Here is a 64,522-nt window from a genome sequence, read left to right on the forward strand (position 1 = left end):
GTGTTTTATTGGCCTATTAAATAACATTAACTATTATTAAAATTTCACATCATGTAATCGAATTTTCACATCAAATATCAATTTCAAACAAAAAATATTAACCATTTATTTTTTAACCTGAGATAAAAAAATAATTTTGAGAAGTTACTTTATGTTAAAATGTATATTATGTTTAGTTGACTTATAAGTTTAAGCTTTATTTTTAGATATATATCGTGGGCTTTAAACCCATTTATACATTTGTACATATATATATATGTATTTTAACACCTAAAAATTATATTGTTTTTCACTTTTCAATATAGCATTCTAGGCTTGACTTTGGATTTGTGTAGAGTTCTTACGATTTAACATTGTTTATTCATCAATTTGAAAAATGTATTGTATTTTTGCTTCTCTATGTTGATGATATAGTGATAATTGAAAATGATAACCTTGGTATTCAAAATATAAAAGATTATTTTAACAAAACCTTTGAGATGAAATATCTTGATCCATTATGATATTTTCTAAGAATTGAAGTTGATTGTTCCTCTTATAGATATGTCTTGTCTCAAGTAAAATATGCTTTTAATTTTATTTTTAAAGCTAGCTTATCTGATAAAAAACTATTAAAACTCATCTTAAAACTAATGTCAAAATGAAAACTACTGATGGAGAACTTATCAATGTTGTTACTTTGTAAAGACAATTGGTTTGTAGTATTATATATTTGATAGTTACAAGACCTGATATTAGTTATGCAGTTCAAGTTGTAAACCAATTTATGATAGCACCTCGAACAATTCACTTTGCTGCAGTTCTTAAGATATTGGAATATTTACGTGGAACATTACATAAAGGTTTGTTGTTCTTATCAACTTCTAAACTTGAATTTCATATTTTTTCTGATTCTAATTGGGCTGGTGATATTAATAATAGACATTCTACAATTGGTTATTGTGTTTTTCTAGGTGATTCTTTGATATCTTAGAAAAGCAAAAAATAAACAATTGTGGCGCGTTCAAGTATTGAAACAGAGTATAGAGTTTTATCATACACTACAGTAGAAATTATGTGGTTGTGTCAGTTACTTTTGGATTTAGTTGTTGACATGCCTTTTTTTATTCCACTCTTTTATGATGTAAGAGTGTAATTCAAATTGTTCATAATGTTAATTTTCATGAACAGATGAAATATATTGAAATAGATTGTCATTTTATTAGACAAGAGATACGCTAAGGCACCATCATGCTACTGCATATTTCTTTTGAATCACAAGTGGTGAATCTTTTTACACAATCTCTTTCAAGTTCACGTTTTTGTTATTTAGTTTTCAAACTCCAGATGTTTCATTTTGAACCATCTTCAGTTTGAGAGGGTTGTTAAAATGTATATTATGTTTAGTTGACTTATAAGGTTGGGCTTTATTTTTAGATATATTTTGTGGGATTTAAACCCATTTATACATTTGTATATATATTTATTTTATAACCTAGAAATAATATTATTTTTCACTCTTCAAGTCATCACTATTTTTCATAAAAGAAAAAAATTGTTGGTTTAAGAACAAAAAAAATTACCCGATAAGCAAAAAAGGATTAGGTTTTGAAATTGAGTCTTTGTAATTGTTCCAAATTGTGGGATTAGAGTGTGATATCTAATGTTTGAATTTGGGGGTTTAGGGTAATCAATTCCGAAAGTGTGATTAGATTGGGGGTTTTCTATTTGAAATATGGGATTAGGCTAATCAATTTAGGGTTTAGATTAGTGATAGTATGTGTTCAAGGTTTGAAAGTGGGGCATTAGAATTGGTTCATAAAAGTAAAAATTAATTTAGAAATTAAGACATTTGGTTTTAGATTTTTTAAGAGGTAGATTTTAAGTTTGTCTATATAACCTAAAATGTATTTTTGGTTTAGTTTGATATTGATTTTTTATGATTTTTGATTGGTTAAATGTTGTATTTTAATACTGTTTGTATTAGGTTGGGTTTTGTGATGCGGTATTGTAGATTAAAAAATAGATTTTCAATGTTTAGGGCTTTGTTTTTTGTTGTTTTATGAAATTATGACAAAAGTGTTGTCTTACTTTTGTTTTATCTCTTTAGGTTTGGTGTTATTATTACTTTTATTTGCTTTTGAGATCTATTTGCATTATACTTGTCTACACTAATACAATAATAGTACTAATGAAGATAATAAAATATACTTATTTTATTAATTTCTTATTCGAACAAGACAATGGCTTGGGTACAATATGCATTATTTATGCATTTGGGTGAGAATTTTGTAAAAAATCCTAGTTTAGCTTATGTAGGTGGGGATGTACTTAAATGATCTATTGATCCTAATAATTTATCTGATGGAATGTTGATTGCATGATTTAAAAAGCTGCGTGGGCTATTATGAAATGCTTTTTTTTTCTTGAACTTAGACATGAGTTAGATACTGGTCTTAGGGTAGTTTATGATAATAAATCATTTATCAATATGATAAACCATATGACTAATGTAAGACAATTACATATTTATATAAAGAATAATGTATACTTGAAATTATGAAATTAATCTTTAATATGCAAAATGTGTCATATGTTTCCAAAATGGCATATGAAATGAGTGATAATAGTAATGTTAAAATAAATAAGGAAGTTGGTGCATCAAATATAGGTAGGCAACCTAGTAGTGTTGTAAATAATGCACTAACATGTTATGGTCCAACAACTAGTGCTAGAAATGATGACAATGTGTCTAGGGAAGATGAATTAGAATATGATAGGGTTAGGGAAGGTGACATAGAAAATGATAGAGTCAGAATGCGTATCTTAGAAAGTGATATGTCCAATGAAGATGAGTCAGATAATGGTAATGAAAGGAGTGCTTGGAAATGATGATGATAAAATCAGAGAAATAAAGCAAAAATATAATAAGTTTAGGCAAAAAAAAAAGAAAAAAAGTTTTAAGGTTGATAATGTCTTAGTTGAGATAGATTTTGAAGATATATTGAATGAAGTTAAGAAAAAGAAAAATATTGTAAGAGTAAAAAAAGCTAATAAGGTGATTTTAGTTGAAATGAGACTGATTATTTGAAATTGCCCAACATTGGTAGTTATGACAATGATGAGAAAGGCAATGTAGTATGCAACAAAAGCAAAAATGTTTCATTAGTCATTCAAATCTAGTGCCTAGATTTGAACTTGGTATAATATTTAGTGGTAGTAAACAATTTAAAAAGGCTTTGGACAAGTATGTAGTGGCAAAAAGATTTGATTTTAAGTTACTTAAAAATAATAAAGATAGGTCAGAGCTATGTATCAGGCAAAAGGTTGTCCATTTCTGATATATGTTGTAAAAGATAATAGTTATAATCTATTCAAGGTTAAAACATTAATAAGTGACCATGAATGTTTCATTACTTTTTCAAACTCAAGAGTTAATTATAGGTATGTAGAACAATATTTTTTTTCATAAATTGAGAATCATTTCAAAGTTAAAATTACTTAAGGTGTAAAAGCTTACTAAGGACGAGCTAAAAGTTAATATAAATATGACTGTTTGTGATAAAGCTAGAAATTAAGCTTTGAAAAAGATTAATAAAAGAGTAAAGTATGAGTTTAGTAGGTTGTATGATTATGCACTTGTTTTGAGGATGGTAAATTATAAGAGTCATGTAGATTTTATGGTGGAAATGCCTATTCTAACTAAAACCCTAAAATTTAAAAGATTTTATGTTTATTTTAGTGCAATTAAAAATAGGTTTAAAAAGTTTTGTAGGCCTATTGTCAACTTGGATGGTTATTTTTTGAAATGATCTTTCAAGCAAGCTTCTAACAGTAATTGATTGATATGCAAATGATCAAATATATCCTATTGCATGAGCTGTGGTTTGAGAACAAGGACACATGAAAATGGTTTCTTGAAAATTTTTAAGTTGATCTTGAGTTTCAGGATGGAGATGGATTCACTATCATAAGTGATATGCAAAAAGTATATAAAATAAATTTAATAAGTTTTGTTAAGTTAACTTTTATTGTTTTTGAATTTTCATTTTAATTTTTTATTTTATGTTTCTTTTCATGCAAGGTTTGAGAGATGTGATAAGTGTGTCGTTGCTAAAAATTAAGCACAAGTTTCATGTCAGACATTACTTTGCAAAATGTAAGAAGGAAAATCGAGGCAATGACTTGCATTTGTTGTTTTGGGCATGTTATAAGTCAACAACAAAGGCAAATTTCAAGAATAATACAACTAGATGTCATACTGATATGGTAGATAATAATTTTGCTGAAGCTTTGATGCTGTTATTGTAATGGCTCGGCATATGTCCATCATTTCTATGTTTGAAAAAATTAAACACTATGTTATGAACATAATAGTCAATAAAAAGAAAAAATGTGCATCATGAAATACTTTATTTTGCCCAAGGATTTGTGTAAAGATTCAAGAAAATAAAGAATTGAGTGTCTATTGCCATGTTAGATGGAATGGTGAAGGGTATGAGGTTTTATATAATGGGGATACATTTATTGTTGATATCAAAGGATAAAAATGCACATGTAGATCTTAGGATCTTACTGGTATTCCATGTTTACATGCAATATGTGTGATATTGTTTAGGAAGAAAAAAAATTAAGGACTATGTCATAGATGCTTATAAGAAAGAAAAGAATGAGAAGTTGTATAGTTGTGTATTGCACTAGTATCAAGTGATAAATTTTGAGTTAAAACAAAAATGGGCATTGTTCATCATTTACTTTTTTAAAAAATGCCCAGTAGACCAAAAAACAAAAAAATAACTAAGGAGAAAGGTGAGGCTAGTGGGTACAAGCTAAGTATTTATATTGATTGATAACATGATTACGAAATATGACTTAAAAATTTTAAAATTGCATAAAATGATAAACATTCTAAGTTTTAATTTTTTGTGATCCATAAAGGTACATTTAGATTAATATCTTACTTGGAGTGATCACATGTATAAATAAACATAAGAAAATGAATAAAACTATAATAATTATGAAATTTCTTATGTTGTTATGGAATTATCTTTAAGTTACTATATATGGTTATTTGGTCAAATGGGTTATTATATGTTTTTAATATAGAGATAATTGTTAACTATTTTTGTAACATGAAAAGATATATAGATCTAGGAAATTATCTGCTTAAAAAGGATAAATTTTTGAAAGTCTTTGTATTATTCATTATTTTGAAGTGTGATCACATAAATGGATAATATTTTCTTTAAAAGAATGTCCAAAATTAAATTTATGACATAATATATTAATTATTTTGATAAGACTAATAAAGATATTAACTTAATTAAAGTCTTATCTACTTAGATTATTGATTGGTCTTTGTACTCATTCCAATATGTTAGGATAAATGTCATCATAAGCTAATGTTTGCCATTAGTGATAAGTTTTTTGATGTTTTGTAAAATAAGTAAATATATAAATTGTTAGTCGATTTAATTTATCACATCTGGTGATATACGTTGACTGTATAGTGTCTTATGATAGCAAAAATGATTAGCTTCCACATAAAAAAGTTTTAAACTTGTTATGATATCTTAATTTGTTTTAAGTAAATTTAATAGTTTTGAAATATAATTTCATTTGGACAAAATTTTGTTTGTTTGTTTAACTTTCAATTAAGATATTGGTTTGATTATCTTAGCTAATATTATCAAACTTAATAGTTATTGATTTTAAAAAGTATATTGTTATCATTTGTTTACAATATGTCTCTAAATGAAGAACTTTAATATTTTCTTTTAAAGAACACACACATGAGGATGAGCATATTGTTTTATACTTATTACACATGTGAGAGTTTTGAAAATTGAAGTTTTGTGCAAACAAATAAACTATTTGTTTTGTTTTCATTAGTTTAATTCCTTCTTTAATAAATTTTCTTGAATTTTGTTGGTTTACTTTTGAAAGAGAACATGAATTTTATAATTTTCTCTCATTTCACTTCATTTATTTTGAATTATATATGAATTAATTTTGAGAGTTATTTTAAAGAATGATAATATAATGGTTTTGACTTTTTTGAATTATTATTTTACTAATGCAAAACTATTCTTTTAAATGAAGTGAAAATTCATGGGAGTTTTTTTGCATATGTTTTAAAGTAGTAAAAACTCCTAAATGCTCTAAAATTATTGATTTGAAGATATCATATATGATAAGGTCAATGGGAGTTTATAGGCTATTGATTTAAGCACATTTTAGATATAAAATATTGGTAATTCAATGAATTTTAAATTTGTTTAAAATGATCTCATGTTGAGTTGTATGAACATATGAATATGAAAATTTATCCTTTGTAAGTGGTTTATTAAAATTACATCATAGAAGTCCAAGAACAATAGTAGTTATCATATTGGGATTGGGACAGACGATATATAATTTTGTTATGACTCCATTTGTTGTTGTTCTCCTTATTTATCATTCAGAAGCTTATTGGAACATGCTTATGATTAACTGGATCAATAAGAGTCATCATAGTTTGTTTATATGTGTCATAACATTTAGGTTAGGAAAACCTACCCATTAGACACAAAAATCATGAAGTTGCCACCAATTTTTTTTACTAAGGTGTGATTGACCACATATATGAATCTTTACTCTTTAAAGTAGTCCTAAGTGTAAACTAAGGACCCTAAAAAGAATAGGTTATGGTCTACATCATCAAAACTAAGGTTCAAGAGTCAGTTACATACAATGAAGGTATTAACACCCTTTTATGCCCAAAATTAGTACCATATTAATTATGTGTTGCTTACCTAAGTATTATCAAATATGGTTTTATCAAGCAAATAACTCAATTCCAATCCTTTTATTTATTTACGAAACATGGTGATACAAAAATTTTATCAAAATATCAAGCAATCATGCAATAAATATTAAATCATACCATGTAAAAATTATCAAGCAAATAAATTATAAATCATACCAAATATCATGTAATAATATCATGTCTAGATCATGTTAAAATATTCATGTAAGAATGTCATGCATATATATTAATTATCATGCAATAATAACAATAATGTAAATAAGCAAATAAAATATAATCATACAAATATGTTAGTAATATAATCATGCAATTATGCACACAATAAATATAAAATCATTCAATAATAATTGTAGACACCCCATTTTGTTCGGGATTCTTTGTCAATTGAGACTAATCCAAGCTCAGTTGCAGGGATTTTTTTTTATCTTAGATTTTTTTATTTCATATTTATCATTTTTTTATTTTATGATTTATTTTCTTTTTCTTTCTTTTGATTATCTGATTATTTAAAAAAAAGAAAAAAAATTAAGATTAAGTTTGATGATGATCAGAAAGGATAATTAGGTGCTAATCTTTAGCATTTGATGGCTAATGGGAATCAAACTGAAACATAATCACTTGGTTTTATATGTCATTACAATTGATAGCAATAGGGGGACGGGAAAAAACATGAGGAAAAATAGAAGAAGAGTCCGAATAGGAGAGAAAAAAAAAAGGGGAAGCCCCCATCTCCACCAGCCCTCAAGGCATCTTTTTGGTGGGCGATCTCCCCTTCCATGACCCGAGAAGTGCTTAAGGACCAAGACATCGCATTTGCCAATCGTGACGTGCCTGTGACTGCCCTCTGAGCAAACGACAGATGTGACATAGCTTGAAACCTGGGGTTGAGCTGCTGAAATAGAGAAGCTAGCTAGACAGCCCGTGTATGACCATGTAAAGGTGAAATCATTGAAGCAGGATCTTAAGAAGGAAGAGGAATTTTGGAGATGTCGTCTCGATTTCAACGGCTTTAAGCTGGTGATAATAAGACAAGTTCTTTCTCATGCTTTGTGTGTTCAGAGGCGAAGGCATAATCAAATTCAGGGATTGGTTTTTATGACAGTGGTATGTGGAAAGAGGCTCATGAGGGTATTCAAGGTGTGTGACTCTTTTTCCATCATTTTCACTTCTTACAGTCCGTAAAATATTACAGAAGCAGTGAGTGGTATATCTCGGGTATTACACCCACAATGAATGAAGCTCTCGTGAGTGATGTCACAGAAGAGGAGATTCATACTGCATCACTCAAAATTCACCCCAACAAGGCGTTTGGGCCTGACGATTTCTGAAGAAATAGCCCAAGTCAACCAGATGGAGTTACGATCTTGCAAGAAATTACCTCCCGTTCAGAATTATGGTAAAAATCTTATGCAAGAGTTGTCTCAGTCTAAGAATAGATCATCCCTAAATCCTGAAAGTCCCGTCCATGATCATGGTCTATCGCAAAATCAAAATCCTGAGGGCATCCCGTTAGACCGAGGTGCTGGAGGCACCCTCTCAAGCCAAAACGAAGTTACCCAACGAAGGAGATCACGAATGCTTGCTGGTCAAACATTAGCGGCTAACCCATATGGTCCTGAGTGCAGGATGTTAAGAAAGCAAGGTTGTACAGCAAGGCTGGATCGCCTGTCAATGGCCAGCCTTGGCACCAAGTTCGGGTACGTCATCTCAAAAATAATAGAGACTTTGGGGTCTACCTAATATTTTTTATTTTTTCCCAGCCTTGGCACCAAGTTCAGGCACGTCATATCAGAAATAATAGAGACCTTGTGTCTGCCCAATATTTCTGATTTTTTTTCCAGCCATGGCACCGCAACGCCACGTCGATGAGGATGATGCTTCGATATCATGGAGGAAACGGAAGAAACACTTCTTTATTTTTGAGCAAACCAGTAAATTTCAGATGTAGTGATGAACGCAAACTAGCTGGTGTTTCAGCAACATTTCAAGCCATTATTTCTTTCGTGGAGAATGGGGAAACTAAACTGGGTCCTTCAAGAAAGGGTTAAAAGTCTATATGAAGTGAACCAACTGTGGAGAGACTTGGCACAAATAAATGAAGCCACGGCCAATTCCCTATGCACCAATTTAGAACAAGTCCTGGCTCATGTTGGCGAGGAATGCCATGCGAGCGGGGAAGGCGTCGCAGCCACGTTGGCAGATGATGTAGAGTCTAGCTGCGACAGCAGTGACGAAAGGTGGCGCAAGGTGGTGCCACCACTGCCACATGGGAGTGGTGCTGCTCAGGATAAAATGGTGGTAGTTGAGAATAATAACAGGAAGTGTAAAAAGTGTGGGGGAAGTAGAATGGCTCCTTACACACCTACAAACGAAGCAGATAATGGGAGTAGTGCACAGCCAGCTGCAAAGCTAGAGTCAATATCAGCGATGCCTGTTTACAAAGATAAAAGTCATGAGGAGCTGTAATGGGAGGATTATCAATTAGAGGATAAAGGTGGATCACAGGGAGCTGCTCAACTTTCTGGAGAGATTGGCTTTGCTGTGTCAACCGCGCCTACTAGTCCTTTTGACTCTTCTTCAATGTTCAGTCAAACGTCTACAAATCCATTTTTCAGCGGCACAAGTATCACTCCATTTAGCCTAAAATCGCCATCCTCTAATAGTACAGGTTGTACAACCTCGACTACTACATCAAATCCTTTTCAATCAACATCATCAAGCCTTTTTGGTCCAACTTCGTCAACAATTTCGGTATTTAGTTCATCTGTAACTCCTATATTTGGAACCGGTACATTTCTTTTTAGTTCATTTGTTACTCCTTCATTTTCAACTTTGCCATCCATTTTTGGTACTGGTGGAGCTTCGATAACAATTCCAGTATTTGTTACTGGTTTAAATTTCATTTTGATTTTTTGATTTTCATTTTTATTTCCTTTAAATAAAATAAAAAATATATATTTTTAAGGAAAAGTTGAAAGTATCAATTTTTTTTAAAAATAAATTTTCAAAAAAAAAAGTTTTTGAAGAAAAGTGAAAAGTATCAATTTTCCTTGAAAATAAATTTTTGAGAAAAAGTTGAAAGTATCAATTTTTCTTGCAAAAAAAAAAAACAATCATTCTTTTCTCACTTTTTATTTTTTTTTGTTAAATAATCCGATGATGGAGCCTCTGTAAGTGAAACAGTAATTTTTCTTGCATACTCTTGAGGTGAGGAAACTTTCTCAATTTTTTGCTAAAAGTATTAGAGTCAATTGAGAATAATTTCTAATAATTAATTACTTGGTAAAATTTTAAGGCTATTTGGATAACACAAAGTTATGCTGGTACCATCTTTTGATGGGCGTTGTGAGGGTGCTATAACCTTCCTCACACGTAACCGAACTCTCGAACCCTATTCTGGTTAGTAGACCTGAACCTATTCTTTTAGGGACCCTTAAACTTAGGTGTTCCCTGAAAGGACAGATTCTATAGGTGGCCAATCGCACCTAGATAAGAAAAGATTGGTGGCGACTCCCTGAAAGTGAATGTCTAGCGATAGATCCCCGGATCTAGACGTTATGACAATAATCATACAAATAAATATATTAATAATCATACAATCACACAAATACATAAATTAATAATCATGCAAATGGACATGCAATTAAATATATAATCATGCAATTAACAATGTAAAACATGTAATTAAATATCTAATCATACAATTAACAATGTAAAACATGCAAATAAATATATAACATGCAATTAACAATATAAATCATGCAAATAAATAATAATCATGCAATTAACAATATAAATCATGCAATTAACAATATAAAACATGCAATTAAATATATTATCATGCAATTAACAACATAAAACATGCAACTAAATATATAATCATGCAATTAACAATATAAAACATGCAACTAAATATATAATCATGCAATTAACAATATAAAATGTGCAACTAAATATATAATCAAGCAATTAACAATATATGAAATGCCATTAAATATATAATCATGCAATTACACAAATAAATAAATTGATAATCATGCAAATAAATTGATAATCATGCAAATAAATTAATAGTCATGCAAATATATTAATAAATCACACAATTATATTAATCATACAAATAAAAAATTAAGCAAATAAATTATCATACAAATATAATATTTGTTATGCAAATTCATGCAAAAATGAATACCATGTAATAAATATAAAAATAAGAGTAAGCAATTAAATATTATAAAAGTTATGTAAAAATTACAAAAAGAAAGAAAGAAAGAAAGAAAAAAAGCAAGCATTACCTTAATGAATTACAGGTTCTAACAATTTTTTACTTTTAAAAAACTGATGCTTTCTATTATAAATCTCAACCTTCCTTCCAAAAACTCCAACTAAATCTTCTTGTAAAATTTTTTTGCTTGATTATTTCTTCCTTGTTTATTCAAAACTTTGCCCAAATTTTCTTTCTTTTTAATGGCCTTTGTTTGATCTTAAAGCCAATTGCTGTCAGGCCTCATTTTGATCTTAGATTCAAGGTCCTTAAATAGAAATTGAATTATTTTCGATTTAGAAGAAATTAATTGAACTGAATCTAAGGTTTTACTCCAAGTTTTATTTTTGTGCTATTTTTCCTTTTTTAATAGCTTGAGCATCAAGTTTTTCCAAAACTATTCAACCATTAAAGTTGAAATCTGAGATAGAATCCAAGAGTGAATTGAATCCAAGATTTTTCATGCAAAATCTCACTTTTTTTTTTCTTTTTTACTCTTTTTTTAACCAATTGACTTTGACTCTTTTGACTAAAAAAGCAAAAATTAAACTGAAAAAAATATAAATAAATTTTAAGGCTTAATCTTTAGCTCCAAAATTCACTTTTTCGATTAAACCCAATTGCACAATCAAAATAAAAATCAAAGCCTAATGAATTTGAAAAAATCTTCGAAAAAAATAGGTTATCTACAATTATCATTTTTTGTGCATTTTCTATGAAATAAAAATTGTACAAAGACAAAAGATATCTATTTTGCCTGGGTTAAAAAATTAAAAAAAAAATTGCAAAGGCTCCTCCTTAGAGGTTTGAAACTTTTTTTTTTTTTAAATGCTCTCCCACAACTGATGCTTTGAAAGTTTTTGAAAAATAAAATGTTCCCCCATAACTGAGGCTTTGAAACTTTTAAAAATAAAATGCTCCCACAACTGAGGCTTTGAAACTTTGAAAAATAAAATGCTCCCCTACAACTAAGGCTTTGGAAGTTTTGAAAATAAAATACTCTTCCACAATTGAGGCTTTGAACTTTGAAAAATAAAATGCTCCCTCATAATTGAGGCTTTGAAACTTTTAAAAAATAAAATGCTACCCCATAACTGAGGCTTTGGAACATTAGAAAAATAAAATGCTCTCTCACAATTGAAGCTTTGGAACTTTTGAAAATAAAATACTCCCCACAATTGAGGCTTTGAAACTTTGAAAAATAAAATGCACCTTTACAGCTAAGGCTTTAGAACTTTTAAAAAATAAAATGCTCTCCCACAATTGAGGCTTTGAAACTTTGAAAAAATAAAATGTTCTCCCACAATTGAGGCATTGAGACTTTGAAAAAATAAAATGCTCCCCCACAACTGAGGCATTGAAACTTTTCAAAAATAAAATACTCCTCTATAACTGAAGCTTTGAAACTTTGAAAAAATAAAATGTTCCCCTACATCTAAGGTTTTAGAACTTTTAAAAAATAAAATGAGATCATTCTTACTTTAAAAAAAGCTCATCCTTGATAGAGGCATTGAAACTTTAAAAAATCGTACCATAAATTAAGTTTTTACATTTCATCTGTATCATCATTGATTGACTTCCAATATCTTTTTTCATCTAGTTTTTCTTTTTTGCTTTCCAAACATATGCAATAAATGCATGCAATTAATGAAAAGATTCTTTACAATTCTCAAATTCAAATTCAATTTCAAAATTCAAACTTTAATTTTTCTTCCTTTCAAATATGCATGATGCATGGGATAAATATGATGTCACAATGCATCCATACAATGAATGCATGAGCCAAAAGCTTTTTTAAAATTTCATCCTAATTTCATAACTTAAACTTTGATCTTTCTTTTCCAAACATGAAAGTCCATGAGTGCAATAAATATGATGATATATGCAACATGTAATTAATACAATGAATATAATACATGAATACAAATTTCTTACCCAATTTTGAGCTTTAAATTTTCTTTTTTTTTTTCAAATATACATGATGAATGCCATGAATGAGTGCAATATTCTCAATATGATGCATGTATGTAATGCATGTGGTGAATGCAATGTATGCTATACAATTCGTTTATCTTTTCAATTATGGTAAATTAGAAGGTTCTCAAAACTTTTGATTTATCTTCTTACTTTTTTTAACTATTCAACACTTGTGATTTTTAACAAGAGCGATAATGCATCATTAAGTAGTCTCATCCATTATATCATTTAAATCTAAAGTTTTCTTCTTTCAATAGGATTTCAAGACTCTTTTTTAAGTTTTCTTTTTAGCTTCTCATCATATTTTTCTTCAACTTTTTGGAACTGGCTGTAGACACCCAATTTGGTCAAGGCCCGGATCAATTGGGCTTGGTCCAAATGGGTAAGCCCAATTTGACTTTTATTTTGTATTTTATATTATTTTTATTTTATTTTTTCCCTTTGTATTTTATGTATTTATTATTTATTTATTTATTATTACTATTTATTAATATATTTATATCTTTATTTATTTTTTTTCTGTTAATATTTATATATATTTTATTTATCTAGTTATATATTTATTATTATATTATAATTTATTTATTATTTTTATTTTTTTATTTATCTTGTAATATTTTTTATTTATCTTATTTTTATTTTTAATTATCTGTTAATTTTTTTATTTTTTATTTGTTTATCTGATTTTTTTTCGTTTATCTTATTTCTTTTTTTTTCTTTTTTTTTTGGGGTTGAGATTGAAGGTTGAAGAATCCTACCGTGAATGGGGATTCAATTAGAATCTAGATTGGATTCAAAGATTGAATCCCCATCCAAAAAGGAATAGGGATTGATTAGAAACTCTTATTATCAATTCCTATAAATAGGTACAGAACACAGAACACAACACACAGAAAAGCAGTAAAAAAAAGCTACTGATTGAGAGAAAAAGGCGTATAAAATTTTTTTGAAGGCTAAGAAAATGTTTAGAAGTGTTAGAACAGTTGTAAGAATTGAAAAAAAAATTTTGAAGATTTTTGGCGAAATTTTTTTCTGAAAATTTTTGGAAAATTTCCAGATTCCGGTGATTTTTTCGGCGAAGGTTGAATTTGCCGACAACAATTCTAGCCAAGTTTGAAGTTTCCGGCTAGGTGCCTAGTTTTCGGTGAAGATTCTAAAAAATCGACCAACTTTTCGATGAACTTTCGACGAAAAACCCAGATTTCGACAAAAAATTTTAAAAATTCGGTGAATATTCAATCGGAGTTTTTCGGCCATTTTAGAGAGAAGCGAGAGAAAAAAGAAGGAAGAGAGAGAGAGAGGAGAGAAGGTTTCTGTCAAAAAATGAAGGAAATAACCTTATATACCCTCTCAAAACGACGTCGTTTTTGCGTTAAATAACCTAGAGGATCTGCACGTTTTGTCGAGATCCGACTCGACTCGAGTGTCGACCCACTTTCTGACCAATGCGTGTTTTACCTCTCCAAGCCGTTAGCCGAGCCGAGCTGACGTCTCGAGCCACTTCTCCGAGTCGTTTCTCTTCCTTAAGTCGAGCTGAGCCGAGCCGTATTTCTAGTCGCTGCAGGTTTTATTTATTTATTTATTTGTTTTTTATTTTATTTATTAAGTTAGGATTATTTAATGTTCTTTTATCTTCATTTTATTTTTATTTTTGTTTTACTCTTTTTTTTTTATTTTCACTTTTATTTTGTTTTATTATTTTATTTTCTTTAAATAAAATCCAAAAAAAATATTTTTGGGGAAAAGTTGAAAGTATCAATTTTCTTTAAAAATAAAATTTCAAAAAAAGATTTTTGAGGAAAAGTTGAAAGTATCAATTTTCCTTAAAAATCAAAGTTTCCAAAAAATATTTTTGGGGAAAAGTTGAAAGTATCAATTCTCCTTGAAAATCAAAGTTTCCAAAAAATATTTTTGAAGAAAAGTTGAAAGTATCAATTTTCCTTGAAAATCAAAGTTTCCAAAAAATATTTTTGAGAAAAAGTTGAAAGTATCAATTTTCCTTTAAAATAAAATTTCAAAAAAAAGTTTTTGAGGAAAAGTTGAAAGTATCAATTTTCTTTGAAAATCAAAGTTTTCAAAAAATATTTTTGAGAAAAAGTTGAAAGTATCCATTTTCCTTAAAAATAAATTTCAAAAAAAGTTTTGAGGAAAAGTTGAAAGTATCAATTTTCCTCGAAATTAAAGTTTCAAAAGAATATTTTTAGGGAAAAGTTGAAAGTATCAATTTTTCCTGTACAAGAACAATCATTCTTTTCTTCCTTTTTATTTTTATTTTTTTATTTTTATTTTTCTTTAAATAATCCGACGATGGAGCCTTTGTAAGTGAAACAATAGTTTTCTTGCATACTCTTGAGGTGAGGAGATTTTTTCAATTTTTTGCTAAAAGTATTAGAGTCAATTGAGAATGATTTCCAATAGTTAATTACTTGGTAAAATTTTAAGGCTCATTGGATAACACAAATTTAAGCTGGTACCATCTTTTGATGGGCGTTGTGAGGGTGCAATAACCTTCTTCACACGTAACCAAACTCCCGAACTCTGCTCTGGTTAGTAGACCTGAACCTATTCTTTTAGGGACCTTTAAACTTAGGTGTTCCCTGAAAAGATAGATCTTTAGGTGATTAATCGCACCTAGATAAAAAAGATTGGTGGCGACTCCCTTAAGTCAATGTCTAGCGATAGATCCCCAGATCTAGACGTTATGACAACAAAAGTATCAATTGATTTGTGACCCAAAACTCATTTTCATTAGCTTTATCATTTGATTTGAACATTTGAAAATTTTTTTTTCATTTGTAAGCCACAAGGATCAATATCATTTTAAACTTCTTTCGTCTTTCACATTTCATTTTTAATATGTCCCAATCACTTCTAACTTTTTTGAAATAATGCAATGATCTTTAATAACAGTCATTTATTCATTCATCATCATTTCAATTCAATGCCAAATGTAATCTATCACATTTCTTTAATTCATCATGGGAAGAAATAAATGGTGATGAACAAGAAAAATCAAAGAAAGGGTATTCATTATAAGAACAAGTCTAGTAAAGAATAAATAGGTAAAGAAATCATTTCTGGATAAATTAAGATAAATGCTATGAAGGGTACACAACATCAAAGATAATGAATATTCAGATAATTCTAGACAAATTAATTCTGAATTCTTTTTTAAAAGTTTATTCCATTAATATTCTTGATATTTCATCAATTCAAGCATTATCCTTATTTTTTTAGGGAACCTCATCAAGGCTATTTTTCTAAGTTTCATTTTTGTTACTTAAACTACCTGTTTGGGTTTTTAGTTTAAGTTTTCCTTCTTTCTCTTTTTTCTTTTATTTTTTTGCTTTTGGTTTTATTTTTTTTCACATCTCTTTCACATCATTTCCTTTTCATTTCCCCCTTTCCTTTAATTCATTAGTGACATCTTGATCAAAATTTCCAACATTCTCATTACAAGTTTATCTTAGTTCAATTCGTGATTCTCCATTTCAGCCATTTGCATTTGATCAAAATAAATTTTTAAGGGACGTAACATAGGCTAAAGTGAAGGGTTATGAAAAAAAATGGATAAAGTAGGCCCAAAATTAAAGGTTATAAACCAAATGATCATTTATTATCATATGGAATAGCTTGAATTTTTTTTGCCCCATTCTTTATCAATTCTCTTTTTCTCTTTTTTTTCTTCACATTTTTTTAATTTGCACTTTTCATCCTTTTTCATAAAAAATCTGAGCACTAAAGAGTTTTTTTTTTTTTTTACCCTTGAAATCATTAGGGACCTTTATTTTTTTTTTTTGTGATCAATCTTTTTTCAAACTTTGCCCCCGATGTAGAGGGTGATCTTTTGCTAGGATTTCTTCTAAAAAAAATTCAATAGGCTCAAATGTGATAGTAAATGGATAATTTTATTCCTTATATGAAGGGTAGAAGAAAGATGATCATTTTTTATTTCAAATATAAATACTTTTAATAAAGAACATTTATTTACTAAAAGCAAACTTGTGAGTGAATCATCACAAAAAAAAAAACCACACACTACATCACTTTTTTTTATGAATAAGCAAAATCTCATGTTAGTTTTCTGTCCTCTTTTACTTCAATGATCCCAAAAGATTAAGAGTTTTAACTTATTAATTTCATCAATATGAATAATGCTTTCAAAATAGAATCCTAAATTATTGTCATGATTGTTTGAATATTTATTATTTAGAATATGAGAGTGGGTGAAATATAAAAGGCATGTATATAAAAGTAATGGAACAAATGAGGAAATGTAATGAAAATGCACCTGTTACTTTATTGAAATAAGAAAAGACAAATAAAAAACTAACATAAAAGACTCAAATGGTCTAAACTTGCATTATTTCTTAAAGTTTCTAAGGTGACAAACATTTATAAGAACTCCTTTAAAATTATGCCCCAATGTAGTTAAGTAAAGGGTTCTTGATGACACATGTCCTTGCTTCTTGATCAAAATTCACCAATCCATTTTTTATCAAACTTTGCACTTTATACTTTAATGCTGTGTAATTTTCTATAGAATAGCCAGCAATCTTAAGATGATAGTCACAAGTAACATTAGCATCATACCACTTAAGGTAAAGAGGTTTCATAAGTTCTAAATAAACTTACAGTAGATTGTGAGAGGTTTGACCCAAGCCTTATAAGGTCTTTCTTCTCCTACTACATTTACATGTCTTCTTTAACTTTATCATAAAAGTTTACTTGAGAAGCATCCATCATTTTTTGTAGCTTTTGATGAAAAACATTACAATGCTGGATAGAATGCCCCAAAGTCCTTTTATGATATTTGCAAGATTGGTTTAAATCCATCTTGTCACAAAAGTTTTTGTATATTAGATAAATCATGTCTGCCTTAACTAGAGCTTCAAAAACTTGTTCTAATAGAGTTTTGACATCATCGACACTTCTCTTAATATGACAAGTTTTGCCATCATTTATAACATTAGTTGTTCTAGCATGAATTGGTAGGGGATTCTTACTGATGTTTGGTATTCTAGAGGTATCGAATTTTAACACACCCTGGTCAATGAGATGTTGCACCTTGTATTTCAAAGTAAGGTAATTTTCAATTGAATGACCTATATTTCCAGCATAATAGTCACATCTAGCAGTAGCATTATACTATTTAAGGTAAAAGAGCTTTAATGATGCCACATGGTGAGGTACTATAATGTAACCTTCTACTAACTAAGAGAATAGTTCAGTATAGGTCATAAAGATAGGATCAATCCGAGTCTTTTCTTGGGTAGCTCGAGGCACTTTTGCATAATTGGCTTATGCATTTATCTGGACGGTAGAAAAAAGGGTAGAGCCATGTATAAGGGTTATGGGTTGGATATTAAGTTTATAAGTAGGTGGTGCAAGGTGGTAGGGATAGATGTTTGGTGAAATATTATGGGTGGAATGGTCTTGGTAAATGGGGTATAGAGGATATTGAGGATACTCTTTGAATTGTGACCTTTCACGAAATATAGCCTGAGCATCAATCTTTTTTTTTTTAAGTGAAATTCTTTTCTTTGCACTAGACGTTTTACCCCTTTTTAGCTTTCCATTATTAATAGTATTTTCAATGATTTTCCCAAAGATTATCATATCAACAAAATTTTTGGTGGCATTGCCAATCATGCTTTCATAGTAAGGAGCCTTGAGAGTATTAACAAATAGAACTATGGTTTCTTTTTTGGTTAATGTGGGTTAAACTTGGGTAGTCATATCTCTTAATCTTTGAGCCTATTCTTTCAAACTCTCACTTGATTTTTTTTCATGCTTTAAAGAGACATACGATCTGGTGCCATGTCTATAATATACTTATATTATGCAATAAAAGTCTTTGTAAGTTTTTTTCATCCACGGACATGAGATATATCTAGTTGCACATACCACCTAACTACTGAATCAATAAGACTATCTAGAAAAACATGGATGATCTATTTTTTATTATGAGCTTATGCAACCATTTTACGACAATACATCTTGACATGTGTAATAAGGCATTTGGTCTTATCACACTTCTCAAACTCAAGCACATTTAGTGGAATCACCACATCAGGGACTAAATAAAGTCTAGTAGCATCCATTAACCATAAAAATCTATCCTCTCGATAGCTCTAAGCCTTTTTTTTAATAATGTCCATATTTTGAGTTTCAAAGTTTTTTTTTTTTTAGTTTTCAACAGAGCCAATCTTCATCTTTTCTTGCTCTTTAGGATCATCAAGATTTGAAACTTATATAGGATCAGGCATTTTGATGTCAAGAGCAATGGTAAAAAGAGTAGAAACAATAGTTATTGGCATGTCAATCTACACATAAAGATAGTTTATAGTAAATGGCATTTGGTGTTGGGCCTTTTTAAGGTACCTATGCTAAACATAGGCCAAAACCAATGGGATATAATGGATTAACCTCATTTTGTATCACCATATTTTTCATTTTCTCCCTTTTACTCATATTTTTCAATAATTCAGTAATAGTTTTCAATTGCTCTTTCAATTCTTTTTGTGACTTTTCTAGCTTCTGAAGACGTAGAGTGTTTTTTTCTTCCATGATCCTTGCCTGATATCTAATATTGTAATGCCTTAGATTGTTTAAAGATTGAGCTATCCTTAAATCTTAATTTATCATAATTTTTAAAAAAATTAGGATAACTTATTATCATGTACTTTGTAAAGATATTTATGTATGAATGCAATAAGGAGGATTTACCACATAACAAGTATTAACAAAGAAAATCTTTATTGAATTGAAAGTTATTTCTAACCAAATTCAATATTACATCTATAAAAAGTCTAAAATTTATTGTGAAAAGAAATCCTTAATTTATCGATATTGGCATTTCACTAAGGAAAGCTAGTAGCTCTTAGCCATGTGTTCCCACTGATGGTACCTTTGACTTTCATTCTTCAACTTTTTCTATCATGTCTTTGGCTTTATAGGTAGCCATAGTGATTTAAATAAGCAAGTACTCTAATTGGTTATATTTTCTCTCATATGCTTCCTTAGCTTATTCACATTCTTTATTCATAATACCCATTTGTGTTTCAATTTTAACCATTACCCTATTGAGCATTTGGATGTGCTTTTGTGTTTCAGTGAATACTTTATCTTTTTCTTGTATTTTTGCTTACAGTTGTCTATTTTCTTTCAAAAGTCAAGCTAACTCATTATTGGTGAATAACTGTGTTATGTTGAGATCAGAAAATATTTTATTCATTTCATCATTTTCTTGTCTAAATGCTTGAATCCTTTGGTCTATTTTTCTTTTTAACTTCCTTTTTAGCATTTTATTTTCAAGCTTTTATTCATTTTTTTCAACTTGGAGCTTTCATTTAGTTGTTTCCACTACCAATAGGGGATCAAGAGGTGATGATTTCATTGGGTCATTTAAAGTTATTTCTTCAAAGATTTTAATATCTTTACCTTGCCTAATGTGTCACACAAAGTACTTGAGGATAACCTCATTTGAGCGTGTCCTCATATCTTTCTTTTGACGTAAATTCCAAGCTTGTAGTGCTTTGGTTATCTTTTGTGAAGGCATTGATTTCAACATATAAAAACTCTATTTTACTAAGTTCAAAAGTGGCTGGGATAAACTGTTCATAGTCATATTGTCTTTGCACTATGATAGAGAATAACTCATTGCACCCCAAAGACCTAAGAAAGGAATCCAAAGTTTATCTTCACAACCATACAACACTGGTCCATAAGGTATCTAAAAAGCTCTTCATATCACATCTTGGCTAGTGAGCTTACATAGAAATAAGATCCATGCTTCTTTGGATTTTTGTGTAGGTTATTCATTCTCACAAAATTTTTTAATGGGAGTACTTGTAGTGAAATAGGGCTTGTGAAATTTAGCACCATTATTTTTTATATGACTTTTCATCCAAATGTTTAACAATTGAGCACATTTAGTAAAATGACCCTCTCTATTTCGATAATAATGATTTAAAGATCTAATGGTCTCAACTAAAATTATAGGAATATGATTGATTTGGTAACCAAGTTGATCAAAAAAATTCACCACTACAGCATCATTATAACCTATTACTTTTGAAAATATCATCATTCCATATAAAGCCAATGCCATCAAACTATTTCTCTTTCAGTGTCAAAATATTTGTATATAAAGTCACAAATAGTAGACCAGGTAATACCAACACTTTCACATTTTTCCTTTCACCTAATTATCAACAGTTTAGACATTTACGGCCATCATTTGAGCAAGCTTTTTGCTGTAATTAGTCTTTTTATTCTTCCAACATATGTTGTCAGGGTTAGGGAGATCCAAGTGAATAAGAGTTGAATATTCTTTAATAGTTGGCACTATGCCAACCTCATTGAACACAGAGCAGTGATATGAAAGGTCCCAAAATTGAACCATGGCCCTAATAAGCTGATTATCCATAGGGACTGAAAGAAGTAATGTAAGGTTCTTAAACTTCTTTTAAAAAATCTTTTTAGCAGTGACACTCCATTGGTTTCAAATACTAACGAAATTGCCAAGATCATTTCGTTTGAGATTGAGATGGATTTTGGAAAGCAGAGTAGTTATATAATTGACTAGCAAACAATCATTTTCTTTAAACTGAGATTCCTTGGACTTCATTGTCAAGCTCATAGAAACTTTGATAGGCTTTTCATGGATGTAATTAAGATTCTTTTTGTTAAGATTGTTTTGTGATAATCACTCATTATGTAAATCTAATAATGCATGCATCCAAAATAAAGTAGAGAAAAAGGTTAGTTAACATATACAAGGAATAACATAATATATATATAAGGAACAATATAAAAGGTTAGCATGAAAAAATATATACAAGGAATAGGACAAATTACAAGAATAATAAATGTCCCATTATGTGTCTTATTTAGGTTTTTTCTAATAAAAGAAAGGCATGGCTTTAACCTAGGTTCGGATTATTAGGGCTTATGTACATGCTAGGTTCAAAGGCTTGACATTCTAAAGGCTCTCAAATTGTTTCCTACATCATCGTCCATTGTAGACTAGTAGTAGTGCAACCTAATCCTTATCCACCATTATAGGCTCAAATATAAAAGGGTTCAATTTGAATAAGAGTTTTCACTAACTTACACGGAAGTTATCGCTTCAAGAAAGTGTAAGTATTTACTCCCTTCTAATAAAGGGTAAAGCTCGAGTATAGAACTTATATATGAATGCAAATGTGGTGTGTGTGTAAAGGGACATACCAAATAATCAAATAAATTAATGCACATAAAAAAGTTAAAATCTGCAAAATAAGAAAACAATAACAAATAAGTTAGTAATATGAAAATCACAAATAATTACATAATAAAACTAGCAAAGCAAAGCTTAAGATAGCATATGACTAACTAATGGCTTGACTCTATAATATCCCTAGTGGAGTCACCAAACTGTCATAATGTTTAAGTTAGGAAAACCTACCCATTAGACACAAAAATCATGGAGTTGCCACTAATATTTTTTATCTATGTGTGATTGGCCACCTATGTGAATCTATCATCTTAAAGGTTGTCCTAAGTGTAAACTACGGATTTTTAAAAAGAATAAGTTCTGGTCTACATCATCAAAACTAAAGTTCAAGAGTCGGTTACATGCAGGGAAAGTATTAACATCCCATTATACCCAAAATTGGTACCAACTTAATTATGTGTTACTTACCTAAGCCATATCAAAGATGGCTTTATCAAGCAAATAAATCAATTCCAATCCTTTTATTTATATACAAAACATGGTGATACAAAAATTCTATCAAAATATCAAGTAATCATGCAATAAATATTAAATCATACCATGCAAAAAATTATCATGCAATAAATATTAAATCATACCATGCAAAAAATTATCATGCAAATATATTATAAATCATACCAAATATCATGTAGTAATATCATGCCTAGATCATGCTAAAATATTCATGTAAGAATATCATGCAAATATATTAATTATCATGTAATAATAACAATCATGTAAATATGCAAATAAAATATAATCATACAAATATGTTAGTAATATAATCATGCAATTATGTACACCATAAATATAAAAATATGCAATTAGATATCATTCAAAATTAATATAATATTATATCATATAATAAATATAAAATCGTGCAATAATAATAATTATGCAAATAAATATATTAATAATCATACAATCAAAAAAATAAATTAATTAATAATCATGCAAATAGACACGTAATTAAATATCTAATCATACAATTAACAATGTAAAACATGCAAATAAATATATAATCATGCAAATAGACACGTAATTAAATATCTAATCATACAATTAACAATGTAAAACATGCAAATAAATATATAATCATGCAATTAACAATATAAAACATGCAAAAATATATTATCATGTAATTAACAATATAAAACATGCAATTAAACATGTAATCATGCAATTAACAATATAAAACATGCAACTAAACATATTATTATGCAATTAACAATAGAAAACCTGCAACTAAATATATAATCATGCAATTAACAATATAAAACGTGCAACTAAATATATAATCAAGCAATTAACAGTACAAAGCATACCACTAAATATATAATCATGCAATCACACAAATAAATAAATTGACAATCATGCAAATAAATTGTTAATCATGCAAATAAATTAATAGTCATGTAAATATATTAATAAATCACACAAATATATTAATCATATAAATAACATATTAAGCAAATAAATTACCATGTAATAAATATAAAAATAAGAGTAAGCAATTAAATATTATAAAAGTTATGTAAAAATTACAAAAAAGAAAGCAAGCATTATCTCAATAGATTACAGGTTCCAACAGTTTTTTACTTTTCAAAAATTGATGCTTCTTACTATAAATTTTAGCCTTCCTTAAAAAAACTCCAATTAGATCTTCTTGTAAATTTTTTTTGCTTGATTACTTCTTTGTTGTTGATTCAAGACTTTGCCCAAATTTTCTCTCTTCTTAATGGTCTCTGTTTGATCTTGAAATTGATTGCTGTCAGGCCTCTTTTTTGATCTTAGATTCAATGTCTTTATATAGAGATTGAATTTCTTTCGATGTGGAAGAAATTAATTCAACCGAATCTAAGATTTCTCTCAAAATTTTATTTTCTGTGCGATTTTTCCTTTTTTAATAGCTTGAATTCTAAGTCTTTCCAAAATTATTCAACCATTAAAGTTGAAATCTGAGATAGAATCTAACAGTTGAATTGAATCCAAGACTTTTTATGCAAAATCCCATATTTTTCTTTTTTACTTTATTATTTTACTTTTTTTAAAATTTTCTTTACCAATTGACTTTGACTCTTTTGATTAAAAAAAAACAAAAATTAAAATATAAATAAAATTTAAGGCTTAATCTTTGGGTCCAAAATTCACTTTTTCAATTAAACCCAATTGCATAATCAAAATAAAAAATTAAAACTCAATAAATTTCAAAAACTTTTCGAACAAAATAAGGTATCTACATATGATGACATATTTTCTCTATATGAGGAATATGGTATTACCAATTCATAAAATGTATATTTGTAGATTGGAAGATACAAACTATTAAGGTATTGGGTTGATTATGACAATAGATACATTGCAAATTTTGATTTTGAAATCATTATTGTTTTGGTTTCTTTACTTTCTTACATGTATCATATATAATTGCTAATTACTTATAAAATATAATTTAAAATGAATAAGTCTATGAGATACTATAAAGTTAAATGGATATAATGTTTATATATATATATTCATTATAATGACATTATTATTTATGTACCTATTTATTATTACATGTGTACATCTTATATTGACATATCGTGTTATAATATCTTAAGACTTGGTATTTATCTTAAATATGACTTTAATGTCATTTGAGTATGTCTCATAAATGATACTAATAAGTAACCTTGAGGATATGGAAGAGATAAACAGGCACATTTGGATGCTATGAAGATTTTTCAACAAGCTTAGAGAAATCAGTAAGAGGACTTACAATGAAAATAATATATTGAGATCACATTTAAGTGTTATTTTCTTATTATATAGCCACACGAAGATCCATTATTGATAGAGTTTTTGATACTTGTAACCGTGGATTAGTCTTGTGTCGATAAGAGGCATAAAGATTGCTATGATTTGGTATTAGATGAGTTTATTAAATAGGATGATTTAAAATGTTGTCTCAATGGTTAAATTATTTTTAAAACCATGGCCACATCAAAGTAAAGTTAATTGACCTGGATTTTTATTTTTTAAATTATGTTTTCCTAAAATCAAACAACCTAAGTAACGTTGCCTAAGTAGGAGAATGTTAGAATTTTTCAGCAAGTGGGCAATTATTAATTGGTGATTTTATAATTTAATAAAATTAATTGATAAATTTAATCCTAATATAAGATAAGCATGAGAGCTTTAAATAATTTAAAATGGTCATTTGTGTGGCTTTTGCATATCTTATTGAGTTAGTGTAATTTGAGAGTTATGTAAACTTTTGACTCGATAAACTTTTAATGGGAAAGTTTCTAGGATTTTGATAATATTTGGCTAAGATTTCCTCTTTACTTCTAATTAAGGTTTCCATTGAAAGTTGTCCGTAAGAGAAGATTGAAAAAAAAGATCTAATCTCTTTAGAATTGATATTACTTTCATTTATTAACCATGATTGCTTAAACAAGCATACAAATTAAATGATTAGTATTCTAATATTTACATATGGATCTTAGTGTTTTGAAGTATACTTATATTATTAACAAGAAAATATAGTAATAATAATAATAATAATAATCCGTATGGGATATTACAATCATCCAAATTCCAAAGTTGAAAACAAAGCCTTAAAATTTTTTTTTTTATGGAATACAAAACCTTGATTATTAAACAAAAGCTAAAATTTGATTGGAATCAGCTATGTTTTAGTATCAGCCTAATCCTCCAAAATATGAAACAGGCAATCAACTTGTCTTAGATTTTGATTTAATTTCAACTTATCCTTCCTCAACGATGCATCCATGAAAAACGAAGACAACAACTTCAAATCACGCGAATGGGGTTGGAGATTCTCGTTTCGTTTGGAGGATATTAGGTGCTCTCTGATTCCAGGCGGAGCTTTTTGTCGGTTTGGAAGGGCATTAGGTGCAAAATTCTTGGTTGCGTAAAAAAAATGTTAAGGAGTGTATGGATTGATTGGACATATTGTTTTGTATGCGTTTTTAAATAAGCTTGAGAAATCATGAACAGCTCCTGCGCCTATCAGCTTTGGCTTGTTGCATGCATATCTGTCTCGTGTCTTATCTTTTAGGAATCACCTTGCAATCGGTACTATCTTAGAGCTACCTAGTACTGTCAATTAATGTATATGTATAAAAATGGCAGTTCGCAGCTTGAACTTTCATATGATAGAGAAAAAATTTAGGAACTTAAACGAAGCAGAAAATCAAGAATGTTGGGAAAGATAAAAAAAAAAAATACATTTATAATATATTAAATATAAATTATATTATATTATACGGATTAATTGGAGATGTTTTGTATGCATTTTTAAACGAGCTTGAGCAATCATGAACAGCTCCTGCACCGATCAGCTTTGATTTGTGGGTTGCAGGGAAGGCTATAGGATTTATATTCAACGAAAACAAATTTATTATATTAACTATCAATAATATAATGTTATATTTATATTATAAATCATTATTTTATTCAATTATTTATTTATTTTTTAATATTAAAAAAGATTCATATGGATCCAAAAAAAATTTCGGAGGTGTCTATTACAATATTTATAAAAATTTATCAATGAATTTATTAATTTTATTGATGTGTTTAATAATTTAACAAACCTTTTTTTATATTTTAATAGGATAAAAATACAAAAATCATTAAAATTTTACATAACTTACTAATGGTGAAAATTAATATTCAGGTTTTCAGTGGGGGCAGTTGCCCCCATTACCCCCAACTAGGATCCGTCCCCGGTGGATTGTGTCTTCACTTGTCTATTTCTATAAGGAATCAACCTTGCATATGATACCATCTTAGAGCAAGAGAGTAAAGCCAATTACACACACACACACACACACATATATATATATATATATATATATATATATGTATGTACCTATAAAAATGACAGTTCGCAGCTTGAACTTTCATCATATTAGAGAAAAAGTTTGAAGCTTAAAGGTGCAAAAAATCAAGAGTAGGGCTGGGAAAGATGGAAAAAACAATGGCATCAGTTTGGGTGGGTTTGGTTTTAGGATGTTTGCCTCTGTTGGTGTGGCTGCTATGGTGGTGGAATGAGCTATGGTATGCAGTCCCTCTCAAGCTTAGGTGTTGGAGGCGGAGCGCCACCAGTAATAGTGCCAAGCTGCCACCTGGTCACATGGGCTTCCCACTCTTTGGAGAAATGCTTACCTTCCTTTGGTACTTCAAGATTCTTCGTCGCCCTGATGAATTCATCCACTCCAAGAGACGCAAGTACTAGTTTTCTTCCAGTTTCTTCTTGTTACAGTTTCAAAAATGATTTTACATTTCATAACTTGAATTTATATAACTATAATTAAAGGACTAAATGATATGGATATTTGCAATCCTCAAGGGTCCAATTATGTTTAGAGTATTTTTCATTAATTCTTTTGAGAACTTATTGATTATTGAATTTTGTGAAATTTTATTTACTTATTATTATTATTTAATATTTGAAATTATCAAAAATTAAATTTTAATCTTAAAAAAATGAAGCAATCTTTTTATTAATAAATCACACTAATTTAATACCGAAATATTGATGATGGTTCAAATTCTGATAATCTCAAATATGAAGTAAACAAATCACACTATTTTATTATTTTTATTAATTTCTTTTTTTTTCAGCACGTTAATTTCATGATAATCAGGTATGGCGACGGGGAAGGACTGTACAGAACCCATCTTTTTGGATCACCTTCCATTATAGCATGCTTCCCATCATTCAGCAAATTTGCACTCCAATCTGATGACAGCTTCATGCCGCATTGGCCCAATCTTGATACCATCGGGCGTCAATCACTGGCGAACAGCAATGGGAAAGCACATGCCAGGCTCAGGAGCTACGTCGTCAATGCCATCAATCGCCCCAATGCTCTGAGCTATATTGCTGCTGCGGTGCAGCCCCGATTGGCAGCTGCCCTCCAATCATGGGCCCGAAAGGGGAGAATCAACGCCAATGATGAAACAAGACGGGTATACATAAATTTAACTAACCTTAATAATAACCTAAGCCGGATCGAATTACTAATAGTTTTCATAAATTTATTTTGATTCATCCTATTCCTTGATATCAATATGAAGTCGTTTATAATTTTTTTTCTTATATTGGCATATAGACGTGGAAGCTTTACCAAATATTACTAATAATATTCTTTGTTTTCGTGCCTTTTGCATATAGTTGACTTTTGAGAATATTGGAAAAATGTTTGCAAGCATTGAACCAGGGCCTCTTCTAGATACTATGGATAAATTATTTGATGAGGTGATTAAAGGAATTAGAGCTTATCCATTAAACCTTCCGGGAACTGCCTTTTACAGTGCCCTTCAGGTTAGTTCACAATGCCAATTCCACAAGCGTTATATATAATATAAATATGCAATATTGCAATAGATTGACCTAAAAAAAACTGGAACAATTGATTTGAATGGAACAAGTTTCAAGATATATAACAGCTTCAGGCTTTTAGCAGTGTAGGAGGAGACTTGAGGCGATATTCCGGGTTGAGCTAGAGAAGAAGAAGAATGGGTTTAACATAAACAATGATCTGATGGATGGGTTGATGGAAATTATAGACGATGAAGGTAATAAATTAAGTGAGCAAGAGGTGATAGATAACATTGTCAGCCTTGTTATTGGTGGATATAAATCTACTGCCCTTGTTCAAATGTGGGCTATCTATTACCTCGCCAAGTTCCCTAAAGTACTGAAAGAGCTCCGGGTACCACCATCGACCCCTCCATTTTCATGACCAAAGTAATTATTATGCAACCGAAATTTTTTCCTTTCTGCCTCATCTTTTGCTTCTGGTGTCGAACTGCAGGAGGAGAACATGGCATTGAGAAAGAAAAAGCAAGGAGAATTCATTACACGTGAAGATATTTCTAAACTGAAATACACCAACAAGGTCTGCCAAGCTTTCAATTGGACACATTTTATTATTATTTTTAGTTCTTTCTTTGAGAAACCCTGGCCAATACCTGATGAAAATGGTCTTTTTGGACTGTACAGGTTGTGGAAGAAACAATAAGATTGGCCAACGTTTCAGGTTTTATTTTCCGCTTGGTTACCAAAGAAGTAGAGTATAAAGGTATTAGAGAATTGACAATGAACCATGCTAGTTGCATCCTAATATGAATGAGATAAATTCCCTGGTTTACATTTTCAGGTAGTGCTAATAATTTGTGTATCCATATAATATTTTTATCTTGTTAAATACGTGTAAAATACGAAAAATTATCATAATTAATTCATATCGGCACGTGAAATATAAAATATATTTTTTTATTTTTTAAAATCATATTAAATTTTTGTTAAAATTTTAAATCATATTGTTTTTACAATTTTTCATATCATATTTAAAATTGTCGGATCTATTTTCAAATCATATTATGCAAAAATGCAGGTTATAAGATACCAAAGAATTGGAAAGTAATATTGTGGCTCCGATACCTCCACACAGATCCAGAAAACTTCGAGGATCCAATGTGCTTCAATCCTGACAGGTGGAATGTAAGTGCACAATATTGATAACATGGCTGAGAAATTTCGTCACCTATATCCTATTACTTAACAATGACTTTGATTTTGGTTTCTTAACTATAGGAATTAGTTCCAAGGCCTATTGCGTATCAGGTTTTTGGGGGTGGACCCAGAATGTGCGCGGGAAACATGCTTGCTCGTATACAACTTGCGTTACTTCTTCACCATTTATCTGTTGGATACAAGTAATGTTCTCTCGATGCTTTTGTATAAGCATGCTTAATTGTAAGTTATGATTGATCCATCATTTAGTGTCCTGTTAAATGGAAATTTCAGGTGGGAACTGGTGAATCCAGATGCAGATCTGATTTATCTTCCGCATCCAGCACCAGTTGATGGGGTTGATGTTACATTCACTGCTATCTAGTAGCATCATTCCCTTCATCTTTGTCATCTTCATCGAGTGCTTTAATTTATGCATCACCAATAATGTACTTCATTAATTTCCATTAATGTAATTAACTCCTATCAACTTTGTATTAAAAAAAAAAAAAAAAAAACCATTCATGAAGTTTCAAATTTGAATGCTTTCTTCCTCCTTTTTTTTTCTCTTTTGCATTCAATTTTGAATGTTTAATCATTGTTTATCCATTCTTTCTGCCTTTTGTGTTTAACTTATAGAACTTTTCCCCTTTCTTTTGAGCTTAATTATTATTCATACAGATGCAATAATCAGTAGCGGTTAAATAATAAGATTGATCAAGATTGCTCTTAATAATTTACAAACATTTATTTATGTTATATTGCAAGAAATTATTCGTTCTACTTTTGTCCATATCCAGTTTAATATTCCTATATATTTGATCCATATCCAGGTCTTTTAATTTTGAATATAATTCAACATAAATTTATTAATTTGAAAAATAGATGGTTAATCTCAAACTTTTCAATTTCACAAGACAAGTAAGTCTTTCCCGTTAGTCATTTATTAGTTCTTCCATTAAAACTTCATTTAAAAGCCATTTTATCATTAACAAGCCAATATCCTCAAATACTTACATGAAGTAAAATTAATTTTATAATAGTAAATTGTTTTTATTTTTTAAAATATCAAATCTATTACTTAATGATTAAAAAAATTTAGATGCAACATATAAATACAAAACTTATAATTATAAGTATACAAAATGTAAATATAAATATATAAAACAAAATAAATATATTAAGTATGTAATATTATTTTGGTACCTACCAAATTTAAAAAAAAAAAAGATATAATAAAAAAAGATTTGATTAAAACAAAATCACAATTGAATAATTATCAATTTGATTTTAATTATTATAATAATCGTACATCTCAATTAGGTCTTAACTAATTAGGTCCTACCTTACAACAACTCAATCATTCACTTTAATATTAATATAAATGTATCAGGTTTCTCATAAGTTTTTTTTTTTTTTCTTATAATTTAGTAGAAAAATTTTTTGACCCGAGCATGAAATACATGCACTCATAATGAGTCGGCGTAATTAGTACTGTTAATAATTCAAAGGCGTGAAAATGTAATTCAAGTTCTTATAAATTAAAATTATCATTTGACTCAAATTTTTTTTCTTTTATTTTTCAAATTTCAAATTTTTGTGTAAATGTAAATATGCATTAAAATTCTTACTATATTCTATTAGATTAGTCTATTTTCACTCGATTGAATAGGGAAAACGATTTTGAAAAGCAATGTTACATTCAACAGATCAATACTTTGATCCTGACCAACATTTTTATTCCACTTGAGATGAACCTCCCATATCAAAGAATGCATCATTAGTTTTTAAGTAACCACTTTGTTTAAGAGTTTTTCATTTATGTTTTTAGTGACTTATGTACACGGGTATTATCATACATGTTTCCAACATCAAATTTTTTTTTGTTACATATAAGATCAAAACCTTAAAAAAATTGGGGAAGAAAAATTTGCAAATATTGTGAATTGAACTTCAATCTTACTGAAATTTAACTCCAAAATATGATGGATGAACCATTTAGATTAAGTCTCATAATCAACATTAAATATTAAATCTTATAAATGATATGCTTTTTCTTATTCAAGGGAAAAAAAGTAGGAAATTTTAAAATTCAATTCACTTAGTTTATATAATTATTTTTAAAACATGATATTTAAAATTTAAATCTCAAAATTTGTAATTTTTTATATTTAGATTATAATTTCTTTTTTTTTTTTTTTGTAAAAAACAGCATAACTACATAATTTTATGGTCACTTGAAATAAAGTTATAAAAAATGGAATGAGATTGAAGTAGAGATATTTATAAGAAGAAAAAATTAGATTCCAACTGTAATATTCTTTTGTGAAACAAACAAAATTTGATAGCTTGATCATTGTAGGATCGGAAATGAGAATGTTAAAGGGAATGACGGTAGGGCCAACCTTTCGCTTGTATTACAAACTTCCAAATGGATAAAGCTTGCCATGATTTCTGAGTTGGGGACTTTGCTTTGTGTCGTTAGGTTTAGGTGTCAAGCTTTTCAAACTATTACTTATGCCTCTTTTTTTTCCTAGTCTAAATTCAAATCATTTTCATCAACTTTTTAGTTAATGCCCATATTTATTATGATTTTTTTTTATGTTTTTCCTTTTTTTTACATAAAAAGTATAAAAAATAAAAATAAACTAAAAAAACAAATTACAAAAGAATCAACCAAAAGAATAAATGCGCCAATTTAGTATTATATTTATTTTATATAAAATATAGTTGAAATAATTAGTACAAAGAGCAAATACAGGCTTTAACCTAATTTTTTCCACTAGTTTTGCAACAAATCTCAAATCGGATCCTGTAAGGTCACCTAGATTTACAGGTCACCTAGATATACAGTGCAGCGTTATTTTACTACATACGTACATTATAATGAAACAAAGATCCGTACATTCTTGGAACGCTGTCAGCGAGTCAGTCAGACAGGTTTCAATGCAGTCTCAGGCTTTTTCAAGCCAAAGTTACCATCAAAAGCCCCACTTTTTCATTTCACTCTACTCTCCACCCATCGTTTGACACATGCACAAGTTTCAGCCTTTTTGCCGCTAATAGGAAAAAGAACCCTCAAAAAATTTCCAACTTGCTACACTTTGTAGCGAGTTGAAATCGTTGTTGAGTACTCGGGAGTGTCGTAGTTTTGTGAATCTGTTTGAATTTTTATGTGTTGGGACAACGGCTACACCTGTCTGCACAACTTTCCATGAAATTTTCAAAATGGGTGTCTTTAGTTTGTGTTTGATAAAATGTTGGTATTGGTGGAAAAAAGAACAGCTCCCTTCCTCTTTACTACTCTCTCGTGCTTGATATAATAATTAGTTTAATCATAGTAGTTCTTGACTATTATTCATTAGTGTCACTTTGCACACTCAACTCTACCTCACTTTTGTTTATCAAAATTTCGTAGCTTCTTCTCTCTCTCTCTCTCTCTCTGATAACACTTCCACAAGCTTAAGCTGGAAGGAAGGAGAATTGGAAAATGAGAGTCCTGGTTTGGCTATTCTCTGTGATTTTTGCAGCCACCATTTGGAGCTCCGGCTCTTTTGCTCTCACACAAGATGGTATTGACTAAAAATCCAACACTGTTTTGTTTTTTTTTTTTTTTTCGAAAAGGAAACATTAAAGCTTGTCTTTTTCTCTTTCTGTTGGCTGCTGGTGATGTGAAAGTTAGGCAAAAGAGGGAAAGTTCTAAATTTTCAGCTTGAGTTTTGAATTTTTTTTTTAATCGCTTAGAAATGAAGTGGAGTTGAACTTTTGGTTTCTTTGATCTGATTTGATATTGATTTTTTAAGGTCTAACATTGTTGGAGATCAAAAGCACATTGAATGACAGTAAAAACTTTCTCGGAAACTGGTTAGCTACTGACCAGTCACCCTGCAGTTGGACTGGCATTTCTTGTTATCCTAATGATCAAAGAGTTCATTCAATGTAAACCACATCCCTTCTTTCTTTGATCATTCACTGCTTTTACTTTGTCCATTTTCTCTTAGCTCTTTTCAGCTTTAATACCGTCATTTTTTCTTATGGGTTGGTTCAACAGAAACCTACCGTACATGCAATTAGGAGGGACAATATCTCCCAGCATTGGCAAACTCAATGGATTGCAAAGACTGTGAGTTCAATTCCCATTTTTCAACATATAGAAAGTAATGTAAGAAGTAGTGGGCTGATTCTGATTCTGGTTTTTTTTTTCCTCATTTTGGTGGGTATACAGGGCACTGCACCAGAACAGTTTACATGGACTAATTCCTAATGAACTTACCAATTGTACTCAGTTGAGAGCCCTGTAAGCAAAACCCTCTTTTTAGAGTTGTCTTATTTCTTCTCTCATTTTCACATTTTTTCCTCTCTGGAGCATTGCATTAGATGCACTTACATGTTCAATTCACTGTCTGCACAGTTACTTGAGAGCTAATTATCTACAAGGAGGTATACCATCAAATATTGGAAACCTTTCTTTTCTCACTATATTGTAAGATCCCTGAATATGCTACTGTTTCTTTAGTCAGAATGCATAAATATCAATTATTTAGCAATTTAGTGTAGTTTTTATAGGCTAATACTCATGATTGCTTGCTGGAAAATTTTGCGTAGGGATTTATCAAGCAATTCTCTAAAGGGTGCTATACCTTCATCTATAGGCCGTCTTACAAGACTGCGTTCTCTGTAAGTTAATTTGAATTGTTTCTTGCTGATATTAATTTGAATTGTTTTAGAATTTATTTAGTAATGCAATTCAAAACAAAGTAAATTAGGTCTCTTAACCTTCTGATGGTTGCTATTGTGGCAGCAATTTGTCCACTAACTTTTTCTCTGGTGAAATCCCTGATATTGGAGTTCTGAGCACTTTTGGGAACAAGTCGTAAGTATCCTTCTCATCACCACGACCAACTTTTATGTCGATGCTTGCTATAATATGTGGATCGACATACTAGTGTTAGCTGCAATGCTCAAATTTTATAATTCTTTGAATCTTATTTACTGAAAGGGTTTTACCTGCCTTTATCTTACCATAAGGCAACCAAATTTTTTAAAGGATATTGACATATAGTTCTTGCCTCAAAATGAATAAGATAAAATTGTGATGCATTCCAATTGGAAATAGCGTTGAGTGTACTTGCATGTATGCTATCTGTTGTGGTCTTATGTCATCTTTTCACAGTTTTATTTGTACAAAACCTGTAGCCTTCTGCTAAAATTACCGTGTCAAGGATTTTTGCTCTCTTGAAGCATAAAAGCTATTTGGGCTTCTTTGTGTTAGATAAATTTGAAATGGTCATTTCATTCAATAAGAAATTACTCATCGGATAAGTCAATAGGATATGTTGACTCCAGGTTTGCATTGGTGGCTACACATGGAAGCCAAGAGATCCTGGAAATCCTCCAGATTTCAAAATCTTTTCACTTTAATGTAATTGTAGGCAGTAACTAATCTGCTACCTCATCAATATGCTTGTTCTGAATGTTATCTCGATGATATACAGGTTTATTGGCAATTTGGATCTATGTGGCCGACAGGTTTACAAGCCTTGTCGGACCTCGCTGGGATTCCCAGCAGTCCTACCTCATGCTGAAAGTGATGAAGTATCAGGCAAGTTTTGTTATTATGTGTGTCTATAGTTGCTATAATTCTTAAAAGCTTTATGTAGTAATATGGGATTATCCTTTTTGACTTCTGCAGTCCCAACGAAGCAATCGTCTCATTACATAAAAGGTGTGCTGATTGGTGCAATGTCCACAATGGCCCTTGTGCTTGTTGTGCTCCTTGCATTCCTCTGGATATGCCTGCTATCAAAGAAGGAAAGGGCTGCTAAGAGATACACAGAAGTTAAAAAGCAAGTCCACCAAGATACCAGTAAGTTGGTCTATTTATCAAAATTTATCATTTGTATGAAATCCCCTGCCCTTCCCAACCTCTGCCCCTTACCTGACCAACCAATCCTTCTCTGTGTCAAATACTTTTCTCCTAACTGTTTTATTTTTGTAGGCACCAAACTTATCACTTTTCATGGGGATTTGCCATATCCATCATGTGAGATTATAGAAAAGTTGGAGTCCCTTGATGAAGAGGATGTCGTGGGGTCAGGGGGATTTGGAACTGTATATCGAATGGTCATGAATGACTGTGCAACATTTGCTGTTAAAAGAATAGACAGGAGTCGTGAAGGATCTGATCAAGTCTTTGAGAGAGAGCTAGAGATCTTGGGCAGCATCAAGCACATTAATTTAGTAAACCTGCGAGGTTACTGCAGGCTCCCAGCATCAAAGCTTCTTATCTATGATTTTCTTGCTATGGGCAGCTTGGATGAATTTCTGCATGGTATGCTTTAGCGAAGTTTAATATATCAGTTCTTTCTACAGGGTGTATCATGGAGAATTGCGAGGGCATGAAAAGTTTGAGGTGGCATTCATATGGTTTTTTCATGATCTGTACAATTATTTAATTGCTGCCTAAACAGCAACTTGCCAAGCACCATGTTCAACAGTTATAAAACCATTACACAATTTTTCTAAATTTGCATTACTTGGGGACTTCTCTCTAAACTTCACTAAATTTCCTGATTATTAATGCAGGAGAGGGGGTGCCAGTATTAATAATATATCCATTTTATGAATTGGATTTTTATATTCAACCTGCCAACCATTCATTTATAATACACCCATCCCATGTCATCAAACTATGGTGAATCAAACTTCGGGAATGCACCTGAATAGATCATATGCATTCATTAACATTATAATGAAATTCTTAGTTTTAATTATGTGCTGTTCTGTCATTTACATTTTTAGAACACAAGGAAGAAAGGCCATTGAACTGGAGTTCTCGTTTAAAAATAGCCCTTGGTTCTGCCTGTGGACTAGCATACTTGCACCATGACTGTTCTCCAAAGATAGTTCATCGAGACATAAAATCCAGCAATATTCTTCTTGATGAAAATTTGAAGCCCCATGTATCTGACTTTGGTCTTGCCAAACTTTTGGTGGATGAGGATGCCCATGTCACTACTGTGGTTGCTGGCACATTTGGCTATTTGGCTCCAGGTATATTTTGCTCTCTTATGATCATCCTCTAGAATTTTTGAGTTGCCCTCATTTTTTGTTGTTTTACATGGTTGTCTACTTACTTTCTTCTAGATAAATTTCACTACAGGATCTATAATTCAATGCATTTGTTTTTCTTAGTTCTGAAAAGTCGAGTAGTTAGGCTACACTAAGGATCAGGAAACATTGCAATCATAAATGTTTCATGTTTCTGCATGATGCCATTATCTGAACTACAACTTCTTCAATGATTATTATTGTATCAGCTGCCTGATTTCGTTTATCTGATGTGGGAAAAGAGTTTTGGGTGATTAGCAGATCAATGCATCGGACTATAGATGCTCAGTATATTTTTAGTGTTTCCTTGAACAACATTATATTATCGATATGACAGTGAGAACCTCTACCTGTCTTGTCAATTAAACTCCCTCTTGCACATAACTGGTGCCTCTAGGAATGTGAAAATCTTGTGATATATGAAAATCTTGTGATATATCTGTAAGCCTCACAAATTTCACCAATTTGTGTTTAGTTGTACAATTGTTGTTTGGGATTGGTAACTCCAAACAATATGCCAGTTAGGCTTAAACTTATTGATCATCATCAACATTGTCATTCCCAGCAAATGGTAATTATTGACTTATTGTTTGTACTATGGAACAGAATATCTGCAAAGTGGGAGAGCCACAGAAAAGTCGGATGTCTATAGCTTTGGAGTTCTCTTGCTGGAGCTCGTAACTGGAAAAAGGCCAACTGATCCAACTTTTGTAAAGAAGGGCTTGAATGTTGTTGGCTGGGTAAGTTCCTTAAACTTCTTCTATCATGATATTTCTTAAGTTAACGAATGGTTTGAATTTCGTTGAAAACTAGTAAGTTGCCTTTGACTGAGAATATTCTAGATATAAAGTTTTTCTGTTTTGCTTGAATGTTTGCAGATGAATTCACTATTGAGAGAGAAGCGATCGGAAGATGCAGTTGATAAAAGTTGTACTGATGCTGACATGGAAAATGTAGAAGCAATTCTTGAAATAGCAGCAAAGTGTACTGATGCAAATCCAGATGAACGACCAACAATGAGCCAGGTACTTCAGTTGCTGGAACACGAGGTGATGTCACCTTGCCCGAGTGATTTCTACGAGTCTCATTCAGATTATTGTTAAACGGACATAAGACAATATTGATTAACATCGCTATTGCGCATAAGATCTGGTGCATGCCTGGTTACCCGTCAAATTTTCCCTGGTGTTTTTTTTGCAATTTTGTCCCACTCTATGGAGCCTGTATATTATTGTCTAGCAATTGATGGACGTGCATTTTGTCTTGCACCTTTTCAACTTGAATGGTTTTCCTGTATCTCTTTTATAGTATAACGTAATTCACTGGCTTATGAACCCCGTCACTTGTGCTGTGAAATTGACTTGAAATGCATTGCTGAAAACAAGATTGCTTGAGACATGGGTGCAAAAGAAGCTTTATGAGGATTTGCAGCCATGGTAGCATATTTTCTTTTAATCTACAAATCCATCTTTGGTGGGAAGTGAACTTTTTTTTTTTCTCTCAAACCTCAGTCATATTTACAACCAGTTGCTTTAATCAAAGTAATACAACTTCCAGAACAGAAGCTATGGCTATATCAGCATTTGCAATCTTCTGTATTTCCTGTTAGCAAATTTAAAATACAGATCGATGAGCTGGCTGTGCCAAGGTTCCATCATCCAAGGCTATCTCTCGTTATTTTGTATTAATTTTTCTCATAAATTTTAGTACCATAAATTTAAAAAATGAAAATAATAAGAAAATTATATTTTAATAGTGTCAATATATAGATATTACAAAATTAATTTTAAATATATTTTTAAGATTTAATTGTATTTGCTTTTTAAAATTTTAAAATTATAAAAAAAATTTTATAAGATACTATTGTATGGTTCATGAAGCACTCTGCATATATAACTCTTTCGGTATAAATGTTGGGCTATAAGCCCACGTTTTTATGGGCTTTTACGTTGTCCTTGTAACCTTCTTCATGTAGAATGGTAAATAGTCTTATGGAATATTTTTCTTATTTTTTTTATATTGGGCGATTGGATATTCAAATTCAGTTTTTTTAAGTAAAACATGAATCAGCCAACACATTAATGATCAATCATTGGATTTTTCATTTTAATATAATAATGACTAGATAATGAGTTTAACAGTCGTTATATAAAATTCTTCAAAAAAAAAAAAAACAAATTGGTCGTTATATAATAATTTTAACAATATATTCGGTATCTTTGCATGCAAAAAACTAAGATGACTTTTAGACATATAAATGAGCCCAAGTTATTTATGAGTTATTTAGATCCCATGCAGAACTTGAGTTTCACTCATTTTGAATTGAATTTGAATTCGAATTATTTGAATAATAAGTCGAATTCAAATAATTTAATACTTATTAGAGAAACTTATAAAATTTAATTGAGTTTTATTTATTTTTTTAATAATATTTAATATATAAATAAGGGACAAAAATATAATATTTGTTATTAATATTTATAATTTTATCAAGTCTAATAAAATTTATCAAATTAATTTTGAGCGACTTAATTGAGTTACGAGTTAAATTTGAGCATAAAAAATAAAATTTGATTAAATTCAAGTTGAACTTCTAGCTTTGAACTTTTAAATTTAGTTTAGCTTTAAATTTTTAATTTTCAAATAAAATTGAGCTCAAATTTAATTTGATCTATCTTGATTACACATGTAAACTATAAGATGTACCCTAAGTTTAAAATAGAAAAGAAAGAATTAGCAGCACCGTATCTCTTGCAAGCTTTCCGGGGTTTTAATTTGGGATCAGTACAATACCCAGTTTGGTTAGAATAATTTCTAAATTAAAAATTTAAAGAAACATATTGCTATCAAAGAAAAAAAGTTTCAGGTGCTTCTTCCACTCTTTTAATTCAGTTCTGCGCTTTTTTTTTTTTTTCCTTTGTTATAAGCGTTGATATGGCAGAAAGCTCATTTTCAATGAGGTGTACGAAGGGTCGATATGGCAAAAGTCTTCAAAGCAAATTAGAGAGCAGAGGACAAGGCTTTATAATAAATAGATGCCCTATGAATCATGTGCCAAGTTGTAGGCTTGTAGAACAAATTGAGTGAAAGAACCCATCTATTAGGACTAGAAAAGAGGGTGACAATACATGCAGTGGCACCTAATTAAGATTAAGATACTTAAGATTGTGAGTAATTAGATACAATTGTGTTCAATTTAGCTGTTGGACAAAGTCAGGATTTTTAAAGAAAAATTTTCATTATGGTTCTATTCTTGTATTCCAACTCTTGTATTCTTAGAAAAGAAGGAATCATGTATTTATTAGTATGAGAAAATACTATACCTATTTATATACTGAGTACTCTCACTAATTTAGAAAAGAATTTCGGTAATTGTATCGTAATTCTAAAATTATTTTAATTATAATATTATAATCTTTAATATTATGTTTGATTGCAATGTTACAAAATATTTTATTAAGACCTCTCAAACTGGATGTAGTATAATAGCTATTAGTTTGAGTTTGTCAATTAAGCCTTGAAAACGATAAGGAAAATGTGTCTTGAAAAAAACATAGCAATTTGATTCGAAGAAGACACACAAGTCAAAAAATAGTTCTTTGTGGGACATGATGGCATACAAAATATATGATATATGTTATACAACATAGAAATTAGCTTCAGTGATGAAAACCATGGTTAATCATATAAAAAGTAATTACTTCATAGTTATTTGTTCCTCAAGTTATTTCAGAATATACTACCAGGTTATGATGATGATTCCATTGCAGTCATAATTTTAAGTGCTTAACCACCATTACATTGATATTGAACTTCCACTACTCAATCCTTCCATTCTCTGCAGGAAACCGTAACTAGATTGACAAAAGGTTGTTTACAGGATTAAGAAAATTAAGGTAGATTTCAGCCTTTGTTGATCACCTTGAATTTTGTGATCGATGGTTGGTCTTTGAACTGGGTTCCCCACTTCTGTTATCTAAGTTGTCAGCATGTAGAATAGAAAAGCTTGTTAAGTAACAAATATCCATAATGTGTTTTTACATTGTCCCTTCTTTTTTGCAGCATTTGACATTAATTAGCAATTTAGCATTACATTTACTGCAACTTTCTTGTGATGCTGGATACCGAGTGCCTAAATCTGTTTGCAACTAAGGGTGTAGAGCCTAATTAATCTAGCATTTCGTGTGTCTATGCCTATTTATTTCATGTTTAACATATGTAAAATATGAAATTTATTATATCATAACTCATGTTGAAGGCAAAACACATAATACATTTTTTTTATTATTTTTATCAAATACCATATATGATTGTTATTAAAATTTTAAACCGTTCATTTTCATATTTTTTTTATATGGTATCATCATGTCGTATTTTCAATTGTTAGGTTTTAAAAGATTTCTTAATTATCTATTGGCAAATTTGCATCTACAGTAGGGCTTAAACAATGCTGCAATTTTTCTTGGAAATTTGTGGAAAACAAGTCGTTTCACTTTAACATACTTGGGGAGTTAAGAATCTTTCTTTAGTCAAATTTTACAGAGCATATACCCTTTTTCTAACCAAAACGAGAACCTGATCCACTGTGTAGAAATCTCTTTCTTGTTCCCCATTGTTCTCTGCTTATACCATATGTTGGCCTGTTAACTGTGTATATAATTATATTTTTTTGAGATAAACCATTTTGCTAAGTCATGAAAACCCCTATGATATTGCACACGTTCAATATGTTCATGGCTCAGATAGGTTGTGCAGCAATTGGTGTTCTGGCATTCTCTATATTTGAGCCTGGCTGGCTTGCTAGAAGTGCTGCCCTCGCTGCATCCATAGCTTCCATGATCAATACAAGTTCCACCCATCCACCAGGTAGTACTCATTGGTTGATGTGTCCTCAATCTTCAACTTTATATTCTATCATGACAATCCATTTGCATATCTGATGCTAATTTGAGAATCTCCAAATTCAATTTGCATCAATGCAACTGCAGGTTCGCCAATTCTGTTCATTAATAATTTTCTCCCTAAAAATTCACCGAATGAAAAAAAATACTATGAGAAGAATTCTTGTTCTTCATTTTCCTGTTCCACACGTCTATCAGTTTCCTCTTTCAGCAAAAGTAGATAACCATGGATCTGGTGAACCATGATGGTTAATTGTTTGATGAATGACTTGGTTGACATTTACCAGCCAGTGGAAACCAACTACTATATATCCGATGATTCTTCAGCTTATTTGTCTTTCAAGAAATGACTCGACTCAATCTTATTACGTGTCTTTCTCGGTCTATATCTATCTATAATGCTTAGTGGAAATTCATTTAATTGGGATCTTCATTAAGCATAGCCCCACAGGTAAAATTTGATGCCAAAACCTGACGCCCGTGGCGGATGTAAATAAAGGGAAAGTTGTCAGTAAACATTCCAAAAATTAAAAAATAAATGAATTTTAAAGAAAAAAATTTTTCTAATCACTTCTGTTATGGGTATTTTTTAATTCAAAAAATATATTGATTTTTTATCTCATTACATACTGTTAACAAATAATTAAAAATATTTTTTATTTTTGAATATCATGTCAGTTTGATTATATCGTTAGTCTAATCTATAGACTTCTCAACGGAATCACTTAGATACTATCTATTGGATCAAACTTTCTCCTTTATTTTTCTGTTTTTCTTTTTTTTTTCTATCTTTTTTACGGATCTCTAACTCGAGTGTAAAAATATAAACACCGAAAACACTCATACCTTTACTCTTAATTACATTCTTTTTCTTTTATAATTTCAGGTCTCAGTTCGGAGCTAAATAACAACAACTCTCAAAATTTTTTTCTTTGACACCTTAAACTTTTCATTTTTAACATATTTTTCTTAATTTCTTAACCGTTCAACTCATTAACACCACCCAATATGTAACCATAGTTTACCACTGGACAGCACAAAGCACCCAACGGACGCTTACTGCAATAAATGGGAACGGGCAGAGGAAAATGATCCAGCATCCGCAAACAGGCACACAAGTTCCGAAGAAAAGAAGGGTTCAAGAAAGCAAACCAAGGCAAATCACTCTTGTACGATCAGAAAAGTCTGAAACTTTTTGATAGTTTCGTAGCAGATTTCATTATCAGACAGAAGTAGTACAATATCAAGAGATTAATTTGTGAAACTGTTAACTTCTATTAAACAATGGTATCAACATTTAACAACAAGCATGTGCGAAGCTTTATCAATTATGAGCAGAGAGTGTCCTATCTTCCATGTGATGTAAACTTACAACTATAAAAAACAGATCACATTTCTCAGACATGGAAATCTCACATTAATGCACATTTCTTTCACATGGGAGTTATTAGATTACAGCTAGAAGATGAATAGCTTGTTCCTTTTTTTTATTTTTTTCTTTTTAATTTGGACTAATTAGCATTTGCTAAATTAAAGTTAAGGTTTGTTTGCATAAAATATATGGTTAATGGTTAAACATGGATCATGTGGTCAAACACATTGGAAATATGATCAGACAACACTAATCTCTCTCTCTCTCTCTCTCTCTCTCTCTCTCTCTCTCTATATATATATATATATATATGTGCAATATGGTACCACTAAATTTATAAAATTTTATAAATATTATTAATAGCATGAAAAAATAAAATATATATTAGAGTTATATAAAATGATTTTATAATTTTATATTTTATGATAGATTATGTGCAGTAAAAAAAAGATTTTTAAAAATTTTAAAAAAATCACTTGAAATTTTAAAGTCAAATTTACTTTTAAAACTTTTCTTGATTTTTAAAATTTTTTCATTGTTATCTAAATACGTAAATTAATTTTTGAAATTTTGATTGAAATAAGATTTTTTCTTGAAATATCTCATTCAAACACAACCTAAGGGTAAGATTCAAAAGTGGATTAAAATTTTTAAAATTAATTTTTATAAATTATTTTTAATAACTATCAAATTAAAATATTATTATAATTATAATTAAAGTTCATATTTTGTTAAAAAGAAAATTGTATGCAATAGAAAGTTTAAAATAGGTACATTCGAGGAAAAAAAAAGTTTGATTATAAGTGTAAATGATATATCAATATTTATAAATTATTTAAAATTAATTTAAATAAAATTTAAATTTAATTCGATTATTATTGAGTTGATTTTGAGTTTAAGCTCAAATAATTTAATTTATTAAATAAGTGAAATTTGAGCTTTTTAATATCTATTTTAAATTATTCATGAATTTAATAAAATTTTAATATATATTTTTAATTATTTTAATTAAAAATTTATTATATTATTTATATATATATATATATGAATTTAAGTTTGAATTCAAATTCGAATATAAATAATAAAATTTGAAGTCATGAAAATAAAATTTTTTATTTAATAAATAAATTAAATTAAATTAATTTAGATAATTTAAATTTTACTTTGAATCAAGAATTAAAAAAATTTAATTAAATTTTAAATAATAAAACTCAAATGAGTTTGCGTTGGAATTTTTTCACTCTTTAGTTACCCTTAGGTGGGCATACGTGTGATGTGAATGTCATCCCATAAAATCCAAATCAGCAAAGCTCACAGACATCAGCAGCTGATGGACACGTGCAAAGTCGGGCCACCAGATAACTGTACACGTGTGGCATCGCTGGATAGAAAACATGGACAGATCCGTGCTGTCATTGTCATGTACACCTCTCCCCTCATAGCCTGGGCCCACACCTTCCCGTGCTTGTGCTTATCTCTGTATCCCTCTCTCTCCCTTGACAAGAGAACAAAAACATTTTTTCTGATTTCAGAAGACAGAAGAAAGAAAGCCAAAAATAAAAAAAATTAATATCGGCAGTGGGACCCATATGTCTTTGACCCGATCATTAGCCAATGGGAATCACGGATTAGGTACCACGTAGCAAGAAACATCCGCGTCGAGGTGGGGCCAGGAGCAGTGGAGATTCCATAGAAGGGGTTTGGGTTGGCTTTGGTGGATTGGAAGCTGTCTTTAATGGCGATGCTTGCTATGTTTGACGCAGGTAAGGAGTAAGGTTTAATCATAACCTTACACGTGGGTGGCAACGGTAGAAGCCCTACCGATGTGGGTTTAGGATGGTCGGTAGGAAATCTGAAAAGAAAAAGGTCCGTCGTTCTTCGAGAAATGTGGACACTTGGAGCTCAATCATTTGATCTTTTGATAATTGCCGTAAAGGACAAGTTAACTGAGGGGAGAAAAAAATTAAAAAAATTAAATTAAAATTATAATATTTTATTTAATTTAAATTAGTTTTTTATTTAATTTAGAATAAATTCGAATATAAAATATATATTAAATTTGGATAAAAAAATAAAAAAATTAAATTAAATCAATTAAATAATTTTATTAATTTTTATATCTTTTTAAATTTTTATAAAATAAAATAATTATTTTATATTTAAAATTATTAAAATATATTAAAATAATATATAAAATTTAAAAATTAAAAATTATCGAATCAAATCAAACTATTAAAATTTAATTTAAATTAAATTAAATCATATAAAAATATCAAATTTTAAAAGTTTATAATACTACATATTATAAAAAAAAAAACTAAATTAAATTTAATCTGTATTACCGCTAAATTATACCCATTGTTTATTGTTTGCCTTTCACCGACCTCTACTTTTCCCGATCTAAACCTTTTGAATTGGATTTCAACAAAACCATTTTGCCCTTTTAATTAATAAAAGTAAAAGAAATTTTTTTTTTTGTTTTTAATGTTTACTCTTCAATACATAAATATATCATTTTTGAAATAGTTTATCTATATAATATTAGAAGTTTAATTGCTCACTTTAGATTTAAACGGTCGATTAGTTATACATAAATTTGGTAATTTAAATTTTATACGTAAAATGATAATATAATATAAAAATAATATAATATAATTTAAAATTTTAATAAAAATAAAAAAATATATTTATATTTTTTATATCAATATAAATTATTAAACATAATTTTTATATAAATTATAAAACAATACATATTAAAACTTATCATTAATCGCTCTTATCTATGATCTCTTCACAAGTTTTTGAACAAGAGCAAAGTACAAGATAAGCTATATGTGAATAAGATGCTTCCATAGTGTTGAAACCCTATTCACTTGTCATTATTATCAACCACGTCATGAATTATATACCATGCTTTAATAGCAAGTCACATTAAATAAATATACTTATCTAGGGAATTAATTTCTTTCCACACATCATAAAGCGTTGAAACAGATGATAACTAGCTCATTCCATTTGTATATATTTTTTTTTGTTTGACAATTATGGCAAAAATTAAATTCAAAGTCACTTTCATTTGACAATCAAAGAAATAAAAAAAAAAATGGCTTTGTGTGTGGTGCTCAACTATTAAGTAAAAAAAATTAAATAAAATAATTTAGAAGTTTTGCTGTGATAATTAATAAATGGCCAGAAGGCAAGGCCAATTTGACTTTCACCAACCAATATTCTTAAACAATCTGTGGGCATGAGATCATGGACTTAATATTTCCTTTACTTTTACAATATGGGTTGAAAAGTAGAGCTTGATTATGGGAAATAATAAAAGGATTTAAATTATTGAAATTAAATTAGGAAGAAAATTACTATTATTTAAAAATATGATTAATATCGTATTTGGTCCGTATATTATGAAATTTTTTAATATGCTACTTTTACTTTTAAAATAAGATATATAATGTAATACATATGTTAGCATTTCGTGTAATAATCTAACAGTCGGAGTTAACACGTTAATTGAAGCAATTACCAAATAATGTCATCACATCATGCCATCATAAGATATCTAATTAAAATACTTACATGGCATCCACGTGTGCCACACATGGCATTGAGACACTCACGTCTCATTATTTAAAAAAAAAGTTTTAAAATATTTTGTTACTTTTAAAAAATAATTTAAAAACTTAAAAATAAAATATTTTATTTGAGAGATAGAAGTATAGATTTTATAAAAATAATTTTATTTTGAAAATTTTTCCTTTATTTTTTAAATAATAGATTTTATTTTTCAAAAAATCAAATAATAGAACTTATTGCTATATGCAAATTGACTTATGCCATTCTTGTTGTTTTAGCTAAGCTACATGATTACCTTGGAATTTTTCTTTGTTTTTGACTATTTTACACTAAGATGAGCAAGCTTTACAGAAGTGGGTAGGTGCAATCTAAAATTATTAGCCAATAATAAACCATGTCATGTAGTAATTTCTATTGTCTTTTCAAAAGCTTGCTTGGAGAACTCAAATTTAAGCTTTAATCAGTTTGCTCCTCAAATGGCTAAGATCAAAAGTCTTCCAAAGGATAAGTGGAAGTATCACCATCAATATGAACCATCCATTTTGATGAGGTTGCCTTCCAATTTTTGATTAATGGGGCCACTGACAAAATGTTGATTGGGGAAATAATCCAATTCATTAATTTCGTTTTCATAGGCATTTCCCTATGAAATTTTTGTCACCTAAACTCTTCCCTCTATGATTCCTCCCCTCTGAATTTAATAAAACAATGGGTGTCAATTACTACTATTTCATCTATGTGATTTTTCTTCCTTTGATTGTCCTGCCTATCCTACAGTTCCTTCAATTTCAAGCAAACCAAAAGAATAGTGAGAAAAAACACACAAACCATAATGAAATTTTATGGTATAGTAAAACCGTTCACATGGAGTGTTTCCTCAATAGTTCATCCAATAATTCAGATTGCACAATAATAAATCCACATATCTCCCTTTGTGTAGCCAATCCCAAGGATAAAATCATTGATACGTCGACGGGAAGTCCAGCAACAAACTGTTCTGCAACATTAATGCAGCTCGTTATGAAAGCAACTGAAACTGTAGAGTAAGTATTTATACAGAATCTACAGAAATTACGTAAATGAAAGCATCTAATATTGCACATAATACATTCATAGGCTTTTTCATATGGTATACAAAACTTTTTCAGCTTTACAGTAACACAATTAAAAACCAACTTTTATTTTGATCTTTAGCACATTGAATTTTGGTTTCAGAATGATCATGGCAGGCAAAAGACAGAATGGGATGTATTTTGTTTTTTCTTTTAACAAAGTTTCCGGTGCAAGACTTTAAACCAATGATCTCCACCCTGCCTCAGCCCTCAGGTTTGCATTCTCACTTTTTAAAGCATGAACAAAATTGCAACCAAAAGAACCGATTATGGACAACAGTTTCCAACCACTCTTCTCAGAAAAGATGTTATTTAATTACATTCCAGGGGAGTAAAGCCAAAAAGAAAAACCTTCATTCAACTCTAAGAACCCCCAAAAAAGCCAAGATTACAGGGGGCAAAAAAACCACCAATTTTTCCAACTACAACCAAAACCCACGACCAACACACATTTGTATTGGGGTGCCATTGGTTGGGTTTTTATTGCTTTTTTATAGTTACTAGTACAAGATGACTTTAAACAAGAAGTAATAATACACAAGAAAGATCATATTTATATCAGGATTGGATTATGAGATATAACTTAATAAGCCCAAGACCAAAAGGCATGATCTTCAACAGGGAATCCAAAATTACACGAACTTGCAGGCGGGTCGGAGTAATCGTCGTCTTCAAGTTTTGGGAAGATGTATGAAGGAGGATGTAACAGGCCCTTGCTCAAGTTATCTTCCTCATCTTGTGAGGAATCAGACTGGTCTGGTTCGAAAGGATAAGATGAATCAGCAGCCTCCAAGAGTGACGAATGAACTCCATCAGTGTAATGTGGGCTGTCTGAATCAAATATATCACTTTTGGCAGAACTGATATCTTCCTGTTTACAGGCCACCAGTGAAACCTTAGACTCTTCACCCTCGGAAGCCGCTTCAGCAACAACAGGCTTTTGTGGTGGTTCTTGTGACAATGTGTTCACATCAGAAACTTCAGAGTTCCCCTTCTCTTTTTCTTTCATAAGCAACTTATCTGTGTGCTGAAGAACCTGAAAATCAAAAAATGAAAAATAAACACAGAAAACTTCATTAGACAGGAATTTAACAGAGCTTTCAAGGGGGAAAAAATTAACGAATTGTAATATACCATATGAAAATCAAGTAACAAAACCAAACGAACCTTAATCATTGAAACATGTAGAATTGTATTGAGGTCAACGGTACAAAGCAAATTACCTCTTCTTTTAGTTTATCTTTCTCCTTGAGGAGATTATCATAGTCAGCCCTGAGGCTATTATAGCTGGCTTGCAAAGTGTCATAGTCTTTCTCCAGTTGCTTTGTCTTCCATCGAGCCCGGCGGTTTTGAAACCATATGGCAACTTGCCGGGCTTGCAATCCAAGTTCTTTAGCCAGCTGAATTTTCCTTTCAGGTTCAAGCTTATTCTCGACCTCGAAACTTTTCTCTAGAAACCTGACTTGGTCAACTGTGAGCCGTCTTTTCTTTTCAGGTTGATGAAAATACTCATCTAAATCTTCATCTCCATTGTCTTCTTGATCAAACGTCCTAAAAAATGATCTGTTTGCTCTGTTTGTTCGATGGAAATCTTCAAAGCTTACCATCGATCTTGTACCTGAAACTGAAGCAAGTCCTAGTAAAAGTTAACATCTTTTAATGTCTTGTCGGCCACATTATTAGTCACTAGCCAATTTGACAACTGGGGTTATTTTTCTTTTATTATTATTTTCTATTTAACGTTGCAAAATTTATCCCAAAGTAAGGATTTTCAAAGAAATCCAGAGTGAGAAAAGGATGGAGAGAATACCAAGAAAAGAAGGAGAAGAGCCTGGAATGAAAAGAGGATCAAGATGCTCAGAAGAGGAAGCAACCCTTTGACTTCGAAGTAAAAGAGAGAGATTGTTAGAACCACCATCAGTACTAGTATTAGTAGGACAGACCCTCCTACCCGCCATGAGAATTTCAAGCTAAAGGACCAATCTTCTTGTTTTTCAAGATATTATCTTAATCCTCACCATCAGATGATCCAAAATAAACAAAAAGGTCACCCTGGTTTTTGGTTTCTTTGATTTAAAGAATATAAAATTCTCTACTTCTCAAGGCTTGTGGCGAAAGAAGCTGGTGATGATGATTTCTGTGATATGGGATGTGTGGGAACAGCGGCAGCTCACACCCATCACTCAGAAGAAGTTAAAAATTTTCTTCAGCTTTGTCAAAATGTTCTTCAGCTTCGTCAAAGGGAAGGAAAGCTGGGACAGAAAGAGGGATGAAGAAGGAAGCGGCAGAGACCGTAAAGAAGAAATGGAAAGATTCTTCTCTTGAGACGCAGAGCTTGATGTGGTTATATTGAGTCCAGCATATGGGGTTTCTTTGGGTATGGTGTGCTTGTAGTTACTGTCATGCCCTTGCTTTTGCTTTGTTCATAGACTTTTTTTTTCCTTTAATTTTTCTTTGCCTTTATTGCTTTATTTTGATAAAAAAAAATCCACAATTAACATAATACTACAATTATGTTAGTAGTTTTTCATTTCAAAGCAACAAGCAAACCTTTCTTTCAAGTACAACTTTTTTTTTAATTTTTCTCTTTTATCATGATATTTTTATTAAATTAATCATTAAGTAATCCGAATTTTTCTTTTTATTTAATTTTTTTCTTGTTCATCATGATTTTTTTTTTACTTAATATACTATCTAGTTAAACTTTTTTAGTTAATCTTGACTTTTTTTATTGCCATGTTTTTTTATATATTTTTTTAATGATAAAATAGTTTTTAATAGAATTTTTATTGAATATTTTTTAATTTCTTTAAAATTTAAAGTATAACGGTAAATTTGTTCCAAAATTAAAAATATAATGGTAAAACTGCATCAATTGAAATATTAATGGAAAAGTTAGACCACTTACATAAATAAAAGTGAAAAATTTATATTTAATCCCAATTAATTTTGATATTAACAGAATAATTCATTTATTATTATCCAGCTAAGAAGTAATAATTATGTCAAAATGTTCATTGTTAGTAACTATCCAAACCATGAAGTAAGTTTTCACACACAATCATAGCCTCCAAATAAATCTTGATAGGGTATTTATTCTTAGTTACACATGTAAGAAATCACTCATCAAGTCTACGCCTCTCATGCAAAAGTAGATAAATGGCATCAATGAATTCAATCAAACATTGAAACATTTCTTATTATCATGCAAGGATCCATGAGAAGATTTTGTGATAAAAAAATAAAGTTAAAACTAAGATAAAAATAGCAATATATATATAGAGAAATTATCTAATTAATTGTTAGTAAAATTTTTAGACTTCACATACAGAATTAACATAATGATAGATATTATTTGTGCTGAGCTCGACCTGCATGGTGTTTTTGTAAACACAGAAGAGAATGACGATTACAGGCAAAAGTAACAGATGTTCCCTGTATTTGCACTTCGACATACAAGTAAGAAAGGGTCATGTCGAAAAAAAATGAAAAAATAGAAATGAGAGAAAGAGATAAATGGAATGAATTTGACTTCATGGCGCCTAAGTTTTCATATTTATAGGTAAATTGAGAATAACAATAAAGAGAAAATTAGGATAGAGCTGGTTTGAGGTGACACTAATAATGTCAGACCAACCTAATATATCAGGTCAACATAAATGATAAAAATACCTTTAGTTGTCTACTGAAGGCTTTGAGATAAGAAAAAATTATTATACATTTTTTACCATTATATGTCTTTAACACATTCTTATATGATAATATCTTTAATCTTGTTTGTGAAGTTATAAAATAACACTAAAAATATATTAAAAACAAACTCATTATGTATCAAGTAAAAATAAGAGAATAAAGTGTCTTTAAAGAGAAAAATTTTTTATTTATTAAAATTTTTCATCCTTACAAAACTTAATTATGAAATCAGTTTATATTATAATTTTACTTTGTTCCCTACTTCAACTAAATGTTTATCATTAATAAATGATAAACTTCGTAATAATAAACTTAAAATAATTCTAATTCTACTGACAAACATAATTCTAAATAAATAATATTTTATAAATGAATAGTTATAGTAAATAAATATATAATATTTCTCCCTTTAAACAACCCCACAAAAGCTAAATCTTGAAAATTATTTTTTAATTGTCTTCATGCTCTTCTTTTTTGTTTCAAAAGAAAATGATAGACCTTATAAAAAAACAAATGAAGTTGAAACAAAGTTATTCCTAGATGTTTTTAATTTAAGAATCAATGTTCTATCAATAAATTTCTCAAGTTTTTAAAAGCATAAGTATGCATGAGATTGATTATACACATTTTCTTCCTTTGAAGAGATTTGGTGAACATAAAATTGAGATGGTGGCAAGTTTGGACTCATCAAACCTTATCATGAAATTGTTAAACTCGATCTCGAAGTTTTCAAACATAGGTTACATTCAATGAATAAAGGATTGTTCAATTGAAATGATGGCTTGTTTGGTTCGACATGTGCAATTAAATTGGGTTTCCAATGAACTGATTAAGTTAATAAAAACCAAATTAAATAGGTAATTGAATCTATTTTTTTCTAACTCCTTCATCTAAATTTTTATCATTCGTAAACGATAAAATTACATAATAATAAATTTAGAATAAACCTAATTACTTATTGTCATAACGTCTAGATCCGAGAATCTATCGCTAGATATTGATTTGAGGAATCACCACCAATTTTTTTTGTTTAGGTACGATTGGACACCTAAAAAATCTATCCCTTTAAGGAACACACAAGCTTGACTAAGGGTCCCTAAAAGAATAGGTTCAAGTCTACTAACTAGAATAGGGTTCGAGACTACGGTTACGTGTGAGGAAGGTTATAACATCCTCACAACGCCCATCGAAAAATGGTACCAACTTAATTTCATGTTATCCAATAAACCTTAAAAAAATTACCAAATAATTAGTTATTGAAAATTATTCTTAATTAACTCCAATACTTTTGGTAGAAAATTAAAAAAAATTCTCTCACATCAAGAGTATATAAGAAAACTATTGTTTCACTTGCAGAGGCTCCGTCGTCGGATTACTTAAAAAATTTTAAGAAAAGAAAGAAACAAAAGAAATAAAAAAAATAAAATAAGGAATAATGATTCAACTTTTGATATAAATCCTTTTTCAAAATCCTATTGCTTGTGTACAAGGAGAATTGATACTTTCAACTTTTTCTTAAAACATTTGAGAATTTAAGAAAAATTGATACTTTCAACTTTTTCTTAAAATGTTTTTATTGATAATTTTTATTTTTAAAAAAAATTGGTACTTCCAACTTTTCCTCAAAATATTTTTTAAATCTTTTTATTTTCAAGAAAAATTGATACTTTCTACTTTTCCCTAAAAATACTTTTGAAAATTTTTATTTTAGAAATTTTCTTTTAAAGAAAAATTGATATTTTCAACTTTTCCTTAAAAATACTTTTCTTTTTTTGAAAATTTCATTTTAGAACTTTTATTTTTAAGGAAAGTTGATACTTTCAACTTTTCCTTAAAAATATTTTTTTCTCAAAAATATATTTTTTGTTTTTTTGGAATTTTATTTTAGAAAAATCATTAAAAAAATAAAATAAAATAAAAATAAAATCAAGAATACCAAATAATTCTAATCTAATAAATAAATAATAATAATATAATAATAATAATAATAAATAATAATAAATATATATATAAATATTGGAACCGCTCAGTTGAGGCTAAGAAACGGCTCAACTCAAGACAGAAATCACAGCCCAAAATGCGACTCGGGGCAATCGGCTCGGCTCGACTCAGTTGGGATGGTTGACTGGGATACGGGTCAACGAATCGGGTTGCGATCGGGTTGGGTTGAACCAAACAGAAACGTGCAAATTTTTTAGGATTTTTAACAGCAAAATGACTCATTTTAGCAAGGTATAAAAGTCGCAAACCTTTATTTTTTTGCAGATGGCTTCCTTCCCTCTCTTTTTTCTCTTTTTTTTTCTCTTTCTTCTCTCTAAAAATACCTAGATTTCGATTGAATGTTTTCCTACAATCTGGAAAAAGACATCAAAAACTTTAAAGTTGGTTGAAAAACTCATCGAAAAATTCAAATGCCGTCAGAAAAGTCACCAGATTCTGAAAATTTTCCAAAAATTTTTCAGAAAAAAATTCTAAAAAATTTTCCTAAAAATTCTAGAGCTGCCTTCGAACCTTTTTTTGCTTCTGTTTTCTCTCCATTTTCTTTCTATGTGATCTATGGATCTATTTATAGGGATTAATTAGAAGAGTTTCTAATTAATCCCAATTTCCTATTGGATTTGGATTCAATCTTTGAATCAAATCTCAACTCTACTAGCCCCAAATTCATGGCCAAATTCATTCTAATTTTTTTTATCTTATTCCTAATCCCAGTTAAAAATTGATAAAAAAAAGATAAAAATAAAAATAATAGATAAATAATAAAATATAATAAAAAATATTAATAGATAAATAATAATAATAGTAATAATCATAATCATAATAATAATGAAAAATAATAAAATTAAATTAAATTAAATTTAAAAAAATGAGCCCAATATTACCCATTTGGACTAGGCCCAATTGATCTGGGCCTGAACCAAATTGAGTGTCTACAACTACTTTTTTTTGCATATTTTCTGTGAAACAGGAATTGTGCAAAGATATAGACACCCATTCAAGACTCAACTTGACACTTTTTTTTGTTTTTTTTTGTTTTTTTTTTTTGATTAAAATTTTGATCAAAACTCCTATAAGTAAAAGCTTAACGATTTTGAGTGAAATAAACAAAGCTCCTCTAGACAGAGGCTCAATGATTTTTGAAAAATAAATAAAGCTCTTCTAAACAGAGGTTTAACGACTTTGAAAAAATAAATAAAGCTCCTCTAAACAGAGGCATCATAACTTTTAAAAGTAAATTGTTCATCTAAATAGAGGCAGCACAACTTTGAAAAATAAATAAAGCTCCTCTAGACAGAGGCAATACAACTTTTGAAAGTAAATTGCTCCTCTAAACAGAGGCTCCATAACTTTTAAAAAAATAAACAAAGCTTCTCTAATTAGAGGTTCAACGATTTTGGAAAAAAAAATAAAGCTCCTCTAAACAGAGGTTCAATGACTTTTAAAATAAATTGCTCCTCTAAACAGAAGTTCCACAACTTTTAAAAAATAAATAAAGCTTTTTTAAGCAGAGGCTTAACAACTTTTGAAGAATAAATAACTCCTCTAAAGAGAGGCAATGAATTTTAAAAGTAAATGGCTCCTCGACAATCATGTCCAAAGGAGTCAAAAATTATGTTTGAAGGAACTTTAGAAGATTATGCCAAAGGGTTTTACAAATCGTTCCTGATACCAAAATATATCCTTTTTCAAGGATTAGAAACTTACCTCACAATCTTTTTTTCAAACGAAAATTAAAAAAAAAATCTTCACATCTGTTTTCTTCATATAGAATCCTGAAATCCCTCTGCTTCTTGAATTTATGCACTATACTTTTTTGAATGCAGTATATGATATGCGAAATGCAATGCATGCGAAATTCAATGCATGCTATATAAATGTTGGCTAATTAATTCCTATTCAATTGTGGTACTCAAGTTTCTCAAGCTTTTTTTTAGGCCTCGAACCCTTTGTTCTTCAAAGATCAAGTCAACGTAACTTTCAATTATCTCTTTCATTTAATTCATCTATCCTTTTTGCAAGTAATCTCTTTTCCAAATTCAATGTCCTTATCAAGAATTGAACATCTCAAATTTGCCTTTATCACTCATGACCTTTCTAATGTAATATAAAAATCTTTCATGTTTATTATTTATTTATCAATCATTATTTCAATATCAAAAAGTCATAATGTATTTACACATTTTTTCCATTACAAGGTATTAATGAGAAAAGAATTAGAATGGTTCAGAAATAATAAAAAAAGAGGCACACAAAGAATGAAGAAGAACGTCTTTTATTAGCAAAAAAAGTGTCAAACTTTGGCCAAGAAAGAATTACAAAGATAGGTATAGGGAGACAATGTCTAAAAATGAACAATCGGACAATCATGATAACATATCTCAAGGTTCTTATGAAAATTAACCATCTGATGCATTTAATAACTTAGAGCTCCTCAGAATATACTAGTCTTTATGCCAATGAATTTTTAGATTTGATGCTGTATTCTCTTTATCTAAGCTACATTTTCAGGTTTTCAATTCAGATAAACCCCCATTTTGACTTAAACTACCCTATTGGAGTTTTTGCCTTGAATCCTCCTTTTTCATTTTTTTTTATTTTTTAAGCATAATACTTCTTCACAGTATCAAAATTTATTAGATAGGGTAATCATTTTCATCAATCTCAACTAGTATCAATGCTCCATCTGAAAAAGCCTGTTTCACCACATATAGTCATTCCCAATTCGGAGTCTATTTTCTTTTATTATCGTGTTGATTTAGTAGAATTCATTTCAAGATCAACTATCCCTCTCAAAAACAACGAGGTCAAACTTTTTTGTCATGAGCCCTTACCATCTTTCTTTGATATAACTGACCATGGCACAATACAGTCAATCTCTTTTCTTCTATGAAATTTAACTGTTCATAGCATTTTCAAATCCATTCAGCCTCTTTTAGTTTAACTTATTTTAGCACCTTTAAGGATAAGATCTCTACTTCTATTAGTAATACAACTTTCATCCCATAAACCAAAGAAAATAGAGTTACCTCAGTAGAGGTATGCACTGAAGTTCGAATGTATGCAGAGCAAATGGTAACTTCTCATACCAGTCTTTATAGGTCTCAGTCATCTTCTCAAGAATTTTTTTTTATATTCTTGTTAGCTGCCTCAACTACCCCATTCATTTTTGAATGGTATGGTGCTGAGTTGATGCTTGATCTTATATTGGGCACATATTTCTTGCATTATCTTGCTGTTCAAATTTTTAGCATTGTCTAAAATGATTCTCTTTGAAAGTTTATATATGCAAATGATCTCTTTTTTATGAACTTACAAATCACAGATCGTATTACATTTACAAATGATACCTCTTCTACCCATTTCGTGAAGTAATCTATCATCACAAAAATAAACCTATGCCCATTAGAAGCCTTTGGGGTAATAGGACCAATGACATCCATGCCCCACCTCGAGAATAGCAAGGTGGTGTCAAAACTTGTAAAGCAGATAGCGGAGCATGGATCTTGTCAGCATAGATCTGACATTTATGACATTTACGAGCATAGTCAATGCAATCACTCTCCATTGTCAACCAATAGTACCCTATTCTCATGATCTGTCTTGTCATCATATGTCTATTAATATGTGCCCCATATATTTCATCATGCACCTCTTCAATCTCTTTTTTTACCTCAAGTTTACTTACGCATCTGAGTAATACTTGATCATAGCTTTTTTTGCACAGAACATCCCTATCCAAGAAAAAGTTCATAGCTAATCTTCGGATGACCTTTTTATCATTCTCTGTTGCTTAGACTGGGTATTACTGGTCCTTAATGTACTGTAAGATATCATAATACCAGGGTTTTTCATTTTTCTTTTTTTTTACATTAGAGTAATGAGCTGGCATATCTTTGACATCTAACTTGATAGGTTAATATCGATATTATCACTAATTCGAATTATTGCAGCTAGAGTAGCTAAGGCATCAGCTATCAGATTCTCCTCTCGAGGTAAATAATCAAACTGGATATTTTCAAATTATTTTATCAACTCTAAAATATACTTACGATATGAAACGAGTTTTGAATCTCTCGTCTCCCATTCTCTTTTTAATTGATATATAACTAAAGCTGAGTTTCCAAACACTTTTAATGCTTTAACTTTTTTATCTATAGCAGCTTGTAAACCCATGACACATGCCTCATATTCAGCGACATTATTTGTGCAATTAAAATTTAACCTCGCTGTTATAGAGTAGTATTGTTATTATGAAAAAATCAGAATTACCCTAATTCTATATCCTAAAGCATTAGCAACTCCATCAAAATACATTTTCCAACACTTTTTTTCATGCTCTTTCTTTTTTAATTAGGAAACAGTCATAAAATCTTCATCAAAAAACTCTAATCTCATTGGTTCATATTTTTTAGTAGCACGATCTGTAAGAAACTCAGCTATTACACTACATTTTATTATCTTTTGGCTTACATATATTATATCATATTCTGAGAGCATCATTTGCCACCTAACAATTCTTTCAAATAAAAAAGGCTTCTCGAAGATGTATTTAATTAGATCCAGTTTTGTTATGAGCCAAGTAGGGTGATAGAACATGTATTATCTTAGTCTTTTGGTAGTTTAAGCTAATGCACAACACATTTTCTCCAATGAAGAATACTTGGATTCATATTCTATGAATTTTTTACTCAAATAGTAAATAGCTCTCTCCTTTCGACCATATTCATCTTGCTGCCTCAGCATACATCCCATTGAATTTTCACACACTATCAGATATAAAATTAATGGTTTCTGTGAAACAGGTGACACCAACATTAGAGGATTTGACAAGTATTGCTTGATTTTATCAAAAGCTACCTGGCATTCCTCATTTCATTCTTCAGGATTATTCTTATGGAGAAGCTTAAAAATGAGATCACATTTATAAGTAAGTTGAGATATGAATCGTAAGATATAGTTCAATCTTTTCAAGAAACCTCAAACTTCTTTTGGTGTATTGAGAGGTGACAAATTTTGAATAGCTTGTATTTTGTCTGGATCGACCTCAATCCCTCTTTCACTGATCACAAATCCTAGCAACTTTCATAACTTTGTCTCGAAAGTACACTTGGTAGGATTTAACTTGAGTTAAAATTTTTTCAACCTCTCCAATAGCTTTTTGAGATTGGTGACATGATCTTCATTTTTACAAGATTTTGTAATCATATCATCCACATATACCTCAATCTCCTTATGCATTATATCATGGAAAAATATCACCATGACTCTTTGGTATGTTACCTCGGCATTATTTAATCTAAAGGGCATGATCTTATAGTAAAAGGTCTCCTACATGGTTATGAAAGTGGTTTTTTCCATATCATCTGTAGTTATTTTTATCTGATTATACCTTAAAAATCCATCCATAAAGAAAAACATTGAATGCTTAGCTGTGTTATCTACCGGTGTGTCGATATAAGGTAAAAGAAAGTTATCCTTTGAGCTAACCTTATTCAAATCACGATAGTCTACACACATTCGTACATTTTTATTTTTAAAAAAATTGATACTATATTGGTTACCCATTTTGGATACTTAGCCACTTGTAAGAAACCTACATCAAATTATTTTTTCACCTCTTTTTTTATATTTAACAGCATTTCAGGCTTTATTCACCTTAGTTTCTGCTTGACTGGCTTACATTTTGGCTTTAGGGGTAATCTGTGTTCTATTATCTTCGTACTCAGCCTTGGTATATCCTAGTAAGACCAAGCAAATACATTTACGAATTCTCAAAGTAAATTTTTTAAGCATTGCGTATCTCTCGACGAAAGTGAAGTATCAATTCTGACGTCTTTTTTATTCTCTCCATCTCTTAGATTTACAAAGTCAGTTATCTCCTGATGATGCTCAATTGGCCTACTTTCTTGTTCAATCAACCTCATTAGATCTGAAGGTATAAGATACTCTTCAAAATCATCTTCATTGTCAAGTTCATTAGTGTTAATTAAATTCTCAAAATTAACCCTTTGATCGTTATCATAATATCTTCTTGTTCATTTAAACTTAAAATTGAATGAAATGAGATATATTGGCAAGATATGTTTGAAAAAAATAGAAAAATGATAAAAATGAAAGCACAAGAAAAAATGAATGAAGATGCATCTTTTTTAATTTTTATTAAAATAATAAAAGATAAATAGCTCAAACAAGAAAGATCACCCCAATATTTTGGGCAATAGCTATCGGGATGTACAATTACATTGGATTAGTTTCAAGGGTAAAAGGTATTTTAATGGTGCTCCAATTGTTCAGCTCCTAATCTGGTAGACAAGGGCGACCCACCCTTATTGTTCAAGCCTCGTTTTATCTTCAATAGCATAAATGGTCAATTGGATGAATGCCTCTTCTATGCTTTGTTCACAATTTTATTCTTTATTTGGGAACATGAATCCTTCAAGCCTAAAAATCTTGTATAAGTAAAGGATGATCATTAATCTTATTATTTTTCCTACTGGTCTCTTTCTGATCTCCCATTTTTTTGCTTCATAACCTAGACCTAGCCTTTCACTATTGTTCACTATTATTGGAGGCTCTCTTATTCCATGTAAGTTCTTACCCAGTCCTACTTTTGGATACCAGCCCTTATTAATGATTTGGCTCATTACTACCTTTGAAAAGGGTTAATTTTTAAATCTTTCACCCATAGAATTGACTAACTCAAAAGATCGATAAGAGCATTCAATTGCTTCATCAGCAGCTTTCACATATGAGGCATTCAATGGCTGAGTCACTAGCATATCTTTCTCTTCAAATATCATTACCAATCGACCTTTTACATTAAACTCGATCTTTTAGTGTAGGATAGAGGGCACAACACCTACCATATGAATTCATGGCCTTCGTAGCAGACAGCTATAAGATAGAGAGATATCCATCACTTAAAATTTTATATTAAAAGTGCATGGCCCAATTTACAAAGGTATTTCGATATCTCTCAAGACTTTTCTTTTGATCCCATCAAAAGCTCGCACGACCATTTGACTGTCTTTCATATGGGAGTAATCGATAGGTAGCCTTGACAGAGTTGACATGGGTAGGACATTGATAGCAGAGTCATTATCAATAAGAACTTTAACCATGATATGGCTTTTACACTTAACTGTGATATGTAAAGCCTTGACACTTCTCCTTTTTTTTAGGGGAATCTCATCATCACTGAATGAAATGTAACTTGACATGACTAGATTTTCAGCTAAGTGGTTCACATCTTTAACAGACACATTATGTGCCATATATGCCTGGTTTGACACCTTCAACAGAGCATTTCGATGTGGTTCTGAGTTTAACAGCAATAATAATAATGAGATTCATGATGACATTTTGTTCAATTGTTCAACAACTGAATATTCACTATGCTTTATCAGCTTTAGGAATTCACAAGCTTTTTTTTTTTTACAGTGGCTTTGGACGATCCTCTTCAGGTTCCACTTCGGGGTTATTTCGTTCTTTACCTATCGTAGTTTTTTCTTTTTTTTGTCTTTTTTAACATTTCTGAAGTGTAGCATCTTTCACTTCGAGTAATGCCCCCTACACCTATTATGTTAAAGGCATCAGTCTTAGAGACATTCTCCTCTTATCCATGAACTATTGTTTCGTAGCCATATTTTCAGGATACAACTTTATCATCTTTATATGAGAATGAAGTCGGGACTTTAAAAATTACCTACTTAGAAATGAGTTTATCTATGACTGACTTTGGCTTGTTCTTACAATGAATTGTTACTGACTTTAAAAATAATTTTACAGGCTTATCAGTCATAGATACTTTAACACTCTTTAAAACTTCTTTCTTTTTATAGACTTTCAGCTGGTATGAATCTAAGAGCTTTTGTACCTCTTGGTAAAACTACTCATAAGTTTTGATAGAGTGATCGATTGCCCCATTATGGTATTTACAACTAGTACCTACTACATATGCTTCATGATAGCTATGCGGACTCACTGGTTATGTCATATTAGCTTTTCACAAAACATCAAATAGCTGACTGAAAAAAATCTTAATATCTGTAATTTTTCTCTTCACATGACAGTTCATAATTTAGGGCATTTACGTTATGATTAGGCAAATGATTACCACTAATATTTGGTGCAATTATCCTTCATGTATCAAAGTTAATCATTTCATTATTGATTAGCTGTTGCACTTTGTGTTTCAAAGCAGTGCAACTTTCAATGGAATGATCAACAATCTCATAGTGATAGTCACAATAGACTGTGGGATCATACCACTTAGGGTAAGACAGCTTGAGTAGCTCTAATTTGCTAGGAGCAATTAGATGACTATTGTAAAACTCACAATATAATTTTGTATAAGTCATGAGAATTGGGTCAAATATAAGTTTTTGCGAACCACCTATTGGGCTAGCTGGACGGGTCTAAGGTCTTAAGGTAGGTTGAGTGTTAAGACTGTATATGGTGTTTTGAGGTCTAAAAAAGGGCTGATATGTTTAGGGATAAGAGGATTGTGGGATTGGTTGGTATGGGTAAGGAAAAGTGTTATTCACGAAAGGGTAATATGGAGGGTATTCTTATAGTGAGTAGGGTTGATAACCCTTGAATTATTATCTATCAAAGCTCACAGCTTGAGATTCAGTCTCTTTCTTCTTTGGAACTCTTTTATTGGATACTTTGACCCTTTCTAACTTACCATTCTTGATGGTACTCTCAATAATTTCTCTTAAAATTATCATGTTAGCGAAATTTTTTATTGCATTCCCTATCATCTTTTCATAATAGAAAGATTTCAAAGTGTTGACAAATAGCACTGTAATCTCTTTCTCAATCAGAGAAGGTTGCATCTGAAAAGTTACATTTTTTCATCTCTGAGCGTATTTCTTAAAAGACTCATTTACCTTTTTCTCCAAATTCTGTAAAGATAAATGATCAGGAGCCAAATCCATAATATGTCGATATTGACTGATGAAGTCATGGATCATATCGCTCCAAGAATGGATACGAGTTTTGTCCAGTTGGACATATCACCTGACAGCAGAACCTGTAAGGTTATCTTAAAAAACTTGCATTAATAGTTTTTCATTATGGGTATGGGCTGTCATCTTCTAACAGTACATGGTGATATGAGTTTTTAGGCCTTTCGTACCATCATATTTCTTAAATTTTGGTACTTTAAACTTTGGTGGAATGACTACATTCGAAACTAAGCAAAGGCCAGTAGTGTCGATAGAACCATAAAATTCAATTCTTTATACAGCCTATAACCTTTGTTCAAGTATACCAATCTTCGAATCTTTTTCAAATTTCACCACATTTGCCTTTTCTTTCTTCTTTTCTCTCAAGAAATCTAGATCAAGAACTTGGATCAATTCTACTACCTTTTCAGTAAAGACATGATTTACATAGCTATGGTAATACCCTGAGTTTGAAACTGATGGCATTTCAGGGTATACAGGATATGTGAACTGTTATGATGATATATCCTGTATGGACTGGGTTTGTTGTGGACCAAAATCTAGAGGATGTAGAAGGTCAGCCACTTCTTGTGATAAGGGGCTTTGTTGGCTTATTTTTTTTTATTTTTTTTCCCTTGTTTAGCTTGTTAAGAGCATTCAGAATCTTGCTCAACTCATTCTCAATCTTTTCCTGGGCTTTTTCAGTTTTTCAAATCGATGAGAGTTTTCTTGCTCCATTTGTCTAGCTTTGGCTCTTGTGTTATATCGGTGGACGGGGTTCTTACTAGATAGAGCTATCCTTAAACTTTGAATACCATATCTTAAAATTAGCAAGTTTATATGACTATCTCATGGTTACTTTGTTAAATGTAATGAATAAGGATGTAATGAATAAAAATGCATGTGTGCAAAGAACATTTGTTTTAAGATAGTGCTCAACCAAAAGATTTCATTTATTCCAAAGAACTTTCGTTTACATAGAGTTTTATCATCCTAGAGTTATAACCATAAAATCATTTGATCTGCTCATACTGGGCTCTGGCTTCCTCGATGAAGTTAGGAGATGTTGTCTATGTTTTCTTATTGAGGCCTCCACTTGCTTCAATGCCTCTGTCTTTTCTACCATCTCTCTTGCCTTGCATACCCCTTTATAAATTTGGGTCGTTAAGTGCTCAATGTACTTTTATCTTCCTAAATTTTCTCTTTTACTAAACCAAACTTAGTATGATAACTTTTTATGCTCTCTAACCAATACAGCAATGTAGTCTTCTTGTTCATTAAACTTTTATCTCAACCTGCTTAGGTAACTATTCAACATGTTATTCTCTGTCTGTACTTGGGTACTTTTTTCTTCCAATTCAGCATATTCTTATTTTAATCGTGCATTTTCTTCAACCAGTTCAACAATTATTATCTCTTTGGCTTGTACCCTTACACACAATCTCTTATGTTTATGGTGTAACTCTAATAAGTCTTTGACAGCTATGTCACGTTCCCTAGCAAACTTGTAAACTTTAACTTCATGCTTTTCAGCTTTATCTTTCCATTGATCCTTATCTTTTCGAAGCTTTTGGATTTTTTACTTTAATTTATCTTTTTCAGACTCAAATTCTTTTGTCGCAAGCTCCAATTCTGATGGTGTCTCTTCAAATTTTTCTCTTATTGACGATTAAAAGATTTCATAAGTAAATACCATTTTCTGTCTTCGTCTCGTTCTCCAAACTAAGTACCCCTAAGTGACTTTATCAGTGAATGGTCCATGACTCATTCTACAAGGGTTTTTCCATGCCTTAATCATCTCATTCATCCTCTGAAATACTTTTGGTTCACTGTAAGAAAAATCTGATTAATGAAGCTCATGTGTCATGGGAATGAACTGTTCTACCATAAACTATCTTCTCACTAAAAGTGATACATAACTTGTTGCTCCCTATAAACCCAGTAATGGGACCACAGTATTATCTCTACACTGATATAGCATA

At 30.2% G+C, this 64,522-nt stretch overlaps 3 protein-coding genes and 1 long non-coding RNA gene across 4 annotated transcripts; 3 read left to right on the forward strand and 1 right to left on the reverse strand.

Moving 5' to 3' along the window:
* Window positions 1-27,145: 27,145 nt before the first annotated feature.
* LOC111290270 (ent-kaurenoic acid oxidase 1-like) lies at window positions 27,146-30,303 on the forward strand. Its single transcript, XM_089768816.1, has 9 exons — window positions 27,146-27,528; window positions 27,948-28,272; window positions 28,478-28,627; window positions 28,770-29,018; window positions 29,121-29,204; window positions 29,309-29,387; window positions 29,703-29,809; window positions 29,903-30,024; window positions 30,116-30,303. The coding sequence occupies exons 1-9, from the start codon at window positions 27,266-27,268 to the stop codon at window positions 30,204-30,206; spliced, it is 1,470 nt and encodes a 489-aa protein (XP_089624942.1). The 5' UTR covers window positions 27,146-27,265; the 3' UTR covers window positions 30,207-30,303.
* Window positions 30,304-32,831: 2,528 nt separating this feature from the next.
* On the forward strand, window positions 32,832-38,208 carry LOC111289995 (Leucine-rich repeat protein kinase family protein). Its single transcript, XM_022881379.2, has 13 exons — window positions 32,832-33,393; window positions 33,625-33,760; window positions 33,873-33,944; window positions 34,047-34,118; window positions 34,233-34,304; window positions 34,427-34,498; window positions 34,623-34,694; window positions 35,317-35,423; window positions 35,514-35,687; window positions 35,820-36,152; window positions 36,623-36,874; window positions 37,538-37,671; window positions 37,810-38,208. Exons 1-13 carry the CDS (start codon window positions 33,312-33,314, stop codon window positions 38,032-38,034), a joined length of 1,803 nt encoding a protein of 600 aa, XP_022737114.2. The 5' UTR covers window positions 32,832-33,311; the 3' UTR covers window positions 38,035-38,208.
* An 8,843-nt stretch (window positions 38,209-47,051) lies between these two features.
* On the forward strand, window positions 47,052-48,422 carry LOC149516197 (uncharacterized). The gene is made up of 2 exons (XR_016346526.1): window positions 47,052-47,826; window positions 47,999-48,422. It is a non-coding gene; the product is annotated as an uncharacterized LOC149516197 (long non-coding RNA).
* LOC111290953 (homeobox-leucine zipper protein HAT5-like) lies at window positions 48,189-50,214 on the reverse strand. Its single transcript, XM_022882472.2, has 3 exons — window positions 49,706-50,214; window positions 49,119-49,519; window positions 48,189-48,931 (listed from the first exon to the last, which is right to left on the reverse strand). The coding sequence occupies exons 1-3, from the start codon at window positions 49,851-49,853 to the stop codon at window positions 48,479-48,481; spliced, it is 1,002 nt and encodes a 333-aa protein (XP_022738207.2). The 5' UTR covers window positions 49,854-50,214; the 3' UTR covers window positions 48,189-48,478.
* Between the last annotated feature and the right edge of the window lie 14,308 nt (window positions 50,215-64,522).

This window comes from Durio zibethinus, chromosome 11 (genome assembly GCF_047325235.1).
Source record: "Durio zibethinus cultivar Kanyao isolate XHJ-2024 chromosome 11, ASM4732523v1, whole genome shotgun sequence".
Classification (NCBI taxonomy): Eukaryota; Viridiplantae; Streptophyta; class Magnoliopsida; order Malvales; family Malvaceae; genus Durio; species Durio zibethinus.

Coding starts and splice junctions, on each gene's coding strand:
- LOC111290270 (XM_089768816.1), top strand. CDS start 27,266: ATGGAAAAAACAATGGCATCAGTTTGGGTGGGTTTGGTTTTAGGATGT. Junction 28,273..28,477: donor CCAATGATGAAACAAGACGG/GTATACATAAAT, acceptor TTTTGCATATAG/TTGACTTTTGAGAATATTGG. Junction 29,205..29,308: donor AACTGAAATACACCAACAAG/GTCTGCCAAGCT, acceptor TGGACTGTACAG/GTTGTGGAAGAAACAATAAG.
- LOC111290953 (XM_022882472.2), bottom strand. CDS start 49,853: ATGGCGGGTAGGAGGGTCTGTCCTACTAATACTAGTACTGATGGTGGT. Junction 49,520..49,705: donor CTCTTCTCCTTCTTTTCTTG/GTATTCTCTCCA, acceptor GACTTGCTTCAG/TTTCAGGTACAAGATCGATG. Junction 48,932..49,118: donor AAGATAAACTAAAAGAAGAG/GTAATTTGCTTT, acceptor TTTGATTTTCAG/GTTCTTCAGCACACAGATAA.
- LOC111289995 (XM_022881379.2), top strand. CDS start 33,312: ATGAGAGTCCTGGTTTGGCTATTCTCTGTGATTTTTGCAGCCACCATT. Junction 34,305..34,426: donor CTTTCTTTTCTCACTATATT/GTAAGATCCCTG, acceptor AATTTTGCGTAG/GGATTTATCAAGCAATTCTC. Junction 35,424..35,513: donor TGAAAGTGATGAAGTATCAG/GCAAGTTTTGTT, acceptor TGACTTCTGCAG/TCCCAACGAAGCAATCGTCT.